Here is a 60,948-nt window from a genome sequence, read left to right as displayed (position 1 = left end):
ATCTTTGTGATTTTGCAAAAACTATAGAAGATATAGAGGATCTGCAAATGGAAAGGATTATTCCTACAAATCATCAGTCTAAAAGTTATTGGCATTGAAGGTAGTTTTTATACGACCGCAAAAAAAATTTGGGATGGTATAATGGTATGATGTCGTCGTCTGCGTCGTCGTCATCGTCTAAGTCGTCCGAAGACACATTGGTTTCCGGACAATAACTTTAGTTTAAGTGAATGGAGTCTATGAAATTTAATAAGATGGTTCAATACCACAAAGGGAAGGTTGGGATTGATTTTTGGGATGATGGGTCCAACCGTATAGGAATTAGGGGCCCAAAAGGGGCACAAAACAAGCATTTCCTACTTTCAGGATAATAGCATTTGTATAAGTATTTCATTTGCTCTGAAAATATACCACAATGTTTATTACCACAAGTAAAAGGTTTAGATTCATGATGGGGGTTCTGGTTTAGGAATTCAGTGTAAAAAAGGGGCCTAAAACAAGCATTTTTCTAGTTTCCAGACAACAACTTGTGTTTAAGAGTATGGATCTCTCTGACATTGTATTTACAAGGTTCCATACTACAAAGGAAATGCTGGGTTTGAGTGTGGGGATAATTGCTCAAAGGGGGATTCAAAATTCAGTTTGGGGGGTTCCAATTTTTTTAAGGGGTTCAAATTTTTTTTTCAAAATTTTTCAAATTTCAAATTTTTTTTTAAATTTCAAGAAGAATCTTTAATTGAACAGTATTGTGAATTGATTTGTAAGATCTTGACATTTATTTTGTGTCAGAAACCTATACTATGTCAAAAATTTGATCACAATCCAAATTCAGACAGTATCAAGCTTGAATATTGTGCCAAAATTTGCCCCAGCTGTTCAGGGTTCAACCTCTGCGGTCGTATCAGGCTGCGCTCAGCGAAGCAATTTATAAACAAATTTTGTGAGTTTTTGTTTTTCTCTCCAGAAAGTATAGAAGATAGATGGATGGAGAGAAACTGTCGACAGCAAGAATGATAATCTATGAAATGATAAACATGACTAAAATTTAAAATAGGCAGTGTCTGTGCGTACCCGCATGCGGGTACGAATAGTCAAATTGCCATTCGTAGGCTACACGTACCCACATCCAGTTTTATAATCAAATGTAAACTGTAAAACAGAAACTGAAATTTTTAGAATATTTTAAACGAATAAAATTAAGTTTAATTCCTCCTAAATTTTTGTGTTTCCAGTTCTTTTTTTCTCTCTCTGCAGCTGCAATTGACTCCGAGTTTATACAATTGTAGAAAATTAATCATCTGATAGTTTTGAACAAATTGTTCCAATTCAGGATAACTTTGAAGTGTCTTCCCCACATGTTTATCACTCTCTTTCATTTTAAGAATATTTATTAACTGAGGAAAACTTTTCACTTACCTATATATAAATATTTATAAAACTTCTAAGTAGTTTTAATCAATTTATTCACTAATTGCGATAATTCATATATATATATATATATATATATATATATATATATATATATATATATATATATATATATATATATATATATATATATATATATATATATATATATATTTCACGTTTCATTCTCGCTCCGATGCCATTTTATAATAAAACCAGATGCGGGTACGCGTAGCCTACGAAAGGCAATTTGGCTATTCGTACCCGCAATCGAGTACGCGCAGACACTGCCTTTAAAATATCGGTCTAGAGTTTTTTTTCTTTTCTTGTGGTGAAGTTCACTATATTTGCTTAAGATTAATGCCCAAGAAGGTTTGGTTCATGTATATATATATATACAAGTCTAAATTGAAAACTACGTTCAATCCTACTCCTATGATTTGCGTTGAATAAAAACCGCAATTTTTATACATGTGCATGTAAAACAAATTTCGTTGTAGAAGGGTATAAATACAGAACGTACATTTTCCAAAAGACCAAAAAAGTGAAAAGGTATATTTTAACAAAACGCATTTGACTAACAGGTCGAACAACTGATCTTAAACCCTGATGACTGCCATTGGCGATTGCCAAATTAATAAATTGATCACAAGATGTAACAAAATGGATCTTAATATTAATTTAATACTAAACAGAAAACAATAAACTTGCGGCAAAGATGTTATACCACAAACATGATTTTTTTTGTACACCAGATCCGGATTTCGATAATAAATGTCTCTTCAGTGATGTTAGAGATCGAAACGGTATTTGGAAGGCCATATAATTAACCTCAATTTAGGATAGACTTTTGAATTTAAAGAGTCAAAATAGGATGAACGGATCTCAAAAACATGTTTAACCCCGCCGCAATTTTGCGCCTGTCCCTAGTCAGGAGCCTCTGATCTTTGTTAGTCTTGTAGGAATTTTTAATTTTAGCTTCTTGTGTATAATTCGAAGTTTAGTATGACGTCCATTATCACTGAACTAGTATACACACATGTTTAGGGGCCAGCTGAAGGACGCCTCCAGGTGCGGTAGTTTCTCGCTACATTGAAGACCTGTTGGTGGCCTTCGGTTGTTGTCTGCTCTATGGTAGGGTTGTTGGCGCTTTGACACATTCCCCATTTCCATTCTCAATTTTGTTAAGCAGTACTAGTACTTAAAGTATAATACTGCACTGTCACTATATATTTAAATCTAGTCATAAAATAAACACCAAAGTCTTAACACAAGACAAGACAAGAACAGACAGACAGACAGAAAATCACCGAAGTCTTAACACAAGACAAGACAAGAACAGACAGACAGGTCCGGTATTAATGATTATGAGAATTACGATTTTTTCTTTATCCTATACGTATCGGTCTGTTAATGTTGTTCCTAAAACCTAAAAGTCTTAAATTACAATCATGTTTTTGATTTGAGACCAGAATATTGTCGAAAAAAATAGCTAAAATGTTAATTGCGTTTCAATGTAAGAAAGAGTCCAGGAAACGCTCAGAATGCACGATTTTGCGTTATTTTTCTCAGAGCTTCTTGGGGCCTTAGGCGGCCCCCAGACCGCTCGGCAAAAATGTTTTGCCTCACTATTAAAAGAGGCTAGTTACGGCCCTGACAGGTTAGTCTGTACTTAGAGTAGTTTTTGAGGTTGAAATACAGCCATTTTGTCCGTTTGTTATGACGAACCTTAATACAAAAAAAAATCCCGTTTCCTTTTATTCGCTTTTGCAAAACAGAGGCGGATTTCGGATCCCCAATGGAGCTACAATATGATAAATGCATATACTTTTTACAGACAACAACTACTTCCAAACGTTGTCCAAGGGAGCAATTAGATACATTTTAACAGTATCATGGCTCCAAGCTACTAATATTTGATCTTACTCTTACATTCAGCGTGTATTGCGGGTAGCAGTGTAAACAAGGTATCAAGATTTCAAGATTTTATTGTAAAGCAACGCTCAGACACATATATGTGTAACATGAGGTACATATATACATTGATAAACATGATTTATAACATAAAGGTATCAACAACCTCTCATATGATCGTCATGCAATCGATATCATAAAAAATGAAAACAAAACAATAAAAATTGCATGCGTTCAAAGCGCTTTTCTGGATCAACTTTCATCAGGAACGCTCAAAAGCGGAATATTTGAATGCCAACAACTTATAACAACCGAAATAGTTGATGAAATGTTAGAGAATCAGATGATCGTTCAAAATGTACATTCAAAAATCATCTGCCGGCATGATTGCAGTTATAGTGAGAAGTCGTAAAGCAGAACGGAAAAACTGCAATCAAATTTGAGAGAATACACGTGTAATGAACCATTTTATTGCTTAAAGTTCAGTAGAAAATATATATATAATCAACCCTATCATACTTTTTTGGCTTTCTGTGAGTTGGTCATGCAAATTTTACTGATACTCCTAAATGATGGGCGCTGGGAAAACCTAATAGTTTTGAATTATTTATCTGAAACACTAAGCTTATGTTACATTTTTTTAAAACGTAAATCCACACGTTTGATGAAAGGTTTAAAATATTTTTTTCAATAGATGCATAACTTTAAAATTTTCAGGATACTGCATGTTATCTCATGTGATTCATGTCCAATTTGTGTTAAAAAAAACCTGCTTCTCAGTCTTTTCAATTATTTTGCAATGAAAAAATATTTGATATATTTCGCGCTTTTTATTCCTAACAGAATTATCATAATCAAAGCCGTGTTTCTTGTTTTGAAATGAATTCTCCACTTAATAGAAATTCATTTTGTTATTCAGTTTTTCATCGCTTACAACTGTCTGCCTCTATAGTTTTATTTTATATATATTAACTTTTAAGTAACAGTAACTGTTCATATCATTTTGTTCCGTTTCGTTTCGTTCCGCTTTTATTGCTTTGAACTTTACAGGTACCACTCTTTTCGCCCGTTTTCTATTTTTGATATCTTAAAAAAAAAGCAGTTTCAAAAAGCAAAATAATTTAAACTGCACGGTAAGTTAAGTACTTTTAAAGTTTGATTAAATATCTAAACTAACAAATTTAAAAACGATGTTTAGAATTTTAGAATTTTAATTATTTTGGTGAAAATTTCAAAAATTTTAAATATTAATATTGATATTTTAAAACTTTGGTCAAAATAAAAAATCTAAAATTTAGTGCACATATAGATTTTTTCAAAATGTAGATGCAGGTGTTATTGTTACACCTATATATATTGAGTGTTCGACTTGTATACTAAGTAAATTTAATCACAATCATAAAAGCAAGGATGAACTCACTAGATGTATACGAAATAGTATTGCATATGAAGATTTATTCCTTTACTTACTTAACATGCTATGAGACGAACTATCTACATTTGCGCGAATTTGAATGCTGATACGTATTACATTTTCACAAACAAATGGCAGGGGAGGATCCAACCATTTTTAAAAGAGAGTTCTAACTCAGGTTAAAGGGGTTTCAACCATTTGTCCCTATTCAATAGCATTAATGATAGTCGAAAAAATGCGGTTCCAACCCCGAACCCCATATATTTAAGATTATATCTCATAATTCATATATCAGATTATATCTCATAAACTATATCAGATATCTTTAAGACTTACAAAGTTTAAAAGATATCTTCAAGGATGCATGTTTATACTATACTAATCTTTGATATATTGAAGTTAGATTAAATAGTAAACTTTCTTGTCATACATTCTGCTATTCTGTCAAATATTATGTGTTTATATATGTATAATGGATCGATGGGAATCAAATGTGCACCTATTTCATTTAGACTTTGGTTTTAATAATTACATATACTTGTAAATCGGCGATTTAAAATGGTGAATTTTGTTTTTGTATCTGTGCAAATATGGTTATATCTACTTTTCATCAGGTAAATTTTGCGCAAACGAAATAACTTTTCAACAGATAAATTTCGTGCAAACGTATTTGAGTTTTCACGCCGAGAAATCAAGGAAAATGTTGCGCGCAAACGTAAAATAAATTTGCACAACTACAGCTATCAGACCTATTAGTATTCTATTACATAATGCCGGTAGTCTCAGACATCATGCATGCTTTTGGTAATGTTCTTATTGGAATTTTGGAACTGGGAAACCTGTATAATAGTATGACCCTGGATTCATTCTGGAACTGTTTATTGAACCAACTTAAGAACATTTCTGCAATCAGTTTATTTTTTACTCTTCAGGTCATTTTTCTAATTTGAAAAAAAAATGAGCTTTTAGCCAAATTAAGTGTTTTTTCTTAATATTTTGTTTTAAAAAACTTTCGATTTTCTAAGTGGCTTTTTGTTTTAAGCGAAAAATTGAAGTAGAAATAAACTGTTAAAATCTTTATTAAATTTAATTATCAGACTTACTAAAACTAAATATTGAATAATGCCTGTTGAAAATTGAAACATTTATTACTCATACAATAATATTTTCTTCGGATTTATAATTTTTCCTTCTCCAAACTACTAATGCAATCTTAAATATCAAATATCAAATACTATACAAATCCTTGATTTAATTTATAACAAGGATTTGTATAGTAGATCATAGTAACTATACAAATCCTTGATTATAACAGCTGGAGTTTTTCCTGATTAACACCTAATAGAAAATTGTGTGTCATGCATACATATCGTCACTCAATATAATTATGCTGAATATAGTTCTGTCATAAAAGTCTTGTGTCAAAAATCATATTTAAAAGTACCCGCTAATTTTAGTTCAACGCATGCGTGTTGCAGTCACGAAGGGTTACGGACGAAAACAGTACAAAATGTCTTCCGTCAGTACGGCGAAAGCAAAACCGGTGAATGTAAGTTGTAATAGAATAAAGCCATATTTTCAAAATTCCACATTTTCAATAAATTCAGATAGACCAATTTTCTACTGTGTTATTTTTTCTTCAGGTATTGGACAAGAAAATACCAGTAAATCCCAAGTACCAACATGTTCGAGCCACAGTTGATACAGGTATGGAATGCACAAAAATAAACAAAGACACGTGAAAGCTAACTGTCATGATTAACACTTTACCACTTCCAAAAGCATATATTCTTATATCTAAATCAATCGTTTGTACCATTCAGTCCGTGTTAGAATATAAAACTTAAAATTTAAATACCATCAACTTTCAAAATAGCACAGGTATTTGGGGGCATGGACCCCCCTTTTTTCATATTTACAATTTTCTAATGCCTATTTTTTAGGCATTAACCCGTAAATAACGGACGAAAATGCCTTTTTTTTTTGCTATTAACACATGAACTCAATGTTAAAAATAACTCATGATTTTCTGGAAATCTTAAATAAGTATTCCATGGAGTGCATTAATCATTAATTATCAATTTTTGAATGCAAACTCATAGACAAGTAAATTTGGTCTCAAAATGGTCTTAATATATTTATCTTTCACCAAAAGTTTTATTTTTTGCTAATTTGTTGGTTAGTATATGCATGTAAACAATGACAAGATATTGGATTGTAGGACTTAGGGATGTTTGTAAAAACTGTCTGCTATTGTAATTTTTCACAAACTACATGTATATTTATTTTTTTACTAGGTTCCAGTGTCACAAAGTATATGGAAAAGATTGAAGATATACGAAAAAGTAAGTCTATATACTTGAAGCTTATTTAGGCAAATATGCTAGAGATACTGCCTCTGTCTAGCTCTGATGGTTAATTTCTTATTAATTTTCATGACCATAGGGTTTCTGGAATTTTTATTCAATTCATGTATGATGGGATACATCTATATACAGCTATTGTAATGGTCATTTATATTTACATCTGGGTAGGTCTCTCCACAACATGCTAAGTGAGCATGTTCTAGGATATAGATTTCGCTTTAAAAAAGAGTGATAGAAAGTTTCTGTTGCCCTAGATTTCAAAAAAATTATCAAGTGTCACCTTGTGATTTTGATGATGTCTATCTTGAAGTATGTTAAGTTTAAGATTGATATTCTAGGTTATCATGTTGTTTATCCTCTAATTACTTGTTATAGTGTACTTTATTTGTCTTTGTAAATTATTACATTACTGTTTAGTCTATTTATGGAAATATCCATTTGACCTGCCTGCTCTTTTTATGCCTCCACTGTAATTGGGGTACTTACTTACTTACTTACTGCCCGGTATGCCATCGGCATGTAGGGCAGCAACAAAGGTTCTCCATTTCTGTCTGTCTTTGGCCATCTTTTCTACTGTTCCCCATGTTTTGTTCATGGTCTTCAGTTCTCCTTCTACAGTACGTCTCCATGTGTTTTTTGGTCTTCCTCGCTTACGCCTTCCTTCTGGAGTCCAATGTAATGCTGTTTTAGTGATGGAATTACTATCTCTTCTAATCACATGCCCAATCCATTTCCAACGCCTTCTCACTAATATTGTACCCATGCTATCTTGCTGACACTGGTTTAAAAGATCTTCATTGGATATTTTGTTTGGCCAGAAAATGCGCAGGATTCTCCTTAAGCTTTTGGTATGGAAAACTGACAGTTTGTTAAGATCGACTTCTGTCATCCTCCAGCATTCTGATCCGTATAACAGAGTAGATAGTACACAACTCTGGTACAGTTTTAGTTTGGTCTTCTTACTATACTGTGATGATTTCCATACACTGTTAAGTGTTCTAAATATATTCCTGGCTTTGTTCAATCTGTTCATTATGTCATTTCCTGCACCACCATCGTTTCTTATTGTACTTCCTAGGTATGTAAATGTTTCTGTGATGGGGAGATCTTTTCCATCTACTAGGATAGGAGTTGGGTTATTGATGTTTAGCGTCATGACTTCAGTTTTGGTTTGGCTGATTTTAAGTCCAACTTGACTAGCAAAAGTATTAAGGCGGTTTGTCTTCTCTTGTAAATGGTGGTGGGTATGCGATTAAAGAGCAAGATCATCAGCAAAATCAAGATCCTCCAATGTTGCTGAAAGGTTCCATCTTATTCCTCTTGGAGCATCTTCCGTTGTTTTTTTCATTACCCAGTCAATGACGACATTGAAAAGAAGAGCAGACATCACACAGCCTTGTCTAACTCCTGTTTTTACCTCAAACCAGATGTTGCTTTGCCCTACACTGCAAGTGAAATTGTTGTAGAAACTTTTTATGAGCTCAATTATTTCTTTTGGAATACCATATGATCTGAGTATTCGCCACAAGGTCTATTGATACTGTCAAAAGCCTTCTGAAAATCCACAAAGTTGATGTAGAGCTGTCTTTGCCATTCTGTACATTGTTCGATGATGTTACGTAAAGCAAAGATTTGATCGACGCACCCTCTACCTTTACGGAATCCTGCTTGCTCCTCTCTTAGTTGTTTATCAACTGCATCTATTATTCTTTGGATAATAATTTTGGCCATGATCTTACTTGGGATTGACAATAGAGTTATACCTCGCCAGTTGTTACAATCACTTAGAGCTCCTTTCTTGGCTAACTTTATTATTATGCCTTTTGTCCAATCCTCAGGTATAATTTTTCCTTCCCATATTGAAGTAAATAGAGATTGAAGAATTTCAGCTGCAAGTTCTGGGTCGACTTTGAAAAGTTCTGCATTTAGATTGTCCTGCCCTGGTGATTTTCCATTTTTTAATGCTTTTATTGCTGTTATTATTAGGGCCCCGCCGACTAAGGCGGGTCGCCCTATAGTGATCAGTCTGTCCGTCCGTCCGTCCGTCTGTCCGTCCGTCCGTCCGTCCGTCCGTCCGTAACACTTTAACTTTGTGTCCGCTCTATATCTTAAAAACCGTTATGATTTCAAAGTTTATACTTGACATCCATTTTAACCAACACCAGAGGGTGTGTCATGATGTATGTAAAACTTCCTAGGTCAAAGGTCAAGGTCAAAAACTTTGGTTTCAGTTGACAACCCTGTGTCCTGTGGTGAAGATCATGTCCGCTCTATATCTTGAGAACCGTTATGATTTCAAAGTTTAAACTTGACATCCATTTTAACCAACACCAGAGGGTGTGTCATGATGTATGTAAAACTTCCTAGGTCAAAGGTCAAGGTCAAAAACTTTAATTTCAGTTGACAACCCTGTGTCCTGTGGTGAAGATCGTGTCCGCTCTATATCTTGAGAACCGTTATGATTTCAAAGTTTATACTTGACATGTATATGAACCAACACCAGAGGGTGTGTCATAATTTATGAACGACTGCCTAGGGCAAAGTTCAAGGTCAAAAACTTTGGTTTCAGTTGACAACCCCATGTCCTATGGTAAAGATTGTGTCCGCTCTATATCTTGAGAACCGTTATCATTTCAAAGTTTATACTTGACATGTATATAAACCAACACCAAAGGGTGTGTCATAATTTATGTGCAACTTCCTAGGTCAAAGGTCAAGGTCAAAAACTTTGGTTTCAGTTGACAACCCCATGTCCTATGGTAAAGATCGTGTCCGCTCTATATCTTGAGAACCGTTATCATTTCAAAGTTTATACTTGACATGTTTATAAACCAACACCAAAGGGTGTGTCATAATTTATTTACAACTTCCTAGGTCAAAGGTCAAGGTCAAAAACTTTGATTTCAGTTGACAAACCCATGTCCTATGGTAAAGATACAATTTTTTAATGCACATTATTCACAGCGGGGCCCACAGAGATGGCTCCCATCTCAATGATATCTAGTTTCCATTCTTTCTGGTAAGTTGGTATTTATTTCCAAATCTTGAAGTGCCTCAATTATAATTGCTTCTTCATCTGGAGCTGGTCTGTTGAGTACTTCTTTAAAGTGTTCTGCCCATCTGGCTTTCTGCTCTTCTTCTGTTGTCAATAGCCTCCCATTTTTGTCTTTTATATGGACATCATTATTGCTTCGAAATTTACCACAGATTTCTCTTGTTATCTTGTAAATTTTTCCTTGTTCACCCTTTTCAGCTGCTTCTTCTGCTTGTTTAGCAAGGTCTTCCATGTAAGCTCTTTTGTCTGCTCTAGCCATTCGCTTAACATTTTTGTCTAAAACTCTATAGCTTGCTTTGTGTCTTTCTTGTAGCCTTTCTGATTTTGTGTCCAGTATTTTCTTATTCATATGGCGTCTTTCTTCTATAACCTTCCAAGTACCTGGTGTAATCCATTTCTTCATCTTTTTGCCCTGCTTAAAACCAAGACAGTCCTGGCTAGTTGTTTCGTATATTGTTCTTATTTGATCCCATTTTGTGTTGACTTCTGTTGTTTCTGATGAGACCATGTCAGGATTATCTGTCAAAGCTTGAAACTTATTCTTCAATTGAAGGATGAATGCATTCTTTACTTTATGATCTTGTAGTTTTTCAATATCATAACGTGTAGGAACAAGTGTTTTACGTCCTGTACTTCTCAATTTCATCTTAATATTTGCAGTAACAAGGTGATGGTCACTACCAACATCTGCTCCCCTCTTAACTTTAACATCTAGTAATGAACGTCTCCAAGTACCATTTATCATAAGGTGGTCGATCTGGTTCTTATCCCTTCCATTTGGAGAACACCATGTTAACTTATGGATATCTTGATGTGAAAAGAGTGTTCCTCCTACAACCAGGTTGTACGCTGCACACAATTCTACTAGTCTTTCTCCATTATCATTTATAGTACCACATCCATGTTTACCTATTATTCTGTCCATATCAGTGTTGTTGTTTCCCACTTTGGCATTCAAATCACCCATCACCACTAGAAGATCATGACGTGGTACCAATCTCACTTCTGCTTGTAGTTGCTCGTAAAAGGTGTCTTTTGCAGCTTCATCACTGTCATTTGTTGGTGCATAGCATTGTATAAGGGTCATGTTGGTGTGCACTCCTTTCAATTTTGCTGTTATCAATCTACTATTAACAGGTTTCCATTCAATAAGTACCTTCTCAGTGCCTTTCTTAAGGATGATGGCTACTCCTTCAAAATGATGGTTGTCTTCTCTGCCTGAGTAAAGAACTGTTTCACCTGTGTCAGTTTTCATTTTACCAGAGCCTGTCCATCTGCATTCACTAACTCCCAAAATGTGCAAGTTATATCGCCTCATTTCAGATGTGACCTGTGCGAGTTTTCCAGTTTCATACATAGTACGTACATTCCAGAATCCTATTCTGGTTTTTGCTTTAGCGCTCAGCACTTCATTCCTGCCAGTAGCTTCCTTGCGGCTTTCACCACTGGCAATCATACTATTTACTTGAAGGCCTAATCGCACAGCGGTTGTGTTTGATTCCTTTGTTGCTGTTTCCGTAACTTAAATCTTTTTATAGGATAGGGTTGTTGGCCCTATGCCAAACCCCCTGCTTGGAGGGCCAGGGATTTTTTGTCGAGGTTTCCTTCCTTTAGATAAGTTGCCTACCAGGGCTGACGAACCATTATCTGCCCGTTTTTATATTGGAGTTTCTTTCTCCTAGATAAATTACCTTCCTGGGTTAACGATCTTCATCTAACCGGCTATTTACCCATAGTTGGGGCAAGGTTAATGAGAGTAAGGGCGTGTCCACACGTCGGTTGGCCTACACTCTGCATCTTTAGGGCCCTTGCTGCTCCAAGATCCTCTACAGTTAAGCCTGAGATGCTAGACCTCAGTTACCATGTGCTGTCGCGGGGAGGCACTGTAGAAGTCTTGACAGTGTAGAGGCTATGTACTGGCAGGAGAGGCTTACTCACTCGGCTCTCTCTTCGCTTACATATGTAGGCTAGCCAGCGGCAGCTGCTTTTCATAAAAAAACAACCACACTAGACGCATACTACTGCCCTGTGGAACAACCACCAGCACATTGGGGTGGCATTAGGTAAATAATACCCTTGTTCAGGCCAAATAAAAATATATATGTGGTTCCAGTTACATTCTTTTAAAAAATAGGGTTGGTAGGTAGGCAATTTTTTTATTTTTTTAAGTATAAGTATAAATTTTTTTTTATTTTATATTGTCAAAATCTGGGGGGAAAAATCGGTGTTTACCGAAATTGATCAGTATAATACATGCCCCAACGGGAAGTTCACCATTTTTATGTGTTTTGTTTGTAAAATAAACAGTCATGTTAATGTTTCTAGTAAGTTTCATTGCATTATGTTATAAATTTTCCATTTAAGCCACAACAGATACTTCTGATTGAAATTCAGATGACAGAAGTCTATGAATTAAATTATTTAAATTCACAATCCTCGAAATTTGATCGTTTGAAAATTTATTTTTCAGAAATGAAAAAAAAAGTTCTAGGGTCGGGTAATTGGAACCACACATATATTTTTATTTGGCCTCATCTGTACGTATGTACGTCCCAAAATTGGTTACTCTAACTGAAGTTTGCCTCAACCAAATGCTATAAAACTTATATACAATGCTTATAAGTTATTACCAACAAAACACAGATCAAGTTTGAATTTAGGTAGTGTGACATCACTTTAACTGTTCTTAAGATACATGTATGTCCCTTTATAATTTTATATGCAAGCAGGGTTATTATCTGTGTTCCATGGGCATATTCCCCATTTATTTGCTAATGTGCTTTGTCTATATGCCTTTTTGTTTTTCTTTGTTGGCATGTTTGTTTGTTTTTATAGTGATGAAGATTGTCAGACAATGTTGACTACTGTACCCCTATATTTGACATTTTTAACTGGATTTTCGAAAGAAAAATCAGTTATTGATTTTGGGATGTACCGCTTGTGGGTGGCTGCCAAACAGTGTCCATTTATTAACATAAAAAAAACTTTGATGAAATCTTTTTAAATTTAGATATGTTGTTTCCTGTGACTAATTGAAGGTCATTCAATTTTCATGATTTTAGCTGTTCTTGTTAATGAGTTATAGACCTGTTAGTAGCAAATCTTTTAGATTCTTTATATGAATTTGAGTTATTTCCCTTTGAACAGAAATTATTAATTAATTTCTTTGTCATTTGGTCTCTTGTTAGATTTCTTTTAAATTTTAAGACCTGTCTTTAAATTGGTCAACAACTATGTCCAAAAGGCAAAATTTTAAAAGAAATTGAATTCTGGGTGTTTTTTTGATATCCTGAATCTAAGTGATATTTAGATTTATGATTATGATTTGAAAATAGATGTTTAGGCCACAGACCACCATTAAATTCCTCTATTAATTCTTTATAATGCTTTGTCTCATTAAAAAAAAAATTCACCCATTCTTTTTGTCAAATCTTTTTGTGTGTATAAAGTACAGTACTACATGTAGTCCAAAAATATATTTAGAACATCCAGAAAGATTTACTCCAGCATCTTACAAATTTAGCCAATACACATTCATACCCCTATGGACAAGTCAAGAGATGTTATGAAAGCTGTAAATATTACCCTTTTGCATACATGTGGCCTAATCACTCTTTCAATATCAAAATTATTTTCCACCCCATAAAAGCAAAGAAATGAATGAGAAAGGGAAATAAATAAATTAGGAAAAATATACTTTAAAGGAACTACACAACTATATGAGGACAAAGAAAAGCAGGATTATTAATTGTGGTGTTGAGCCTTTAACATCATATCATTTTAGTGGTTTAATCATATCTAATTTTAGTTTATGAAAATAAGTTTGAGTTATTTCCCTTTGAACAGAAATGGTTTTATTAATGAGTAATTAGATTGTCTTTTAAAGTGTGTTATGATGGTAGATGTCATATTTGTTATGTGGTATTTTATATTTGTTGACTGTGTTAATATCTAATTTTTACTTGTTTCTGTTGGGGGTTCAGATTTGTAAATATCATTTACATTAATTTATTACAAAATATTCAATCACAATCCAAATTGAAAGCGGTTTTAAGCCTTAATGTTGTATCCATTCGTTTGATGTGTTTGAATTTTGATTTTGCCATTTGATTACGGTAGGAAATTTCAGTTTTGAATTTTCCAATGAGTTCTGTATTTTATTATTTTGCTTTTTGGTTAACATTGCAAGTCAAATGTCTTTTGACATTTCAGTTATTGTAGAGTGTGAAAGTCACAGATACCTTCATGTTATTGAGGAAATCTTTGTTAAATTGTTAAAATTGCCTTCAGCTTCTCATTTTGAGTGCCCTGTCAGACTAATTAACTAATCATTTACTAATGTACTGTGTATATAAACATTTCAGGTATCAGTCATCCTTGTAATTAAAGATATAAACCTAGGAAGATGTTGACTCTCATTTATGACCGATACCTTATCTGTAAACTTCTATACCCTCTCTCTCTCTCTCTCTCTCTCTCTCTAAATGGCAGGAAGCCATTCTGAAGATATATTTACTAATCATCACTGAACTGGTGTTGGTTTTGGTCTTAACTTTGAGGCATATATAGGTGTTACTTTTCTGTTGGTAGTGGCGTTAACAATTGTTAAGTTTTCTGCTCAAGTCAGATTTATAAGAAATAAGTGTGATACATCAATGATATTTTCTTTGAAGTTGCATTACTATCAGTACATATCAGTATGATGATTGCTTTATTTGGAAGCCCCTCTATGTCATGGTGTAGCAATTTTCAAATTAATAAGCAATTTTCAATCAAGTTTTCTGTTTAACTACGGTAAGTAAAATGCCTTAATGAGATAGTGAGCTTAGGGAACAAGTTTAAAAGGCTTCATATTGTGTGGAGCAGCTGATATTGTGATGATATCTATATTCAGACAACCAGATAATAGTTCTATTGGGCATGTATTTGCATAATTTGCATGATAGTGTCAGCAAACCAGAAGATGACTTCATAATCTTAGGTTCAAACTTATCAACGTCTGTTCATATATAATGATGTAGTGAGTTTCCATGCAGTGTACTATGGTTAAGCATTGTGACATAGTACATTAACTTTGGAAAATTATGAAATGGCCTTTAGGATTGTAACCTTAAGGAATGCTGAGATAAATTGTCTTTCAGCAGATTATTGATACATATGTTTTTTCAAGTAAAGAAGTATGTTGATTGTGCTTGTTACAGACAGTGTCTTAGTAAAATATCTTAAACTGTTATAGAACAATAAATGTGAAAGTGCAACTTCAGATTATTTTGGTACAAGCAAATCTGACATAAAATCCTTACTTCATAATAGTTATGAATTATAGAAATATGTTACAAATTATAAAACTGAAATGTATTAGGGCCACAGTAACTTTTAAGTAAAATACCATTCCTCTAAAACTAATTTTTCTCTGCTAACTGGAGTTACATCCCCTTATTTGAATTTAATTAAGATTTCAGGAGTGTGAGGTATTTAGTATCGCAGGGGCGGATGCAGCCATTATAAAAAAGGGGGGGGGGGGGTCCCAATCCAGGACAAAGGGGGGTTCCAACTATATGTCCCCATTCAAATGCATTGATCGTCCAAAAAAAGGGGGGTTCCAACCCCCAGAACCCTCCCCCTGGATCCGCCACTGGTATGATATCCATAAAAAGTGTTCATGAATAGCAAATATTAGCCCACAAATTGTTATAAATGCTTCAAGAAAGTAAAATAGAAAAAAATTGAGAAAAATAAATATTTTTCAAATTGTGTAGCTTGAAATGAATAGTATATGAATTTTCAATTTTTGAAATTTCAAAGAATTATAAATTTATTTGTCATGATTTCAATGAGTAATTCAGCAAAGGAGTATTGATGATATAATAGATTTAAAAATTAATCATACAAGTGCATATTATTTTAACATCAATATGATCTTTGTCATTTCTCAATTCTGATTAATAAGGCATCACTAATTTTTTATTACAAATGTCTGAAACATAACCTATAATTTCCCACTATAAACAGTAGGGTATAGATGAAAGTGAGAGAAACAGTCTTTAACCCTGCCACATTATGTATGTATGTGCCTGTCCCATGTCAGGAGTCTGTAATTCAGTTGTTGTTGTTTGTTTATGTGTTACATATTTGTTTTTTGTTCAATTTTATACGACCGCAAAAAAAAAAATTTGCGTCGCATAATGCTATCATGTCGTCGTCGTCGTCGTACGAAGACACATTTAGTTTCCGGACAATAACTTTAGTTTTAGTGAATGAATCTTTAAAAATTTTTACCAGAAGGTTCATTACTACTAAAGGAAAGTTATGATTGATTTTTGGGGTTATGGTCACAATAGTTTTGGAATTAGGGGCCAAAAGGGGGGCCCAAAATAAGCATTTTTGTAGTTTTCAAACAATAACTTGTGTTTAAGTGTATGAATCTCTCTGAAATTATACCAAAAGTTTCCATACTATGAAGGGATAGTTAGTATTGGTTTTTGGGGTTATGGTCCCAATAGTTAGGAATAAGGGGCCAAAAAAGGGGGCCCAAAATAAGCATTTTTGTAGTTTTCAAAAATAACTTGTATTTTAGTGTATGAATCTCTCTGAAAAGTGAAATTATACCACAAGTTTCCATACCATGAAGGGATAGTTAGTATTGATTTTGGGGGTTATGGTCCCAATAATTTAGGAATTAGGGGCCAAAAAGCGGGCCCATAATAAGCATTTTTGTAGTTTTAAAACAATAACTTGTGTTTAAGTGTATGAATCTCTCTGAAATTATACCACAAGTTTCCATACAATGAAGGGATAGTTAGTACTGACTTTGGGGGGTTATGGCTCAAAATTTTTTGGAATTGGGGACAAAAAAAGGGGGAAACTAGGTTCCTCTGGACAATTAAGACAATTTAAAAGCAATGTAAGGAAGGTTAGTCAAAAGCATTTAACATACAATGTTGGGTATGTTCATATTTACCTCCCTTACACAACTTGTAAATAATGTATAAAGAAATGTCAGGTTTTGGACTAATTGCCAAAAAAGGGGGGGGGGTAGTTTTCAATCCCCCCCCCCCCCCCAAATTTTTCAAATTTTTGAAAAGTTTGAAGAAGAAATCTTTAATTGCACAATATTGTGCAATAGATTTGTAAGTTCTTGATATTTGTTTTGTGTAATAAACCCATATTATGTCAAAAATTTTATCACAATCCAAATTCAGAGCTGTATCAAGCTTGAATGTTTTGTCCATACTTGCCCTAACTGTTCAGGGTTTGACCTCTGCGGTCGTATAAAGCTGTGCCAGGCGGAGCACCTGGTTTTATATAGATGAGGCTGTTAGTTTTCTTGTTTGAATTGTTTTACATTGTCTTATCGGGGCCTTTTATAGCTGACTATGCGGTATAGGCTTTGCTCATTGTTGAAGGCCGTACAGTGACCTATAGTTGTTAATTTCTGTGTCATTTTGATCTCTTGTGGACAGTTGTCTCATTGGCAATCATACCACATCTTCTTTTTTATATTTATAGAGATTTTCATTTTTTAGTTATGAAAATTGTAAAACTTCAGTAACTATCTTGATATATGTTTCCAATCAATTTAACAAATGAAGATATTGAATGCTATCTTACTATCAAAAAAAGTTTCGTAATAAATCTTTATAAGGGCAAAACTGATAAAGTAATTTATGGTAATGAAATTCCTGATGTCATAATTGCAGTAATGCCCGTTATTATATGCAATAGCATTACATCATTGGACTACATACTGGCAAGTAAACACCTTGAATTTTGTACTTTTTACTCTTTTGATTGTTATAATTTGTGTATCAGTTACGTAACCAATGTAAAGTGTTAAAAGTCATTGAATATTCACAATATAACAGGAATAATGGTTAATGATGTAGAGAACAAACAAAATTAAATGGCACCATCATTCAAATTAAACGTCTTTACCATTTCATTCAAACTGAATTTAAAAGATTTGAATTGTCGATAGAGATTTAATGGATATATAGATTTTAATAAAGCACATAATCAGCTTTTCATTTATATATCACACAACAGAATAAATCAACACAATTTCTTTATCATAAAATCGTAGGCATTCACTTCGATATAAGTTGTTCAGCTGTAAGAGGTTTTGCGTCGTCAATCGGAAAGGAACCAAAATTATTTTACTTATTTTTGTTACGACCAGCTTAAGAAAGCCATGTTATATAAGTAAATATGTACAAGTGACGATTAAAAGCCTTCAGCATACAGTTATTGACATAATTAACTTGTGAAGGTTTGAACTTGCTGTTACTTAGGGCAGATGCAATATTGAGTTTTAATGAGGAAAATGAAGGAATAAATTGATGAAATTAACAGAGAACTAATACTTGAAAAATTAAAATGCCTAAAAAAGGGAATTTAGCAACTCATAATACTAGTTATATGTCTCCAAGATTACCACCTGTGAGACCAAAAATATTCAAAGAAAATAGATTAGAATTAGTGAGAATTTTAACATCACTTCACAAAGGTAAGTTTTTAATTTTTTTTACTAATTAGGGTAAATTACAATTTTGATTTTACAAATATTGTTCCCATTTTACAGATATTTTTTTCAATAAATAGGCTAAATTATGATTTTGATTTTACTGATGTTTTTCTTGTTTTACAGAAATAAGCTTGTAGATTAGCCGAAAGTGATTTTTGTAGTGTGGGATTGAAATGAAAGTGAAAATCGAATTTTCATTTGTAATTTATCTGACAGATTCTTTAATTTATTTGAAACTGAAAGATTTTACACAGCAGAAGGTTAAGCTGTTCACTAGTTATTTTTGAAAGGTCATCATTTAACAGCTTGATATTATTATATTGCACATATCAAATTTGTTTCCCATCAAAGAAAGAAAAAGTTGTAAATTTAAATGAAAAGGAAAATCTAATCCATTGGAATTTAAGATTGATCCATGTGAAGAAAAAAATGCAGATAGGAAATACATTTTTTTTTTGTAAAGTTCAGAAAAGCTAGCAAAATGAATATTTCAATTAGTTTTGACTGCTCCTGCTCAGCTTCAGTTAAAACATCAATAAGAGTCAAGTGTTGCTAGGGGAAGATTGTATGGAGATACTCCATTGACATTTGAAAAACTGTTGTAGCCTACCTGTTAATGATCATAGCCATGTTTTGTATTTATTCTTTGTAAGACTCATTCAAACTCAGATAGATTTTATTGATTATGGTTAAATTAAATTTATATAAATGAATGTTTACAAATACTGTTGACAAGTAAACATTTCAGTTTAATATATGTAGGTGTGTTCTGTTCTTAGTTTCAAAGTGATAAAACAACTATAAACATGGTGAACTTGTAGTTTATAGTGTTATAAATTCCTTGATATCTACTTAAGTGATTTAATTGAAAGAAAATCTGTATAATTGATTGATTTTGGGGACAGAAATCAGTGATGTACTTATTTAAATGTATCACTAATGGGTAGAAACTGTTTAAAAGTACAAGGTGATAAAATTTGCCAAGAGTAGAATGTGTTACAGTAACTGAAATATGTTTGAAGTCAGTACAAAATGTGCAGAATAAATGTTTTTAATCAAAAGAGGTAAAAAAGGGTAATAAAATCATTACAAATGTCAACATACATGCAAGTGCTTAAAATGTATGAAAAAAGAATTAAATACCATTTTAAATTAGTATCTTGAAATAAAGCCAATCTTTTTGAATCTTCCTAAGAAATAAATCCTAAATGACAAATAGGACTAAAACCCAAAATACGATTCAAATTTAATTTTTTAAGATTTGTTATGGGTTTCTCAGTCTATGGAAGAAGCGATTCGATAAAAACTTTTCTTATATCAACGAGCGATATTGTCTTATATCAACGAGTTGCATTGTGGGAAATTTCAGACGAATGTTAGCATTTGTACGAAGAAAGGCAGATTTCTCGGTATAAAGTAATGACTCTTTTCTTAAAACAGGGTGACCTTTAACACGACATACGCCTGCTGTATAATTTCCATGAATTATTTTATGTAATAACAAGCAAGGTGTATTTAAACGAGAAAATTGAATTGTTGAATAAATGAAACATAAATGCACGATTTATCATTTGTAGATGTACACATTCAATAAATATCACGTAGCAAATTCAGTGGAATGCAATTGAGATGAATTCAATTGTTTGCTAAGCCAAAATCACCTATAAGTCAAAGATACTGCTATATTTTATTATATCAATGCGATGTTTGTCTTATATCATAGCGATGCTTTTAAAATATCAAAAATTTATGAATGCAATACTTTTCTAATATAACTGCTATAGTTTTCTAATATAGAATGAATACGATGACACGTGACAATGTAGAATTTAAATGCAGTTTTAAATAGTCTACCGACCTATTAGATTCTAATATAGGTCCAGTGGTGGATCAAGGGGGGGGGGGGGGAGGAGTCCGGGGGTTGGAAACCCCCTTTTTTGGTCGATCATTGCATTTGAATGGGGACATATTGTTGGACCCCCTTTATCCTGGGTTTGGAACCCCCTTTTGAAAACGGCTGGATCCACCGTTGAGGTCACACTGCTATAGCCTATCCACATGGGTAATATCGAAATAGACAAAAAATATCATTACTTAAAAGAAAAAAAAACATTCATTCAAACAATCCAATCCAATACAGCTCCAAATAACAATGAATATTCAAATGGTAAAATAAATATTCCAAACAAATCAAAATGTACAAATGCTGATGTCCCGAACTGAGTAGCCTCAGACTATAAATTGAACAACTTCAGATACAAAGAAAATCAAAAATCTTGTCAAACAGAAAATGTGTTTATCATTAACATAGAAAAAAATATTGACAAGGAAAACAGTTCTTTTTAGATATCAAAGATTTTTCCCGTTGGTAAATCGATATCTCTATGAACATAATCAGCTCGCCGCATGGACGCTCTTTTCCATCGCGATGACCGTGAGGGCATTCCGATGTATTGTTGCCACAGAGATGTGACTTTAGTTTTTGACTAGTAATCGATTGTATAAATACGCGAACATTTCTTAGTGCAAAATAACAATCCTTATCTATTCTATATTTATAAATTTAGATTTTTCAGTGCTGTTTATTTGGTAATTTTATTGACGTAATCGTTCTTGTACCATTATAACTGTCGTTCCTGTTAAAGCTTTAGAAGTGTGCTAGTTCATATTGCACTTTACAAAAGATTCAGCACCCAAATGTAGTTTTTGGAGGACTGGAAAGCAGTTATTTATAAGGGGAAATTTTAAAGATTTATAGATATAAGAAGATGGTGCATGACTTAGAATGAGACAACTTTCCATCAAAGTAGAAATTTGTTTCAAGTAAACCATTATGATCAAAGTAGGGCCTTAAACACAGAGCCTTGGCTCACAGCGAACACCACGCTATATAAGAACAAAAAAAATACTAGTGTTAAACCAATCAAACAGGAAAACCAACGGTCTAATTTGTATAAAAAAGGATATTCAAAAGTACAGATCAGATTTTGTCGATTATCAATCTGAACGAGGACAGTATGATTCATCTTTGTCACAAGTAAGTTTCATTGTTATCAATAAAGAAAGTCTTCCATGCGTGTGTTGCGAGCATATCAGATATAAATTATTTTGGTGCGTTCATTATAAAATTTGCTAAATGTTATATATGTGCACAATAATTTTGATACTTAGCTATTTGATTACGACATTGTTTATTAAACCCAAACGGTACTGGCATTTTTAAAATTTTAAAATGGTGGATTGAACCTGGTTTTATAGTGCTAAACCTCCCACGTGTATGCCAGTCTCATCAAATTCTGTCATATTTACAACGATGCGTTAACAAAACAGACATAATAGGTAAAATTGTCAAAATATAGGTACAACAGTCAAATATCAATACTAATAAGTACTAATATTGATATAACAAAAACACCGCTATGATATTTTAAAAGTATCGCATTGATATTAGAAATAATAGCATTTGTATATTTATGTATATAAGAAAAACACAGCACTTCAAATTTTTCACGGACATAAACGTTTGCTTCTAACTAACTTCTGAATGTATATTTAGACTCAATTGTTGTTTATATTTGAACAATAAGTTTTAAAGTTAGTTTTTTCTTAATTTTTCGTTGCCGAAAACAACATTTTCCGGATGGAATGTCTGCATATTTACAATTGATATTAGACAATATTGCTATGTGATATAAGAAAAATTTTTATCGATACGCTTCTTCCATAGACTGTTTCTCAGCTTTCTCTTTTCAATTTCATCTAGATCTTAAAACGTTTCAGAAAATAGTGTCCACAGACCTGTTGAAATTCTTGTTGCTTTATTTAAGTTCTCAAGTTTACTCTAAATAAAAAAATTTCTTTAGGTTTTCTTAGAATACTTTGAAGTGGTGGGCCTGTATTCCTTTTGTTGATTTAATCTTTTGTGATTGCAGGACTTTTATTCTTTATTCAGATAAAAATTCAAATTATTTCAAATGTCACTATTTTTTTTTTTTAATGTTTTTTATACAAGGTTTCCTGAAGGAAAAAAATGACCATTTTGTAATTGTTTTTGCAGTAAATGGCCTTGAAAACTTTTTATAACAAAAAGACATGTACAATGCAATCTAAATATATCTGCATTTGCGTTTTCAGACCCAAATTATTATTTACCATTTAGATGCTTTGCAATTATATAGGATTATTTAAAAGAATTAACTCAAAGTGAAATAAAGGTTCTGTTCAAAATCAGTGATTCATATGAGAAACTCCATTGTTGTTAATATATCACCATATATTGTACATGTATATAAAAAAAAAAGAGATATAAAATTGGGTCATAATTCATTGGAACTGACATAACTTGTATCTTAGATATCTATGAGTGGTTATGAGAGCAACAGACACAGTTACCTATTGTCTACATCTAGTAAGTTGTTTAACACCACCCTTCATTTTGTATGGTTTCATTTTTTGGCCTTTTTTTTTTGTGCTACATTTAGATAAAATATATGATATGATTTAAAAGACTTTATTTTTAACTCGTATTATCCTAAACCACTTATAAAATTTAATTTTTGAGTATTCCAATTTCTATTGTTGTACAAATACCTATTTGGATTGTAATGAAATCATCTGTTTATACCTTTTGAAAATATTGAACTTAACGTGATGGAAATCTTACTTATATGAAAGTAAGTACAAAGCAAACAATCCTTCAGATTTTCAACTTGTTCATAAATAGTAATTTAAACTTTTTTAGTTTTGTAATTTAAACACCCTAGCAATGAAGATTTGTTAATAAAATCAAGTTTGAAGACAGTGTTCTGATATTTTATACCAATAGGAACACATATTTTATGATTCATAAATTTACATTATTGTGATCGCTATAAATTGATTGTCCTTTAATTTACTGATACGGTTCTTGGATTTCCTTCAGTAAATGTAAAATAGGGATGCAAAGGCCAGCATTCAATGGAGACTTTCACTGCAGCAACCGTTGTTGCAACACAGTAAACATTTTTATAAAACTGTTATACCACTGTGTGTCCATCCATCCTTCAATTTGTCCCTCCCTGATTTTCATTTTTCTCAAAAACTCATAATCATAGCTTTCCGAAATATGGTTTCAAACTTCATATGAGCATGCTATTCTGTCTGATGTGTATTCTTATTCATCACTCATCAACTTCTTGTAGATACTGAATTCCTATATTCTTTACTTGACCCTGTATGACCTTTTTTGGTCATATTTATTTTACTAAGGGATAATATACCAGAGCATCCTGAAATTTGGTATTCATAGTTATTATGCCCCATTTATGGGCATAATGTTTTCTGGTCTGTGTGTTTGTCCATGCGTTCGATCGTCCGTCACGCTTCAGGTTAAAGTTTTTGGTCGAAGTAGTTTTTGATGAAGTTGAAGTCCAATCAACTTGAAACTTAGTACACATGTTCCTTATGACATGATCTTTCTAATTTTAATGCCAAATTAAAGATTTTCCCCTATTTTTACGGTCCATTAAACATAGAAAATGATAGTGCAGATGGGGCATCCATGTACTAGGGAGACATTCTTGTTTTTAGCATGCTGTTCCATTAGCCTTATTTTGACATCCATTGAAAATTGAATTTGAACTTTTGAAGATGAACAAATTGTGAAAATTGGTATTGATCCTAGGTCAGTTTAATTACCTATAACCACTTCAGTCTATAATCACTAGGACACATGTTTACTTTAATGCCCCTGCATTCTTTATACTATAGACATACTAGAAGAAGCTGTGTTTATTGGAACTTTCTTCAAAATGGTCATGGTTTAAATATTGACATCTGAAAGTAAATTGTTATTGAAATGGTATTTAAAGGTACTGTGGATTGTTTGGCCGGAATACATTGGGACAAGTTCAATATTTACTGTATTTTATCTACACGGTTACAAAAAAAATATAGATATACAAAAGAGGGGTTATAAAATAGTTGTAAGTTGAGTAAGTACATATTACACCATGGCTTGAAGAAAAACTGACTAGAGGTCTAAAAAACTGTACTCATACAAAGAGAAAGAAAAATAAACCAAATCAAAAGCTAAGGGAACTTGAAGGCCTCAAGATGACCTATAGTTCTTAAATTCTGTGTCATTTGGTCTCTTGTGGAGAGTTTTCTCATTGGCAATCGTACCATATCTTCTTTTTCATATTTGTTGCTCTGGAAAGGTCAGCAGTTTCTGATCTGTTTAGTGGCACCTTTTGTATTGCTGAATATACTATGATTTAGTTAGGCTTTTGGGTTTGACAACTGTTTTTTAATGTTATAATGAATTGTTAATCAGACCTTGGCCAGATGTTAGCTATTATACATTGGATTTAAAATTAAAATGAAATTTAAAGAATTTTAATTATAAAATGCAATTCATCATACTTTTTTATGGGGAAATTAATATTCAACTATTTGATAGATCTCATGGGTGTCCCATGAGAAATGTATATTGAAATTATTTATATCTATGTAGAAAGTTTGAATAAGACTATTTTTGGTCCAGAATATTAAATCCGATGTTTCAAGTTGATGAATAGACATGCAAAAAAAAAGAAAATTAAAATGTCAATTGTTCTTGAACAATTGAAAGGTCTTTCCTTTTCGTAATGTAAAATACATGTTCCAATAGTCGTAGAATGCATTGAAAAGCTCTCAAACACACATAAAACCGTTAAAATATGACAAAAACAACAAATTCGCTTTTTAGGACATGACCTTGACTTTTGACCTTGTGACCTTTGTAAAGGTCATTGCTCCACAATGTCATCATAAAAGACCCCATGGGTCTAGGACCTTTGGTTCAAGAGTTAAAACTAATTTTGTCTTTTCAGAAACCGTTAACGGGGGTTATGCCCCTAAAGGGTATATCAAAGCTCTTCGGTCAAACTGTAAAAAAGTTGCGCCTTAGTCAACTCAACATTTTTCACTATTTACTATTTCTGTAAGTATAATCGTTTTTGAGATATCCAATAAAAAGTTGAAAGGTCAAAGGTCAAGGTCAACCTTAAAAAGCTTGAAAACACACTAAAAATCCTATATATAAGGTTAAAAGCACTAAATTCTCTATCTGGGACATGACCTTGACCTTTGACCTTTTGACCTTTGTCAAGGTCATTAGTCCCCAATGTGATTGCTGAAGACCCCATGGGTCTAGGACCTTTGGTTATATAGTAAAAGCTGATTTTGTCTTTTCAGAAACCTAAAACAGGGGTTTTGCCCCTTACAAAAAGGTCAAATCTCTTTGGTCAAAATGTAACAAAGTTGCGCCGTAATGACCCAAACATTTTCCACTATTTAAAACTTCTGTAAGTTTAATGGTTGCTGAGATTATCCGGTAACAAGGTGTTAGGTCAAAGGTCAAGGTCAACATACACATTTGACCTTGAGGTATTTTTCAAAGTCACATGAATTGATGATGAATGGTGAAGATCCTAGGTGTCTACGACTTACGGTTTCTGAGTTTGGGTGGCCAACCGACACCGGTTAATTTTAATAGGGGCATAACCCTACCAATGAGTTGTTGAATCCTTTCGATCCAAATGTGACGAAGAACCGGGGTCTGGTCCTGAACAAATTTCACCCTTTGTTTTTTTTCTACCTATTACGGTTACGGTGTTGGAACGGTAACAAGGTTTTTGGGTTTCGGAGGGATTACTCCGAACCGACAAAATATTTCGACTCACAGAGTGAGTTCCAGATAGGTATTCATGACACCGATACAAAGTGTGAACCTGAAAGCGACACGTCTTACGGTTAAGGCTGCTAACTTCGTCAAAGTTTGGCGGACAGAAGAAATACAGTAAGGTCTTTCCCTTTAGAAAAAGGAAAGACCTTAATGAAATAGAACTGTTTTTATCACTTTTCTAATAAAATGTTGACATGTACCGGTATACCCTTAATTGACCAAAAATAGAGATTTTTGGAATAGCCGACAAAATGTTCAAGATTTCAACTAAATTTAGGCATTAATTATTGGAAAAACTGGAGGTTTTGACAAAATAAATGTTCAAGTCAGATATGTGATTAGTGATAGCATTTTGTTAAAACATCTTTTTAACACAATATTATAATGTTACATGACTTATGTAAAATAAGTTTCTGGTCATGAAAATCAATATTTCAAAATGAGGCAAAATGAGTCCCAACAAAGACAGGGTCAACTGAGGTGCTCTTGAAAGGTGAGCAGTTCCTGCTCCATCAGTGTCACCTGTTGTATGGCGTTGGGTCAGAAAAGTAAAAACTCAAAGATTAGTTTTGTGATACATAATTCTAATCTCTAATTTTGATAATTAGGGCCCTGCCAAAGGCAGGTCGCCCTATAGTGATCAGTCTGTCTGTCCGTCCGTCTGTCCGTCTGTCCATCTGTCCGTCCGTAACACTTTGTGTCCGCTCCATATCTAGAGAACCATTATGATTTCATACTTTATACTTTACATGTTTATTAACCACCACCAGAGGGTGTGTCATGATGTATGTACAACTTCCTAGGTCAAAGGTCAAGGTAAAAAAACTTTGGTTTCAGTTGACAACCCCATGTCCTGTGGTGAAGAGCGTGTCCGCTTTATATCTTGAGAACCGTTATGATTTCAAAGTTTATACTTGACATGTATATGAACCAACACCAGATGGTGTGTCATACTTTATGAACGACTGCCTAGGGCAAAGTTCAAGGTCAAAAACTTTGGTTTCAGTTGACAACCCTGTGTCCTGTGGTGAAGATCGTGTCCGCTCTATATCTTGAGAACCGTTATGATTTCAAAGTTTATACTTGACATGTTTATAAACCAACACCAAAGGGTGTGTCATAATTTATTTACAACTTCCTAGGTCAAAGGTCAAGGTCAAAAACTTTGATTTCAGTTGACAAACCCATGTCCTATGGTAAAGATACAATTTTTTAATGCACATTATTCACAGCGGGGCCCACAGAGATGGCTCCCATCTCAATGATATCTAGTTTCTCTGACACTTGTAATGACTAGTTTTTTTTAGAAAAGTGAAAATTATTTATCTTTATATTACCTATGCATTCTAAAATTGATTATATAGAATCATCCAGAAAATTATTCATTAAAACTATTTAAAATATAATTCAAACCTTTAAATTATTTATTGAATATAGTTTTTAAGTGAACATGATAAGGATCAAAGCAGGATATTAAAGGAAGCTTTCAGAACTACCACAGATAATTTATTTAAAATAGAAAGATGCAAAAATATAGATGATTAGGGCGTTATAGCTTTTATATACTTGAGTGGGTACAATTAAGTTTGGTTCTCTGCTATTTTGAACATACTATATCATTATAAACAGAATATTAGTTACTGTACAGACCATTCAAATAAAGAGTCTAGTAACAGAGCAAGGACTGAAATTCTGTTTTAATCAGTTTTTTTTAATAGTAAAGAAGTTGGAATTCTCCTAAGAAGACCGAAACTGAACTTTTATGTCAGAACTCTACGTACTATTACTAAAATTTGTCAAAATATCAAATAGTTGCCGTTCTTTGTGTTCCTCTATGTCTAGTACAAACCAGCTGGTGTTCTACTACTTTTATCTAGTAAAATTGGTTTGACTGGTGAAGGTTGTCAAGTACCATATCCCATTGATAAACACTTTTTCATTATTCTCTTGTTGACATGAAGGTCCCATGAGTGCTAGACTCTGTCCTTTATATAATTGTAAATTAATTCTTCCTATCAATAGTCTTTCTTATTACACATTCTGATCAGTGTTGAGCTTGAATTCTATATGTATTTATAGATTTTTAAGTTTATTTAGAATCACTTTCATTAAATCTGCCTTAGAAATGTTTTTAAGTACTTACATTGATTCTTTTTTGCAGATTACAGATTCAAAAAAGATGAAATATTCAAACGGATGAAAGCAGCTACTTTTGTTCAGTTGGTAAGTTGCATGGATGTTTTCAATGTTTTAAGTAAAGTAACTATGTATGAATATATATTTTAAACTATTATTCATATTCAAACACTTTTATAGTACGATTTTTAAGAAATGTTAATCCATAGTCATAATTTCACTCCTCTGACATCAGTAACTACAATAGGTGTTGACAATGATGTTCAATTAAAGCAAATTGTGAATGTGTAGAAAAACTTAATATAGTTCCTTCCATTTTCTTCATTATTTACATTTATAAACCCATTGTTAATGTATTAAAAAAAAAAACTAATCAAAGAATTCTAATATCGAAAAAGTAGTCGTCACATAACCAAACGACACTGATATTTAACTCATGCGCTATGCACATTCATGAATATTTTTCTATGTTTGAAAGCTTTGAATATAGGTATTCTATTATTCCCTTATGGTTCTACATCTTGCAAGTAAGAAAATTTATCAAATAAAAGATTAACCAGGCTATACTAAGAGCAGAAATCATGTTGAAAAAAGTATCCCTTTAGGTACTTGAGTGAAATACCCTCTAGATTTACATTTTGGTAAATTTTGCTTTATTTCTTACTTACATAGCCATGCTAAATGTACATTTATTAAGAAACTTGAAAAATTGTGAACCAACACCTGAAGTGGTTATAGTGCGGTTGGGTAATAGCGGGTGGATACCACGCGGTATTCAAAGTTGTCTTTCACTATAAAAGCCAATAAATGTAATTAAAGACAACAACACCCATCAATTACCGCATGGTGATTAATTTATTGTGGTCGACATGTTTCGCCAACAAGCGTGGCGTCTTCAGGACAATATTATACATGAAATCAAACAGTGAAGTACAAATTTTGCGGTTGTACGGTTTGCCTTAACAATAGAGGTTGTTATGACGACATTATAGATATAAATAGAAAGTGAAAGTGAAAGTAAAATAAGAATCTAGTATAGTTCAAAGAGAAAGTTAGTCAATAAAGTTATTAACGATGTGGTTATCTCCTATTCTTGCACGTCTGTGTAGTGGTCCTCATAGAAGTTTCTGGTGGTAATAATGTAGAAATGATGGAAGTAGCTCATAAAATGTCAGTTCATTTCCAAATTGGACAACACCCCATTGGCCATCCCATACCAATTCAACTGGCTTCGCTCCGAGGGAGGTACTGCTTCCATTGAGTTAGTAAAAGGTGAAGTGTGTGATCGCCGCAATTTTGGGAATTGTAAATCTTGGTAGATGTGTTCATAAAAATTAACTTTGCTAATAAAATGTCCGTGGATGAAGCTTTTCTTTATAAATATGGTTTGTGGTTTATGTGGTTCATCTTGGTTCTGGTTCCTTCCTTTTTTCCTAAGTAAAATGCCTGGTATTCCGAATTTCTTTGACTTTGTGTACTTATGTATGGTATGTAAATCTTCAGTGATGGACTTCTTCTTCTTTGTATGTTTCTGTGGTTGATTCGGATGCAGGGCCAAAAATAAAATATTGTTTGTTTCCCCTCACACGACCGACCCGGTAAAATCACCGCTACCCGAAAAATTTTATTGGCCATTCTTGTCCACTATTTTGTTTTTTGCTATGTTGGTTATTGGTGATATCTTTCCGATGCTGAAGTCAACGATCGTTCGGTTTTGGGGATACCTTTCAGATGCTGTAGTCAACGAGCGTTTTAAATCAAGGTATTTTTGCATTTAAGCGTCTACATGATTCGAAATCAAGGAAAACAAACAAAATGCTTTCCCACACGATTTGTTTGTTTGCAAGGGTGATCTTTTTTTGAAAAAAAAAAAAAAATGAAGCATCTTTCAATCCGCTTAGTGCATCTTGATTTGCTTTGTGTCTAACCTCTGTTCCTGTTTAAAGGATAAAATCTTAAGGACTTTGAGTAAAAATGGTCTTACTCGTGCTTTAAAATCTATTTTTTTTTATACTTTGTCTTTGAACAGGTTGGGCACAAGTCAGGAAATGTGGGATACATGTATTCCCTGCTTTCAGGGAACGTCCCTGTTTTCTGGTGTAAAAAAAAACAAAACAGTTTAAATGGGATTTCCTTTTTCAATTTATGGCATGAAAATTACAAAAGGACACGTTTTAACGTTATACCTGCATCAGTAGAATTCGTAAATACTTATTACAATTATTTTAGGAAATACAAAACATGAATATAAAGGGAAGCCTTGTTTCTTCTAGAACTCGAAAAAAACATACAAATCTTTGTTTGGGAATCAATTGACCAAGCTGCATGATCCAGGTGTAACTGAACATAACTGAATTATGTTCACTTCTATTGAAAATTTTTATTCATTGAATTTTAATTCCCAAGTGATTAACATACATGTATCTTTTTGTCATCTCATAATTGATGATCAAGGTATGAATTGGTGAACAAAGGAATTGTTTTGTTGTGAGTTATGCATCAAATTAGACTTGAAATAAGCTTGATTTTTTAACTAAAAAAACACTTGCTATCAATAGGCATTAGTATCACAAGTAGAATGTGCGCTTTTGTAGATTTCATTAAATTAAATGAAGGAAAAAAAAGAAGGTCCCTGTATACTGTTTTTTTTAACACCAGAAAACTGTGGTGTACACACAGGCACTTGTCTAGAAAAAAATTCCTATATTAAGGTATATAGGAATTTTTTTTCTGAGACAAGTGCCTGTGGGTGTACACTGAATTAGAATACAGGGAATACCCCACTTTTCTTGACTTGAGCCTTACCTGTTGAATTTTGTACAAATTCAATATAGAAACCCATATCAAGGAATAAAATAAAATAATTTGCCTACCTACCTACCCATACCCTAACAACCTCAGTCGGGAGAGGGGAAACAAAGATATTTTTAATGTTGGCCCAGGGGTTCACAGTAAAAAAGTAAACTTCAACTTGAAAAATTGTGAACCAACACCTGAAGTGGTTATCGTGCGGTTGGGTAATAACAGGTGGATACCACGCGGTATTCACAGTTGTCTTTCACTATAAAAGCAAATAAACGTAATTATTATACCCCCGCTTTAAAAAAGGGGGGGTATACTGTTTTACCTCTGTCTGTCAGTCCGTCCGTCAGTCCGTCCATCAGTCCGTCCGTCCATCAGTCCGTCAGTCAGTCCGTCCCATGAAACTTTCGTCACATTTTTCTCAGGAACTACACATCCACCCTTTCTGTAATTTGGTATCAACATTTATATATGTCAGCCATACCGTGTGATGCGTTTTCAGATTCATCACTTGACAACTTCCTGTTTACCGAACACTTGTCTGATTTTACACATGATAGCCAAGTTGAAAATTTTCGTCACATTTTTCTCAGGAACTACAATACAAGGATTTCTGAAATTTGGTTTCAGGATTTATATAAGTCAGCTATACCGTGTGATGCGTTTTCAGATTCATCACTCGACAACTTCCTGTTTACCGAACACTTGCATATTTTTACACTATTAATATTATCCACTTGCGGCGGGGGTATCATCAGTGAGCAGTAGCTCGCAGTTTCACTTGTTAAAGACAACAACACCCATCAATTACCGCATGGTGATTAATTTATTGTGGTCGACATGTTTCGCCAACAAGCGTGGCGTCTTCAGGACAATATTATACATGAAATCAAACAGTGAAGTACAAATTTGCGGTTGTGCGGTAAGTTAATTTTTATGAACACATCTACCAAGATTTACAATTCCCAAAATTGCGGCGATCACACACTTCACCTTTTACTAACTCAATGGAAGCAGTACCTCCCTCGGAGCGAAGCCAGTTGAATTGGTACGGGATGGCCAATGGGGTGTTGTCCAATTTGGAAATGAACTGACATTTTATGAGCTACTTCCATCATTTCTACATTATTACCACTAGAAACTTCTATGAGGACCACTACACAGACGTGCAAGAATAGGAGATAACCACATCGTTAATAACTTTATTGACTAACTTTCTCTTTGAACTATACTAGATTCTTATTTTACTTTCACTTTCACTTTCTATTTATATCTATAACGTCGTCATAACAACCTCTATTGTTAAGGCAAACCGCACAACCGCAAAATTTGTACTTCACTGTTTGATTTCATGTATAATATTGTCCTGAAGACGCCACGCTTGTTGGCGAAACATGTCGACCACAATAAATTAATCACCATGCGGTAATTGATGGGTGTTGTTGTCTTTAATTACGTTTATTTATTAAGAAATTTAAATTTCCTTTATTTTCAGGTTGCTAAGGTATGGGAATATCAAAGAGACACGTGTAATAGTTCTATGAGTAAGTACTCGCACATATGGTATAGTTCTATAAGTAAATACTCACATGAGTTATCTGTTTGGTAAGGGACGACATAAAAATATCAATGAAGGATAAATAACTTAATTCAAATAGTTTGGGTGGGGGTGTCAAAATTGCTGCAAGTTTTGTTTTAATTGACATCAATTTTTTATATACCCTTATTGGTCAATCAATTTTTCCCAAATTAAGTTAACAAGGGAGAGGGGAAAGGGGGCGTTTAGGGGTGTTGGTGAAAAAAACTATATCAATTAAGTTTTTTTTTATCCTACATTGAACATTTGATGTCATCCCTAAGAATATATGGGAAATCAACAAAACTTGCCTTTGCAATAACAATATATATAAGCTTTAATAAAACCTCTACCACTTTGTTTTCTCAAAAGTTAAAATCTTTTAAAAGCAGAAAGCAGCTGATTGGGCAATATTTATAGATCTGTCTAAACAAAACAGACAGTTTAAGGTAAAGTTACAGAAGATGATTGAACCGTTAAAAATTTATCGTTGGTTGTATCAAAAAAGTTTGTCTATTTTTTGATATCATGGTAAAAGGGGTGACCTAGCAAAAACTACAAAACCAATGATACTGATCCAAATAAACATTTTCCCTTGGGACACCCATTAGTGGCCTTCAGCTGTTGTCTGCCCTATTGTCAGGTTGCTGTCTCTTTGACACATTCCCCATTTTCATTCTAAATTTTATTTTATGTATTTTGTCTATGATGATTGCATGCATCATATTTTTGAAATAGCTGATTAAAACTACAAACAAAAGAAGCTTTATTTTTAAACCAGTCTTTAGTTGAGACAAGTTGTGTAGCAAGATTCAATTCATTTGAAAATAATTGAATTAAATAAATCTTTTTGATTTCGTAATATTTTTGTTTTACAGACAATGGTAACTCGTTGTCAACACGACCTGACTCAGCTGATATGGAGATACAGAGAATACAAGGAGGACATAGACTCAGCCCGGCTCCATCATTAGCTCTCACTGAAGGAGATTATGGTGAACCAGATAAATCGGGAAAAAGATCAACATTGCAGGGGTTAGTTTTACATTCCATTAAAGGTTTTTTTATCAATTCAGATGATTGTTTAAATGTCAACATATCTCTACAAATAAAAGTTTCTCGACTTTAATCATCAAAAATCCAAAAAAAAGTAAAGAAAACTTAAGATAGAAAAAATTATCACAGCTAATTTTAAGGTGCACAAAATGTCAATCAAAAAATTTCATTTAAAAAAAAAGTTGATACACAAAGGAAAAACTTGCAATACATTTTATAAAACGTTAAAAATTTCTGCTGAAGGCAGACTGCAAAAATTTGTTCATAACATCTATGGAATTGTTAAAAGAAGTTTATCCGATTCATTTTCTTTAAACCAATGTTATTGATTTAATTGTAGAGTTGTGAGAGGTGTTGGGGAGATAGATATAGACAAACCCCAACCAGCTCCCCCTAAACCAGACTTACTAGATGATGGTTGTCCATATTTGCTGTTAGATATCCGAATCAAAGATGATTATGATCAGTTTCATATGATCTCAGGTAAGGGGAGATAATCTGACATGAATTATACTGATCTGTGATATTGTATCCAATTAAAAGATGATTATTATCAGTTTCATATGATCTCATGTAAAGGGAGATAATCTCACATGAATTGTTCTGATCATGTGAAATGGTAGTAATAGTATTATTATCCCACAAAGAGATTCTCTTGTCTTCTTATTTGTTGTTTACCATTTGTTATAATTCCCACTGTTTTCTAAAGCACATGGTATATAGAGTTGGGTGTCTGTGGGTTTATTCTTTAATCAATTTGTCCTGTTTTCCAATTTTTGTATCAGCAACTCCTTTTTGAGATTTATATAAGTTTCTTAGAATGCCATTTTAAAAAATTTGAACCTCCTATTTTATGTTTAGATCCAAATTATTGTTAGTTGTTTCTTTTTAATGCCATTTTCAACTCAATTTTTATACGACCGCAAAAAAAAATTGCGGTCGTATATAAGTATGACGTTGTCCTCATCTTCTGAAGACACATTGGTTTTTGCACTATAACTTAAGTTTAGGTAAATAGAAATCTATGAAATTTAAACACAAGATTAATAACCACAAAAGGAAGGTTGGGATTGATTTTAAGAGTTTTGATCCCAACAGTTTAGGAATAAGGGGCCAAAAAAGGGCCCAAATAAGTATTTTTCTTGGTTTTCGCACAATAACTTTAGTATAAGTAAATAGAAATCTATGAAATTTAAACACAAGGTTTACGAACACAAAAGGACGGCTGGGAATGATTTTGGGAGTTTTTGTCCCAACAGTTTAGGAATTAGGGGCCAAAAAGGGGCCCAAATAAGCATTTTTCTTGGTTTTCGCACAATAACTTTAGTATAGGTAAATAGAAATCTATGAAATTTAAACACAAGGTTTATTACCATAAAAGGAAGGTTGGGATTGATTTTGGTCCCAACAATTTAGGAATTAAGGGCCCAAAGGGTCCAAAATTAAACTTTGTTTGATTTCATCAAAAATTGAATAACTGGGGTTCTTTGATATGCCGAAACTAACTGTGTATGTAGATTCTGAATTTTTGGTCCCGTTTTCAAATTGGTCTACATTAAGGTCCAAAGGGTCCAAAATTAAACTTAGTTTGATTTTAGCAAAAATTGAATTCTTTGGGTTCTTTGATATGCTGAATCTAAACATGTACTTAGATTTTTGATTATGGGCCCAGTTTTCAAGTTGGTCCAAATCGGGGTCCAGAATTAAACTTTGTTTGATTTCAACAAATATTGAATTCTTGGGGTTCTTTGATATGCTGAATCTAAACATGTACTTAGATTTTTGATGATGGGCCCAGTTTTTTAAGTTGGTCCAAATCAGGGTCAAAATTAAACTTTGTTTGATTTCAACAAAAATTGAATCCTTGGGGTTCTTTGATATGCTGAATCTAACCATGTATTTAGATTGTATATTGGACCATAATAGGTAAATGTCCAATTTAAAATTTTAAGTTTTTTAGTTTTAAGTTCTTCTGTGTCAGAAATCTATGTTGTGTCAGCTATTTAATCACAATCCAAATTAAGAGCTTGATCAAGCTTGAATGTTGTGTCCATACTTGCCCCAACTGTTCAGGGTTTGAACTCTGCGGTCGTATAAAGCTGTGCCCTGCGGAGCATCTGGTTTGTTTTTATTCAAATTAATTTAAAGTGTTTCTATTAATCAAGAGCTAAATCATTGCATTATGGGAAGGGAGGGAGATATTTTTTAAAGATTTGCTAGCAATATTTTAGGTTTTTATATGTCTGATTATAATGTTGGTATGAGACTAGAAATTATTCAAGTCTGTGTCTTGGTATATGTAAATTACACTTTATATTCTTTATATTTAAGTCACCTTTGCTATACAATACATGTAATTACTAATGTATCATATGTTTTTTTTTCAGCAAAAAGTTATCCAACAGCCTACCTGTCAAGGGCCACAAATTTTGAAACAAAAGACATGCTGGCATATGTATCCTTTTATCTGAAACAAACTCATTTATTGTATTGGTAACCATGGTTATCATATTAGATCAATATTAAACATGGCAGAAGACATGTTGTTAGTATTCATGTTTCATGATTTCGCTGAAACAAAGTGAATAACTGTATAAGATGTATGCCATACTAAAATTGCCAGTCAAAAAACAAAGTTTGATTCAAACTATTGAACTTTATTAAATTTTTCTTTGACCATTGATAAGATACCAAGTGGGTGATTAAAAAAAAATCACCAGTAAAAATTTAACTATAAAAAGGCTATTTACATCATTGTTGTAAGATCAATGAAAAACACAACACAGAAAACAAGATTTACCAAATAAACATATAAACTTTGGTGCCTCGCCAAGACAGCTAGTTATTACTCATGAAAAGTAAAATTCTGATCATGAATTATTGTGATAAGATTATGCTATTACGAATGGAATACATCTGTTGTCATTAATGACACAATTTTTCCATAATGGTCAAGTCATTCTGGTATCAGTTAAACTTTTTAGATGACTTTAACTCATTTTTTGATAATTTATACTATGTAAATTGTCTTTATAAAGATTTATGCCTTAACCTCTAGCAGAAAAATGTTCCAGGAAAAATAATTTTAGTTTGTGATGAAGATGAAAGATTAGCACCTAATGCAGCTACAACTCTAGTCCAAAGGGGATATGATAACTTGTTTTTGTTATCAGGGGGTAAGCTAAAATTTTCTATTATAGTGGTAATACCTTCATTTTCTTTCAAAAAAGAATGTTTTCTATTATAGTGGTAATACCTTCATATTTCTTTAAGAAAAGAGTGTTTTCTATTATAGTGGTAATACCTTCATTTTCTTTCAAAAAAAGAGTGCAAATTTATTACCTTGTGTCTGCCATTGAAACACTCTTGTTTATAAAATCTGGTAGTAAAACAAAAAAATAAACTTTTTTAGGTGAAAAAACTTCATATGTTTCATGCTTGACCTTGTCCTTCCAATCTTAAGTAACATTCTTAAATGCTGCCCATACATACATTTATATTACTTTTAAAACTGTCTACAGTTAAAATTTGATCGTTTCATTCAACTATGTATTTGTTAATTTTAGGAATGAGAATAGCCTACAAAACATTTCCAGAAGGTCTTTTTACTGGTACACCAAATCAAAATGTTACAGAAGCAGCCAAGCCACCCAAACAAATTGTTCCAGCCTCACAGAAAGATTTTGACCAACATGATATAGATCGATTAAATATGTACCTAGATAATGCCTTACAAGATAGAAGCACAGGAAGTAAGTTTTTTATATCAGGGGAGATAATCACAGACATATTTTAGTATCCTGGCAAAACACCCTTCGCATCAGTACGGCCAGGCGTTATACAAAACATAATTAAATGATCACTTTTCAGACTGAATTGCTTGATTTTTCTTGAATTTGATTTTTTTTTATGAATGTTAAATAGATTTTCAATTTTTTATGCTGTCAAAAAATGATGCCATCCTATGATGTACCATTATAACATCCAATAAATAAAGTGTCATTGTATTCTGCCTGACTCTACTATTGTGCAAAACCAGGATTCCAAACTTATATCTTAGATACACTGATACAATGGATTATCATTTTATATCTTTGATATGATTGTCACTGCAATAGATAGAAACACGTTGAGATGTTTAATGGTACAATGTATTAACTCCATGGTATCTCATGTAAAATTTCAAAACTCTCTTTGATACTGTATAGCAATTTGTCTAAAATATAAATGGAATAGAGGAAGTTGAGCATAAAATGCTACATTTGGATTTTAATGAATGTTGCAAGAAATTTGTTAATTTTTCTTGAACCTGTGTTCTAAGTTATTTTAGATGTGCTTCCTCTGATGGTTATGTCAGTGTACCTGGTACTAAGAATATAAAATTTTGAAAACTGATTATTTTTTCTCTTTTGTAAGGACCTAATTCCTTTTCTTGATTTTATGTTCCAGTCTAATGTGTTACAATGAGTTGCTATTTGAAATTGATTAGCTGTAAATGATATGAAAAGTCTAATAGCTGTAACTAGAAAAAAAATTTTGAATCTTATTTCTTTTTCACAAGTCATTCAACATTGTTTTATTAATTCCATAATTTCAGTAATTGTAAGAGTGTGATTACCGTACTTGTATTTTTCTTTCAGGACATAATAGTAGGATGATGAATATAAGTAATTTCTTATTCATTGCTCTTTGATATGTATGAGCTGATTTTATTCTGACCTGTTTGTGTTTAACTATACAGATCATATTCATGGCTTAACTATTTGATTAGGTATTCTGCAGTGCAGGTTTGCAGTGATAGAGATCTAAGAATATGGCCCATAATTGTCCTTTTCAATTAGAGTGTTCAAATACTATAAAAAATAATAAAACAGCAACAGGGGTGTGCTTTGGTGGATTAGAAAAGTTAGCAATTCCTTTTAAACTAGTTGAATGTTTGACTTGTGATAATGCCCTTGTTATTAAAATATCTGGTGGGTAGTCTTTTTTGGTGGCAAGTTACTAGGAAAAGAGACTAAGATTTGACTGACAATTGGACATATTTGCAGTCATCTGTGACACTGATATTTCTTAATGTGTACCAACTTTTAGATGCATATGGTGCCCCTAAATCTGTTCCAGAGGTGACTCACAATTCCCAAGCACAGGGTACTTAAAAATAATTGCCATCTTCAGTTAACTTTCTTTAATTTGAATATAAATTCATGTTTTGAATAAATATAGAACAGAATTGCAGCATGTGTTCAATTAAAACTATACATATAATGTATAGAGTATATGTATAAAGGTTTTATCTGTATTTGAGAGAATTAGAAAAGGAGCATTATTTAGGTTGATTATTTTGCTGTTTTTAAATTGATTTTAAAAGAATTAATAATTTAATGCAGCAATTTTGTTTTAGGCAAGAACAGTAAGTTAAAAGTTTGGTGGATTATAATTGTTATTGTGATGGATTGTAGTTTAATCTTTAACATGATTAAAAATAGATTAGCTCTTAGTGTATTAATCAGGATTATGTAGGTTAATTATGTCAACAGATTCTTTAACCAAGTGCATGTTCTTTCATATTACCTTTGATCTTATTATTCAAAGTATTTGAAATAGAAAAAATTAATTTGATCTAAATATAGTTTGTTCTGCATATGCATGAAATATTTGTAACTGAGTGTCAAACAACAATGAATCTGAATATAGGTTATTATTAGGCTTGTGAGAGATTTTGCATGTAATATTAATACAACTTCATGACAGTTTTGATATATGCATGGTTAGGCCTTGTGGACTAATAATATGGTTCCTAGGTATGAGTTGTCTGAGGATTATAGTCAAACACTTTATAGAATCCTTTTGTCTGGCGCAAATACAAAATTCCAATCCTGGTATCTTTGATGCATTTATTTCCATATAAACTTTTTTAAAGACAATAAATTGTTTAGTCTCTCCTTGAATGTGTACATTCTTAAGGTTCAACTTCAATGGTTTATGCTGTATGGTTGTTAATATTTTTGTTGTTGTAATTAAAGGATAAATATGGTACACATGAGGACACTGATATTCAGATGTGTATACTTATATGATGTTCCTATAAAAAATATTACATCCTAATAGGAACATTGTACCACAGATTTTCTCTAAATAGTATAGTCTTTTAATATACAACTTCTGATTTTCATGTTGTAAAGATAATTGATTGTTACAATTAAGTCATGAGAAAAAGAAGAAATATTTGTTTACAGTGTTGTTTTTTTTTTGTCAGGTCGTTTGTCCAATGCCAGTACCATGGCCAGCACTAGTAGAATGGGAAAAGGTTCCAGTATGGGTACACCTAAAAGTTATATGTCAGGGTCAGTCTCCTCACACAGAGCACCATTTAAATGATATCACATTCATGTGTGTCTGAGAATGAATGGGTACGTATTGTCACATTGCCATTAATTTACCTTTTTATGCTGTTAGAAAAACTACTAGGGTTACTTTGCATATTATTTTAAAAAGGGTTTGATAATGAAAAAAAACAATGATTGCTGAGCAACTTTTTATAAAGAGATAGAGAAAGATTTAGCAAACAATAAAATTAAAAAAAAAAAAAAGTCATCATACTGTTTCCAGTAAAAAAAACATAGTTGCAATAGTAGAATTGGGATCTTAATTAGAATTTATAAGAAATGGTATAATGTTTCTATACTTTTGCTAAAATGGTAGGCTATTTTGCAGGTCATCAAGCTCTTTTTCAGGCTAAAGGTTGTGTAAAATTGTATATTTAGTAATGGTTTTTGCATAGAAAATAACACTTATCAGTGAAAAGAAAGAAAACTTAAAGATAGAACTTTGAAATTAAATTTGAAATGAAATCTCTTACAATTTGATTTTAGAAAAGGAGATAAATTTGGGTCACTGTACTTGTTTTCTTGCTACATAATGAAATATGTAAATTTACAATACATTCCTATTTAAAACCAAATTATGTCTTAGCCATGAGTTTGCTGGTCTGAAAGGGAAAACTATTTTAACTTGCTTATGAAATATCTAATGTGTCATTTATAAAGAAACAAAACCATTTTATTTGTGTTCAGATTTTTTTTTCCTCTGATATACTTTTTAAAAGTTTCCCCAGCCTAAGTTGCGTTCATTATTGAGTCTTGGATAGTTAATGGTTTAGTTCTGATAAATATTTATTATAATAATGTGTTTGGATTCAGAATATGGAAATATTTTTACACACAAAAAAACTTCTTAGAATTATTTTGCCATTTTCTGAGATGTTTTTATTTCTATTTGTAGGTTGAATGAAGAGAGAATTGGGATCCAAAGTGTTCACAGAAAAACTCTGCAGTATTTATTTTTCAGGTTGTAACTTGAACCATTTCATTTTCAAAATCTTGCATTATTGCAGGACTGCTCTCATATGTTATTGTGACTTCAACGAAGGATACTTTGACCAACACATTTTGACTTTAAAAAATATTCTTATATTTTGTGTGAATATTTTTTGGACAGAACTTTTGCAGACCAAATAAAAATCCCCAAAAGTTTACCTATTCTTCAGTGACTTGTAAATACTGCAGCTACCACAGATATAAATATATACATGTGTCAAGGTTGACATTCTAAATATTTATTCCGTCCAGAATAGTGCTTTATCTTAATTTGTATATCTTGTCAGCCATAAAATGGTCATTCTATGAATAATTTACTTTGTAAATAATACTTGTATACATGTACAGATCTAAACACACAAGAAATGATCTGGTTTTGATATGAATTAATTTTTTATCATTAATACTAAAATTTATACTAAATCTGTGTGTTATTACACACTATATGAAATTAAAGATTATTATTATTTTAATGATATATTTGTTTGAATTGAGTTTTCATTGAATTGATTATGAAAAAGTATTTGAAAATAATTTCTTTTCAGTAAAAAGAATTTTTTGATATTAACTCAGATAAGTGTAAACCACTTTGCAATTTCAGAGTTGATATTAACATGGGTGAGGGGAATATTTTTGAACTTTCCTAATTTATAATTACATTAAATAAAAGCATACTATTTATTATTTTTATACATACAATAAAGCATGTAACACATTTGATACATTATCTGTTAGTTCATTATAATTAAGCCATGACCAAACCATATTTATCTAATGTAATCCAGATTGTCAGGCCATGGATATATTATATTTGTCCTTGTGTGATTTTGGCTGTCCTCAATAAGCCATTATCATATCACATTTGTTTTGGTGTGGTCTTTGTCTTCATTTTTATACGACCGCAAAAATTGAAAATTTTTTGGTCGTATATTGGTATCACGTTGACGTCGTCCGAATACTTTTGGTTTTCGCACTATAACTTTAGTTTAAGTAAATAGAAATATATGAGATTTAAACACAAAGTTTATGACCATAAAAGGAAGGTTGGGATTGATTTTGGGAGTTTTGGTCCAAACAGTTTAGGAATAAGGGGCCCAAAGGGTCCAAAATTAAACTTTGTTTGATTTCATCAAAAATTGAATAATTTGGGTTCTTTGATATGCCAAATCTAACTGTGTATGTAGATTTTTAATTTTAGGTCCGGTTTTCAAATTGGTCTACATTAAGGTCCAAAGGGTCCAAAATTAAACTTAGTTTGATTTAACAAAAATTGAATCCTTGGGGTTCTTTGATATGCTGAATCTAAAAATGTACTTAGATTTTTTATTATGGGCCCAGTTTTCAAGTTGGTCCAAATCGGGGTCCAAAATTAAACTTTGTTTGATTTCATCAAAAATTGAATAATTGGGGTTTTTGATATGCCAAATCTAACTGTGTATGTAGATTCTTAATTTTTGGTCCCGTTTTTAAATTGGTCTACATTAAAAGTCCAAAGGGTCCAAAATTAAACTAAGTTTGATTTTAACAAAAATTGAATTCTTGGGCTTCTTTGATACGCTGAATCTAAACATGTACTTAGATTTTTGATTATGGGCCCAGTTTTCAAGTTGGTCCAAATCAGGATCCAAAATTATTATATTAAGTATTGTGCAATAGCAAGAAATTTTCAATTGGAGTTATCTTTCTTTGTCCAGAATAGTAGTTGAATCAACTTAAATCATTGTTTTACACAATATACATGTATATTCACTTTTACTACCAACTGATAAATAAAAACAATCTTTATCATTCAGTGATAACAAGCACTTTTTTTACATTTTAATATTTTATGATGTATTTAAATGAGTAGTTATTGTTGCAAACTCCATTAGAAATTTGAATTGAGATCAGTTTTGGAATAAGGGAAAGGGGGATGTGAAAAAAAATTTGGGGGGGATAAATTTTTCTCATTTCAGATTTCATAAATAAAAATAAAATTTCTTCAAACATTTTTTTGAGAGGATTAATATTCAACAGCATAGTGAATTGCTCAAAGGCAAAAAAAAAATTTAAGTTCATTAGACCACATTTATTCTGTGTCAGAAACCTATGCTGTGTCAACTATTTAATCACAATCCAAATTTAGAGCTGAATCCAGCTTGAATGTTGTGTCCATACTTGCCCCAACCGTACAGGGTTCAACCTCTGCGGTTGTATAAAGCTGCGCCCTGCAGAGCATCTGGTTAAATTATGAACACTCCATTTTTGACCTATTGCACACTTGGTTTTCAATACTAATCATGTGCAAATCATATTAGTCTTTGATCTTGGTTGTCAATATTGTTTGTGGAAATACATGTACCATACTTGTTCTGATGCATATTTAGTTTTCATTAATGAGCCATGAACATATCATATTTGTCCTGATGCATTTTTGTTGGTCATTAATAAGCTACAACCATACCTTATTTGTTCTGGTGAAATCTTGGTTGCCATTATTATTTTGTAAACAAACATATACTATATTTGTCCTGATATTTATTTGGTTTTCATTAACAAGTCATGAGTAACTATAGTTATCCTGAAGCATTTTTGGTTGTCATTACTGTGACCTGATGGTAAGTGTTGCTGTCCACCTATTGCATTTATTCAAAATTCTGACCAAGTTGCAGTGTTTTATTTAAAACAGACTCTGTAGAAAATACTGTTCAGTCGTAAAAGTGCAAGGTGATTAAATAAAGAATACTTACAACTCTATAAGTCATTTATTCCACTAAATTTAAGATAAATCAGTCCAGAAATTTTATACGGTCACCAATGCAACAATATTTTTTTTTTATTATTGTTACATTTCCATTTTACCGTACCCAGTGTCTTGATAGGAAGTCTTGTTTCTGCAGCTCTTTTTCAACCTTTGTTAGTTTGTCCTGCATTTTTTGGTGGTTCTTGGACGATAAGGCAATGTCCTCGGCAAAGTCTAGGTCATCATGCTTGGTGAACATGGTCCATTGGATACCGTTACTTCGACTGTCAGTGACTCCGTGATCGAGTCCATCGCGAGGAGGAATATCAGGTGAAAGGAGACAGTCCCGTCATGACAAAGTTGGCCTCTGTTAGCGGACCTTCATTGATGATCTTGCTCTGCCACGCTGTATATTTGTTCTGGATGATGGTAATATATTGTTCAGGAATACCATAATGTCTCATCGACTGCCACAACACATCTCTATCTATTCCACTACCCAGTGTCTTGATAGGAAGTCTTGTTTCTGCAGCTCTTTTTCAACCTTTGCTAGTTTGTCCTGCATTTTTGGGTGGTTCTTGGACGATAAGGCAATGTCCTCGGCAAAGTCTAGGTCATCATGCTGTCAAGTCGACAAAAACAGAATAGAGTGAATAATTGAACTCTTGTGATTGTTCTAGGATGATGCTGGTAGTTTCTAATTGACTGCACATGATCTCTTTTGTATAAATCCAGCTTGGTTATCACAAAGCTTTTCATATATTGCATTTTGAGTTGATTTAACATTTCTATTTAAAACTGTCCATGGAACTGATGTAAGCATTATTTCTCTCTAGAGGGACATCTTCTTCACTGGTCTTTCCAAACAGTTCATAGTGCATTTGAGTTGATGTTTCAATGTCTGCTTTTGGTGATTCTGCAGGTGTGTTATCAGGACCTGGTGCTATTTTATTCTTCAGAATTTTAATGGCTTTCTTGATATGGCCAACATTAAAAATATCTTTGTTTCCCCTCTCCCGACTGAGGTTGTTAGGGTATGGGTAGGTAGGTAGGCAAATTATTTTATTTTATTCCTTGATATGGGTTTCTATATTGAATTTGTACAAAATTCAACAGGTAAGGCTCAAGTCAAGAAAAGTGGGGTATTCCCTGTATTCTAATTCAGTGTACACCCACAGGCACTTGTCTCAGAAAAAAAATTCCTATATACCTTAATATAGGAATTTTTTTCTGAGACAAGTGCCTGTGTGTACACCACAGTTTTCTGGTGTTAAAAAAAACAGTATACAGGGACCTTCTTTTTTTTCCTTCATTTAATTTAATGAAATCTACAAAAGCGCACATTCTACTTGTGATACTAATGCCTATTGATAGCAAGTGTTTTTTTAGTTAAAAAATCAAGCTTATTTCAAGTCTAATTTGATGCATAACTCACAACAAAACAATTCCTTTGTTCACCAATTCATACCTTGATCATCAATTATGAGATGACAAAAAGATACATGTATGTTAATCACTTGGGAATTAAAATTCAATGAATAAAAATTTTCAATAGAAGTGAACATAATTCAGTTATGTCAGTTACACCTGGATCATGCAGCTTGGTCAATTGATTCCCAAACAAAGATTTGTATGTTTTTTTCGAGTTCTAGAAGAAACAAGGCTTCCCTTTATATTCATGTTTTGTATTTCCTAAAATAATTGTAATAAGTATTTACGAATTCTACTGATGCAGGTATAACGTTAAAACGTGTCCTTTTGTAATTTTCATGCCATAAATTGAAAAAGGAAATCCCATTTAAACTGTTTTGTTTTTTTTTACACCAGAAAACAGGGACGTTCCCTGAAAGCAGGGAATACATGTATCCCACATTTCCTGACTTGTGCCCAACCTGTTCAAAGACAAAGTATAAAAAAAAAAATAGATTTTAAAGCACGAGTAAGACCATTTTTACTCAAAGTCCTTAAGATTTTATCCTTTAAACAGGAACAGAGGTTAGACACAAAGCAAATCAAGATGCACTCAGCGGATTGAAAGATGCTTCATTTTTTTTTTTTTATTTTCAAAAAAAGATCACCCTTGCAAACAAACAAATCGTGTGGGAAAGCATTTTGTTTGTTTTCCTTGATTTCGAATCATGTAGACGCTTAAATGCAAAAATACCTTGATTTAAAACGCTCGTTGACTACAGCATCTGAAAGGTATCCCCAAAACCGAACGATCGTTGACTTCAGCATCGGAAAGATATCACCAATAACCAACATAGCAAAAAAACAAAATAGTGGACAAGAATGGCCAATAAAATTTTTCGGGTAGCGGTGATTTTACCAGGTCGGTCGTGTGAGGGGAAACAAACAATATTTTATTTTTGGCCTATCTACCTTAAGATGTTTTTTACAGTCAACTGCCATAAAACTCTTATGAGGGTGGAATGTCAGCTTTATTTGCAGGTGGGTAATGGTTTAGCACATTCTTTAGATGCCCAACCCATCGTTCCATTTGCTCTTCATGTGTGTTGTTTTCCCTTCTTTGCTTTTTACTGGTCTACATCCTTTCCCAGTGAGAAGTTTTATTTTGTCATGTATAGCTTTGATGTCGTTTATCTGTCTGCTTCTGCTTCTGCAGTTAGTTTGTCTACAAAAGCCTTCTTATCTTTCCTTGCACTGATTCTGACAACCTTGTTAGCTATAGTGTACTCTCACGAGGCTGTTAGTTTTGCTGTTATTCAGGATATTTTTTATTTTTTTCTTTCTTCCACTTTACAAGTGTTTCTGGTGATGTCCATTCCTGATGTTTAATATTTTTCAAACCAACTGATGATCCGCAAGCTGTTGTTAAAGCTTTTTAATCTCCTGCCAGTGATCTTCTATTGTAACTCTTTCCTATGTTGCATTCTAAAATGTTGAGAAGCGATTTTTTTAAAAACTCTATATTTGAATTCTGATTTCTTTGGGTTTTTTTGCCAACATTGATATGTTAAATAGTTTAGTGCCTGTTGATTCAATGTTTTTGAGTTTCTTTAACTTCAGTTGTACTTATGCCACAATACGGTGGTGATCAGTGACAGTGTCTACTCCTCTTTTTACTCGGACATCTTGTAAACTTCTCCTAAACTTCTTTGAGATGCAGACTTGGTCTATTTGATTTTGAGTGTTCATATCTTGAGACACCCATGGTGCTAGATGACATGTGTTGTGTGGGAAGACTTTTCCACCAATGACAATATTGTGATTTGCACAGTGATTGCCGAAGAGCTCTCCATTTTCATTCATTTCTCCATATCCTCCAAATCACTTGTTCATAACAACCGGTGTTATGACTTCCTACCTTAGCATGCATGTCTCCTATTTCGAAGGTGATGTCTTTTGAGCTACATTTCCTGGTGGTTTCTCCTAGCATGCGATAGAATCCTACTTTATTGTTGTCCTCTGCGCCATTTGTAGGAGCATATCATTAAATTTTGCCATAATGATTCTGGCATTTATTGGTTGCTATTCAATTAATGTTTTTCTAAGTTTTTTTTGATAGCATGATGGCAAATCCTTCAGAATGTTGGGCAATCTCTCCCATGTGAAAAAAGTAAAATCACTAATTATTGAACTCTGAAGAAAATTCGCATCGGAAAGGCCCTAATCAAATGATAGAACGCATCGAACGAATGGACAACAACTGTTATTCCTGACTTGGTACAGGCATTTTCAAATGTAGAAAATGGTGGATTGATCCTGGTTTTATAGCGCGCTGAATGTCTCACTTGTATGACAGTCGCATCAGATTCCGTTATATTTACAACGATGCGTGAACAAAATGGACATAATAGGTAAAATAGTCAAAATATGGTTACAGCAGTAATCACTGTTTTACAATCCCAAAACAAATAAACATTTACAAATAAGCACTAAAAACATCTAGCAAATTAAAAAAAAACCACATATTTGTGATAGAAGACTTTGCGAAATCAACATTATATGAAAGCTTAGCGTTTTTTTATATAGCAATTCAAAATTACAACTTATTACCTTAAGCATGACAGTTATAATTACATTTGCTTAGAACTTGTTGAAATTTTTTGTCATAACATCATTGTAGTGGAACAAAAGTCTGATATGATTGTAAACTATATACTTTATTTGATCGCCTTACACTTTCACGGCTGAAAAGTATTTTTTACAACAGTTTTTTAAAATCTCTTACCAGTTAAACAGTTTGATTTGATAACACAAATTGCAATTTGGTCAGGATTTTGAATAAACTGCAATAGGTGGAGAGCAATACTTACAGTCAAGTCAAAATAGTAAGCTATGACCTTATCATATTTGTCATGATGCGACCTTGATTGTAATTATGAATTTGTGAAAAAAAACATGTACCGAATGCGTCCTAATACATATTTGGTAGTCATAAAAAAAGCCATGAACACATGTTTGTCCTTGTGTGATCTTGGTTTTTGTTATTATTTTGTAAATATACATGTACCATATTTGTCATGATGCATATCCGGTTTTCTTTAATACCCATGAGCAAACCATATTTATCCTGATGAATAATTGGTGTTCATATATAAGCTATTAACATACCATATTTTTCCTGGTGCGATCATGATTTTTATTTTAAGGTTGTGAAACAAATATGTTGTGATACATATTTGGTTGTCAACAAAAAATCCGTTAATATATCATTTTAGCCCTGGTGTGATCTTGGTTCTCATTAAATTTGCAATAAAGATTATTATTATATTAACATTCTCTGATTTTACATAAACCATATTTGTCCTCATACGATTTTGATTTTCATTATTATTTTGTGTACATACAGGTATCATATTTATCCCGGTGCGATCTTGGTTGTAATTTTTATTTTGTTTACATACATGTTCGATATTTGTTGCGGTGCGAGCTTGTTGTCATTATTATTTGGTGTACATACATGTACCATACTTGTCCTTGTACACAAGTGGTTTTCATTTAAAATTAGCCGTGAACATACTATTTCTATTATTTTAATATTTTAAACATATTTTATTCATAAAGATATGAAAAGGATTGCATTAGCAACAGGCTCTGTCAAGCAGCAATCGATCATAGAGCAAACATATCTTTCCACATTTGAAAAAAGGTACAACTATCTTTGAATTTACTGGAAAATAGTATAAAACGCAGCAAAATTAACTATTATTTGAATATAGCATCAAAAATGAGTTAGCTCTTTGAATTTTCTGGAAAATAATATAAACCGCAACAAAATAAGAAATATTGAATATAGCATCGAAAATGAGTTAGCTCTCTTTGAATTAACTGGAAATTAGCGTAAAACGAAGCAAAAATGTAATATTTGAATAAACTTTAGCATCGAACATGAGTTAGTTCTCTTTGAATTTGCTGGAAAATAATATAAACGCAACGAAAAATTAAATATTTGAATTTAGCATCGAAAATGAGTTAGCTCACCTTGAGTTTACTGGCTTGTCCGCGCTAAGATTCATTGGTACTCTATTACGAGAGAAATCCGTTTGCGCCAAAAAAAACCCGGCTTTTTGTGCCACAACTTTTTTTTCCGAATGCTACGTTTGTGCCATCTGTTTTAGAATTACATAGTATAATTTGCGCCAAAAATAAAATATACGATTGCGCCAATAAAAAGAAAAAAAATACTTCCCTCCTCCTTTATCTGAGCTTGGGAATAAACTCAACATAGATACCAGGATTGACATTTTGTATTTGTGCCAGACGCATGTTTAGTCTACAAACGATTCATCAATGACGCTCGAATACAAACAAGTTAAAAAGGTCATATAAAGTACGAAGTTAAAGAGCATTGAGGACCAAAAATTCCCAAATGTTTTGCCAAATAAAGGTTTATATAAAATATAAATGTAATATACCATTTTACAATTTTTTCCCTAAAATAAAAAAAGAATGACAACACTCATATCTTTAGTGTGTGAATCATCCGTAAATTGAAGAAAAAAAGATTAGAAAGAGCATCTGAATATACTTTCATTTGAACAATAGTGGTTCAAATCATGGCCGCCAATTTGTCAGTGTCAAAATATAAAAGATCAGAATCCTTAGAGTATGAGCAACTTCAGTATATGTGTAAAAATATAATAATGTGTATAAATTCTGCTAAAAACATTCAGCTTCACCATGTACATTCAAAATTGAACAAAAACTCACTCGGTGTTACTACCCATTATTTTTTTGAACTATGCGAAGAAACCTCGAATACTAGAAATATACACATCTTCAACGTGTGCAGCAATAATAGTTATCAAAGAATCATCAGTGACGCTCATATCAAAATATTAATAAAGCCAAACAAGTACAAAGTTGAAGAGCTTTGAGGATCCGAAATTCAAAAAAGTTGTGCCAAATTCGGCTAAGGTAATCTATGCCTGGAATAAGAAAAACCTTAGTTTTTCGAAATATTAAAAGTTTTGTAAACAGGAAATTTAAAAAAATGACCACATTATTGATATTCATGTCAACACCGAAGTGTTGACTACTGGGCTGGTGATACCCTCCGGGACGAAACGTCCACCAGCAGTGGCATCGACCCAGTGGTGTAAATAGTTATCAAAGATACAAGGATTATGATTTAGTACGCCAATGAAATATCCCCAAAAATAAAAACATTTTAAAATAAGAACAACAAAAACAAATGAAGAAAGAAGATACCTAGTACATACAAGGGGTGGACAGACAGACACATAGACACATCAATAGTCGTTGTGTGTAGTAAAATTTGAGAACTTACAAACAAAGAGACTATTGAAATAAGATGCATTTTAAATGTTTGACCAACACGTTATCCGGGAAAACAGTACAATCATATATCCAATCTCAATTTTTTACTGATAATTAATTTCAATAACCACATTTGATTGCATTTTTATTCAAACAAATTATCACAAATTTAAATTTGGCGACGACTATTTTTCTTTTACGCATTTACCGGATATGTACATTTTAGTGGTGGTTGTGGTGTTCGCTGTATAATCCTTAAAGAATGCCTTAAAGAGGTTGGGAATTTCTGCTTTATATGATTTAATAGTGGTTAGCCCTAACATCTGTAACTCGTCCTATATAAAAATCATATAAAATATATAAAAATATACAAAATCAGTACTGAAACGATACTGACAAAATTAATACTGAAACAGTACTTACGAAATCAGTAATGAATTCAAAGAAAGTGTAACATTATAAGTTTTTAGTCTTTCCTAACAGTACTGATATATAAGGGGAAAGAAATTTGCCAAAAACAACGAGGGTAAATTCTTGGTTGTGTAGACATTGACTATCAAACTTTAAGAATCTAACGGCATTGTGCAACTTGTTTTATTTCTTTTTTTCCTTTTTTTTATAGGAAGTCCCTTTGCAAATAAAATTGTATCCTCGTGTAGATTTAGATTTATCTGAACATTAATTTTAAAGGGTAAGTTTTCTTCAATGTTTCGTAGTTTGTAGTTTTCGTGGATTGACGCTTTACATCTTAAAATGATTTTAACGTTTATCATACAGGCCAAACAAAAAAGAAAGATACTATTGCAAAATAACAGCTATTGAATTTATCTTTCAATTGCAAATTGATAATTGTAGTATTATTATGTCGAGAAGATTCATGACATAATTTATTTCGCCATTCTAATATATCTAGAATAAATTAAATGTCTCGTATGTCCATTGCTGTTCATGTGATCTAAGAAATTACATAAGTTACATCTGATCTATTATCTATCATTTGAAATATACTTTAACAGTTTCATCATTGAAACATATTACAAATATTATGATGCTTTTTTTTTATAAATGTTTTACTAAAATCTATTCATAAGTTAATCAAAAATAGGATAAAAAAAAATTTTAAATTTTGTTTATGCTTTTCAGGAAATATGGTATTAATGGAAGATCTTTGGTGGTCTGTGCTTAATTTATTCAAAATTACATTTAAAACGATATCCATTAACCAATATTCGGACATCAATCGAATTTGTTTGTTGTACTGTTAAAAAAAAAGCAATAGCAAATGTAGTTGCTTCTTCAATTCTTCAACTCCCAAGAATCGTTCAAATAATAAATAAAACATTTTGCCAAAAATAAATTGAATAGACCACCATGCATTGATATTCCATTAATACCAAAAATTCTTAATGCTGTTAGGTCTAAATCGTTTGAGCTTGACATACATATATTGTATAGACGCTTGTCCTTTTCTTAACAACAGGACTTACGGTTACACAACTTTTCTCAGCCGTTCAGGGTCCATATGTGTACTCGTAACACCAAATCCAGTATTTTGATTGGTTGAAATCTGAGTCTGAGTATGAAAGTCGTACTTCAGATGTTTATGACCACATGGGAAGGTGAATTTTTGTTTGTTGTCTCATACAAATATACCCTACACTTTCTTTTATTCACAAAATCGTAATGTTTGCGTTTACTTCATAAAATTTCATGAAATGTTCGCCTGCAAATCGTTTATATGAAAAAAGTTTAAACCAAATCATTAAAGTTTTTATTTGATTTAATGATATATATTTCCTGTGTTACAATTTTGATCCAATTTCCTCTTTTAAATGAAATTAATGTTCCAAACTACAGTATAATTTTGAAAATAACAATGTTGTACGATTTCATGCTAATTTGGTATGCATTGCGTTTTTATTATCCATATGCAGCGTCATTATTTCTAGGTGTGTTCAAAGAGACATGAAAACACAGGTATGATTATTCTTAAAATAGATTTTGTTTGCTCTTTTGAAGTGATCACCTTTGCTGCAGTTTAATTTACAGTTCAACGACATATTAAATTTCTTCATACTGAAAATTTAATAAATTGGAATATTTACATATACTTGAGTCTTATTATCGAGCTATAAATTCAGAGAGAACCACATTGAACAGAATTTTTAAGCATGTGTCCGGATTTGTGTAAGTTAGAATAGGAAAAATTATATTCAGATTCTATTTTGATTTCAAGAGGGCGTGAAATTTGTTTCTGAATGAGGTTTTGATGCTTTTCACTTTTAAACTTTACAGTCAATATGAGCATGAATACATCACCTATAGGGATATTCATTTAAAACTATTGATAACCCGGTAGAAATGTGAAGGTATAAATCTTTTTGAAAGGGATTCTCTTCAACAATTACTTTATCAACTCTATTGACTTTCCTTTAGAATGTACAGTGAATAAATAGCTGAAATTTGTTTCCAATTTCATGTGTAAAGAAAAGTACTTTTGTTGAAAAAAATCTGTGCATTACAATTTAGATATGAGGATAAAACATGATAACAGAAATTTGGTGATTTTTAACAAGGTAATTAATTACTTTTAATCATTAAAATTAGAAAGTACTCTACGAAGGACCAACAGTTATTTGAATTCTTTGACATTAAAACGTCATTTTGGTCTCTGATGGCAAGCTGTGTCACTGGCAATCGTACCATATTTTCTTATTTTTATATCTAAAAATATCATATTATACAAGCTTTTATCAGTTTTAACTTTTGCTGTTCTATCAATGAGTTATATTTAAACGATCATGATAAATAATATTTTTTAAATTGCATTTTTTATTGATAGAAGATTTTTTTTTTCAATCTCATATTAATCTTGAATTTCAAAAGAGAAGTAAATAGGTAACGTACATGGATTGTGTTTCTATTGTGTCAAATATTGAAGTATTCGACCCAATATTAGTTTGATTATTCCTTTATTTAAATGTAAAATATATAAATTAAGGACATTATTTAAAAATAAATTGTATTGCGATATCTATCTATATGTATATAAAAATATTTCTTTAATTTTGGACTTCGATTATTGTTGTTCAATTTTTGATAACGAAAATTGATGTGCACAGAACAGGTCAGTCAGTTGTTAAGTTCGTGTTTACCCCCCCTTTTAAAATAAAACAGCAATGCAAACATTAAAATTAAAAACTTTTTAAATTAATATATTTGTTATTATCCTAACCACAATATTCAAATAAATTTTCTCCCAAAAATTGCCTTTTGTCCTGATATATAACCTTTCCAGATCACATATATTTTCCTCGGAGATCAATACTTTTGTGATTTTACTTTATATTACTAAAAGTTTTGAATACGACTTTGTTGTCCATTCGTTTGATGTGTTTTATCGTTTGATTTTTCCATTTGATTAGAGACTTTCCGTTTTGAATTTTCCTCGGAGTTCAGTGTTTTTGTTATTTTACCTTTTGTAAATATTGTTTTAGATACTATTAGAATATGTAACTCTATACATCTTCCCTTAGCTATAGACAATTTGTATATAGATTAGAGGCCCGTGACTAAGAACACTTTTTACAAGCCCTTGAATACGCCCAAGCATGTAAGAGTATATTGAATATTTTTAAGACGTCTGTGACTCTGGACCTTACACCCACGTGTGTAAAGTTATAAAATATATTTTTCAAGGTACTTGTCGAAAATTGAATTTTAAACAAGTTTGAATATCCTATCCCAGGTGATAATACAAGGTGAACTATGATTTAAATGATACTAATTAATGTGTACATACAAACGATGTGGCCCAGATAGTGAATAAATTGATAAAACTCCCATTTATTATTGGCGTTATGAACTTTTATATTTTTATTGACGTAAGTTAAACTGCATTTAAATCTCCATTTATGATGTCACAAAGAATTCTACAATGTAAAAGGTAAGTTGGTGTTGCATTTATAACCTTTTCTCCGTAAAATTCATTTAATTTTTGAAGATGAAATGTAAAAAGAAATTAATAACGAAATCTTTCTAAAGAACAGAATGTCTTATTTGACATTGAATTCCTTGGAATAAGTTTTCTTCTAAAACAAACATTCGAAGAAGCTACATCGATCAGTCCACGTGGATCTATAATGGAATACATTTTGTATGTTCTGGATGGTTCTCTAGATAGCACTGCATAACCAAAACACCACATGGGAATGTCGGATCTCCGATAGTACTGTATAACTATATGGTATTATTTCCCCAGTATGCTGTTTATTAAACAATGACAGTTTTGTAGTAAACTTCCTTACACTTATTTTTATTTTCAACAAAACGTATTTGTTTGTTCATATAAATGAACATATAGCCTGTACATTATGGGTTACAGTCATATAATTTACCCGGACTCGGAAATAAACCAATCAAAATACTGGATTTGATACTTCGAGCCGAAATCTTGTACTACGAGGACCGACTAACGTTTTCTAATTTTCTAACCAAACGGATATATGACTTTTGTGAAGATTCTGCTTTACACTTGAACATTGGTGTTCTAAGACTGTTCTGCTAGTACTGGCGTTCAAAATATTCAGAAGTTATTGCATGAAATATCAGTTGGGTTTTCATTTTCATTATTTTTGTATGGTCACTTGTATATTTTCATCTTAATTGGTGCTGTTCAGCCTCGTTTGTCGTCTGCAAGAAGCTGGTGGTGTAGTAAATTCTCAACAATATTTTGTTGGTGTGTAGTATATTTCCTTATTTACTCCTTCTTCTCACATTCAATGATACTCATTTTCTCTTTATATATGATGTTTTATGAAATACATTATCTTAAGGCTGTAGTAAAGGAATTTTAAAGAACCATAGTTTGACAGCTAGTTTAGAGTTTTTGATGGTTTCTGCATGTGCAGCTACTTTTTCTTCTTCTTTCAATTATCACTAGGCAATTGTTTCTTCAATTTTCAGATAATTTATCTTTCCCCAGAGTATTCAATTGTCGTATTTGATCCTCATAAGTCATTTCTAGGTATACCATTTGCAATTTTGAAGATCACATATACATATTTTTATTTATTAATTGTTTCATTCTAAATAATGATACAAATAAACAAATAAACGCCCAAGAGTCTGCAACTCTGCTTATGAACTCTCTTCCAATAACTTGTCTTTTAACATAGCTATAACCTATAATGAGTTTGCCTCTGACGCGGTGATTACGTTTAACTCTCCCTTTAGAACTTTCTTACCAGAGCTTAGCCACTGTTCTTTATGTCTGTTAAAGCTGTAACTCTGTTGCCGGTACATCTTTTCTTATTACAGGTTTGTCTATGTTTTGTTCGCTAATGAAACATCAATTGGTGCAGCTTTGATATGGAACATTTGCTTATAGATGTATTCCTATATGAGTTTGTCTATATCATATCTGGAACTGTAATTATAAAGCTTTTTCTAGAGATTGTCTTTATTGTGTCTATCAGTTTCATATCGGCAATACTAAGAGCTTGTCCTTTGATATTTGTCAGCAACGTATATCTTCTTGTTTTATTGGGGCTGTACAGTGTTGCTTAGATTGTTTCAGACATATCTCTTGTCACATAGAACTGTATTATAACATTTTCTTCTTATTGTTAACTCTATGTCCATTTATTTATATAAAGCAAATTATTTACAGAGAGCAGACATAAGTATTGGTTGGGAAGACTTATATATATACTACACCTCATAGTATATTTATGGAACTGTGTGTCTACCCTCTTGGTCAATACCACCACACGTTGTTACGGCCTCTTACGTTTCTTTTAAAGGTTAGTTTTTAAAACCTCCAATGATTGCATTGCTTTATACCACCACATGTTAGACAGCCTCTTACGTTCCTTTTAATGGTTAGATTTTAAAACCTCTACTGATTGAATTGCTTTATGGTTCTAGTCTTTAAATTATGTAGCATTTTGTGTTTTTCCCTGTAATATGTTTTGGATTTAAACATTTGAAAACACAGGCATTTTTTTTTCCAAATATAGACATAATATTCCATCCATGCTTCTGATATTATAGTAACAATCTAATGGGGATTTTTGAATAATATCACTTGAACATGATAAAAAACATATAAATTGTTCTGAAAAAAGATTATACTTATGTGAAAATCTATATAATACTTATTTTCTATTAAAAGCCTAAACATATGTTGCCAATGTTACGCCATGCATGTTGATTTTCTACATTCCGATCATTTTTGTTCACGGATTTTATCAATTTTCCTGATTTGTATATAACTATGCATAGAAATGCACGAGGAAAACTGGAAAAGTAACAGATTGACACGTTCTTGAATAAGAGTTGAATCACTTATCCACAAAAGCAGTAAGGACAATAACGTCCACACGTGACCCAAAACTTGAAAATTAAAAAGTTACAATCGATGTTCGATCTTATATGATTTGATTAAGATAATTACAGAAAATACATATTTTTTTTCACATTTAACAAACTGCCATGACCACAATGAGTTGGGGTCTACTACAAGTATTGCTGGTATTTGGGTTCATTTCATTTCTGTGGTTTTACAAGGAAGTATTTAACCATGCCAACATTATTTTTGAAAATAAACCATAAAACCGGCATTTAACAACAGTTCGTAATGGTTCAAAGACGTCAAACTAAAATTGTCCCAGACATACGTAGGAGGATTTCATATTGACAATGTTCTTTACAACTGATCATCGGTTTTTATGAATTTTAAATGAGAAGTTTGAAAGATTATATTTGCCCATATCGAAGTATAACACGTTGTTATACATTATCTTATATATTGACGTATATTTTATAAAATTTGACGTAAAGAAATATATTTGCACAGTTTTATTGTGATAACGAATCAATGTTTAATCAATGTTTCAGTGAAATGCATTTGTTATATTTTCCTCGAGAATTAGCATAAAAAATAAGAAGGGTCGGTTAATATTATATGGAAAAGTGCCAAAGTGACATCAACCACAACACATCAAGACATCACAAGTTCAGGTTTAAACATATAACTATGAGTGACCATATCCTACGACCTAATATGTACACATTTGTTATCCGTTGTGTCCATGGTTAAAAGTAAAATTTAAAATCATTGCCATATGCATTTCCATTCTTGATCTTAGAAGGTTATTCAATAAGCTGTGATTGATATGAATACGACAAGTGTATGAGTAGTACCTTTTTGGATACACTTTTAATGTTTCAGAGGGAAATAACTGTTTTAAGAACATGCATAGGACACAGACACCCTGACTCTAAACCATCACCAAAAAAAAAAAAACTAAAATCATTCAACACTTACTTAAATTTGGTACCAGTCAAATATACTAAAACTATCTTTGCAAACAAGAGTGATATTTGATATTGATTTGAAATGTTCGCATCGGACTCAAAATGAGAAACGTAGACATATTTTTTTATACAAGAAATGACGAGAATGTGATGTGTTACTTCGCTCTATTTACATATATGAATTTTCAGTTACATGCATCCTTCATTGGTTGCAACAAATGATGTTTACTATAGGAAATCAAAATAATTCATATTATGTATAATTTTCCTTTTCAGAACACAAATACAGATATGTAGAGAAATTGAAAAGAAATGCATAAATGTTTAAAGGTAAGTTTTCAAGAGGTATTTGTATAACATTATTACTTATATTATACATCAAACGAATCAATAGTAGATAATGCTGAAATGAAAATTGCAATGGTTGTTGTAAACATATGGTTTTTTTTTTAAGTCGAAAAAGCAGTAACGAATACTTAGATTTGTAAGGTTTAATACAGCAACGAAACAAGTTGCAACAAAAAGGGACAAGGAGGCGATAACTTTTAAGCTGAACTTGATCGGTAACTACAAGATTGAATCATATTTTGAATATGAGCTTCAATCTATGCATCACAATCACAATCTCTGATATATTTGTCTGACATAAATCTACTATAGTGTATCCCTCTGCAGGGACTTTCTATATTTAGTATAGAAAGTCCCTGCCCTCTGTTTTTTTTTTATGGAACAATAAGGCATTATACCAAAGTAACTGTTAAAATTTAAACTTCACTTTGGTCATGTAAACATTTGAATTATACAAGGGAAAATTTGTGTGTCTACCGTATAATGTCTCTACTTGAAGACCTGTCCAATATATTTAACTTCATCGAAAAGTAGCCAACTGCCTCTTAAATAACCAGTTTGGAAATATTGTTGTCCCCAAAAAGAACAAACGATGCACCCGATATGTCTGCACAATATGCACACCTTGGTAATAACACTATTGTTCGATTAAGAAGCAGCTTTGACTTCAGTTCTACTCTTTACATTATAATCCTGGTACCTTTGATTTAAAGAAAACACCATTCTAAATCTAAAAAAAAAACGACGATTTTAATTCTCTCTAAATCATCAAAATGGAGAAACTCGAACAATCTCTCGAACTACCTGATTAAATGTCTGGTCATTATTTGCACCTTCACCTTAAGATTACAAAGTAGCCTTTTCTGACCATCAAGTTTGACTCCTTCGATACGTTTAATTATTTAGTCTTGTCTTAGTAAAAAAAGATGATTTCAGTCAATGCTACATCATCCCTATACATATCAATACTGGAATTATTCAGTGTAATTAAGTACTAGGAATTCATTGATTTTGCAACACTTTTTTGATAGTAAAAGAATACAAATTCCAAAAGAGGGACGAAAGATACCACGGGGACAGTCAAACTCATAAATCGAAAATAAACTGAAAAATGAAAAAGACAAACAGACAAACAATAGTACACAAGACACAACATAGAAAACTAAAGGATAAACAACCCTTATCGCATCAAACACTAGGGGTGATCTCAGGTGCTCCGGAAGGGTAAGCAGATCCTGCTCCACATATGGCACCCGTCGTGTTGCTATGTAATAACAAATCCTAACCTTCCTTAACGCGCATCTGGCGTATATACTAAATTTAGTCCTGATATCTATGATGAGTTTATTTACAAACTATATATTTAAAAAAGGCATTCAGTACATTGTTTGTGGCATTCGTATGATTGTTCTTTTCTGTTCTGATTTGAACATTCATCTTTAAACATGATCCCAGGACAGGTGTATCGATAGTTTTTTATATCATTGTTTCAATAGCCCTACATATTGGTTTATGATCACTGAAATCTGCAAAAAGAAAAGGTTTGGTAAGACCATTATGTGTCCCTTTATAACGATTACATACAGTTATGTAAATCATTTAAACAAATGAAATGTTCAGATGATAACAGTAGTGATATACTATAATAATTTTCCTTCATATTTTTGCTTTAGGTTTTCAATATTTTTACATTCAATGAAACTATTGAAATTCAATAAATGTTTTATTTTCATGTCTTTCAAACTTTTTGAATTCAAGGAAATTGTTAAAATGCCAAAAACTATTTTAAGTCTTATAGTGAAAATTTCAAAATGTAGAATAGGTTTCCCAAAGATATATTGGTCTACAAGAATACTCGGATATATGATGCTGATGGGAGCAAGATAATTTTTTCCAGTGAGCTTTTACCTTACTATAGGGAAAAATAAAATTTGGAAATTGATTTCTTTTTAAATTGTTCAAAAATTTGTGAAGACACACACTAGTTGCTTTTCACCTATAATCAATGAAGGCTTTATTAATTCAGATTGATAAACATATTCAAGAAATATTGACTATCTTTGTTAGGGGTCACGTACTTGTTTAGGAAGATTAAAAAGTCTGAAATAATTACAGAGCAACAGAAAAACCATTAATGATTTATAAATTAAAGGTTTGAAAAAAATCTTGTTTTTTTCCATAAAATATTGTAATGGAATTCATTGTTACTTATATTGATCTCTCCCCGGGATAACAATGGTAACATTTCTTCCAACCGGAAGTAACTAACTTAATATGTCCGTTGCCTGATTGGTTTACGTAGTAATCTCACGTGTAGTTTTATATTTATGGAATTTATTCCGGAAATAGTTCCAGATTCATAAGATAGAGATTTTCCAGAATAAATTAAGAAATTATGAAAGCTGCTAGTTCGATTTTTTTTCCTTTTCATATCATTGTTTCAATTATTAATAGGAACCCGTCACACACTTCGACTCCTG

General features: G+C 32.2%; 1 protein-coding gene across 2 annotated transcripts; it reads left to right on the top strand.

Annotated features, from left to right (window-relative positions):
* Positions 1 to 6,183: 6,183 nt before the first annotated feature.
* On the top strand, positions 6,184 to 41,427 carry LOC143068673 (centrosomal protein of 41 kDa B-like). Of its 2 annotated transcripts, XM_076242912.1 has the most exons (12): positions 6,184 to 6,284; positions 6,379 to 6,442; positions 7,033 to 7,080; positions 28,547 to 28,608; positions 32,819 to 32,867; positions 33,778 to 33,934; positions 34,296 to 34,438; positions 36,343 to 36,410; positions 37,017 to 37,131; positions 37,522 to 37,707; positions 40,212 to 40,365; positions 41,237 to 41,427. In XM_076242912.1, exons 1-11 carry the CDS (start codon positions 6,201 to 6,203, stop codon positions 40,331 to 40,333), a joined length of 1,098 nt encoding a protein of 365 aa, XP_076099027.1. In that variant the 5' UTR covers positions 6,184 to 6,200; the 3' UTR covers positions 40,334 to 40,365; positions 41,237 to 41,427. The 2 variants fall into 2 exon arrangements, with proteins under 2 accessions (XP_076099027.1, XP_076099035.1); XM_076242920.1 differs by lacking the exons at positions 6,184 to 6,284; positions 6,379 to 6,442; positions 7,033 to 7,080 and adding an exon at positions 18,418 to 18,662.
* The last annotated feature ends 19,521 nt before the right edge of the window (positions 41,428 to 60,948 follow it).

The sequence above is a fragment of the Mytilus galloprovincialis genome, chromosome 1 (assembly GCF_965363235.1).
Source record: "Mytilus galloprovincialis chromosome 1, xbMytGall1.hap1.1, whole genome shotgun sequence".
Lineage (NCBI taxonomy): Eukaryota > Metazoa > Mollusca > Bivalvia > Mytilida > Mytilidae > Mytilus > Mytilus galloprovincialis.
Note: the sequence above shows the minus strand (reverse complement) of the source record. Positions and strands in the feature narration are given on the sequence as shown.

Coding starts and splice junctions, on each gene's coding strand:
- LOC143068673 (XM_076242912.1), top strand. CDS start 6,201: ATGCGTGTTGCAGTCACGAAGGGTTACGGACGAAAACAGTACAAAATG. Junction 34,439..36,342: donor TCAGTTTCATATGATCTCAG/GTAAGGGGAGAT, acceptor TTTTTTTTTCAG/CAAAAAGTTATCCAACAGCC. Junction 37,132..37,521: donor CTTGTTTTTGTTATCAGGGG/GTAAGCTAAAAT, acceptor TGTTAATTTTAG/GAATGAGAATAGCCTACAAA.